The following is a 56,955-nucleotide window of genomic DNA, read 5'->3' on the forward strand; positions in this document are numbered from 1 at the left end:
TGAAATCGATTCTGGAGGTTACGAGGACATCAGTTAGCAAACCCTCGCAAAGTGGCACTTTTGGTTACGCTGTGTGTGTCACCCCAAAACTCAGGTTACCTTGAAAAAATAATGTATTCTGAGAGAATTTGGTCCAAAATATCCTATTTAATTGTTGTTCTTGCCAAGTCATACAATTAGGGTCACTGAGGACAGTCCAAGTGCATTTTAGAGACAAGGACCACTCACAGCTCTGTGGCTCTGGTTTAGACTGCTGTGTTCAGCAAAGGCTGACCACAGAACAAAATAAGCAACCCATATCCAACTTGGATGCTACCCTTTGTAATGGATTTTGTTTTCAGTTGACATCTGAAAAGCCACAGCCATTGAGGATGCCTGGGAAGTGTCTTCATTAGCTATCACCTAAAGACATCTCTTATTTTGTTCATCTTCTTAAAATAGAAAGCTCTTTTCCAAGGAATTAATTTTTTCTTTTCATATGTCTTATAACTATAGTCTTTCTGCTAACTGGTGCACTGTTCTCTTTCTTAATAAATGTATTTTTGTTCTGTCCCTATATATTTCCTCTAATGATGAAAGACAATGTAAACCTAGCCATCATAGCAGAGAGCAAAGTAAATTTCAATTTTGGACTGCTACTAAATTTGACCATGCCCCTTGACACAGCCCAGTCAGCGAATGTGGAATGAGAGGGCCTGGAACTGCTGATAAGATCCCTTGTAATGATCCATCTTTGGCCAAGCACTATTCAGCTTTCCCATTTAAGAGTTTCAAGACAAACCTCCCAACATGCAAAAACTTTATCTTTTATTTCAAGTTTCTATCTAATATTTACTAATTATTATTATTTTTTTAGAGACGGGGTATCACTATATTGCCCAGAATGGGGTGCAGTGGCTATTCACAGGAATGATCATCGCTCACTGCAGCCTTGAACTCCCTGTCTCCAGTGATCTTCCCGCTTCAGCCTCTCAAGTAGCTGGGATTACAGGTGCGTGCTACAGCTCCTGGCTCTAACATTCACTCACTCTTTAATTCATCTTATTGGGCATCCAGTTTGTGTCAGAAGCTTTAACTAGTTGTTGAATGAGATTTTGTAGCTCTCAGGGTTCCTAGTATCTAACCAGCCAAATGAATCAACAAAGCATGGTGAAGCACCCATGGTGTAGTAGCAATAGTGGGGAACTATTACTACCTGTAGGCTTTAAGGGAGCAGGAGGAAAGGATCTTGGAGGAGAGATTATGCTCAGAGCAGAAGGGAAGCAGGAAGAGAGTCTTTTTGATCTCCTGACAGTGACTCCCATTTGCCAAACCCTACAGGAAGCTAGAGGACATGAGAGGCGCCCAGAGGTGATGCAGTCTGGGAGGGCCAGGATTTCAGTGTTTTAGAGAGGCATGGAGAAGGATGGAGTGTGGGCCCCTGGGGGGATCCTCAGGTGGAGAATGGCCACTGAGGAATGCCCAGCATTGCTATCAGCCCTGCCCTCAAAGAGCTGCAGTCTAGTGAAGATACTCATACAGCAGGTCTGCCAAGTAAACAGCGGGGGATCTTAACTGGAATGGTGTCTTGGGGTATGGGGGTGTGGGTGTGTAGAACTGAAGACCACTTTAGACATCTTCCTGCATACATTAATATACATGAGGGGTTGGGTGGGAGGTGTAAAGGAGTAGGGAAGATGTTGGTGTCAAAGCTGAGGGTGACAGGCAAATGGAGAAAAGGATGATGTATGCTGGGTGAGAAGTAAAGCCTGATGACATAAATTTCAAATAAATGAAGGCATGGAAGTCAGTAGGAGTTGATCATGAGCAGGCAGGTGGTAGAGGGTGGAATAGCAGGAAATATTCACATCACTTGTAGCTCCTTACCAAATGAACTAACAAGTCAGATGGTTGGAATAGGTCATTCTTCGAATTTTGGCCAGACCCTGCTAAACAATGGCGATCTTCTGTAAACCGACTATTTTTAGAATTTCATTAGAAAACTTCATGTGGAGTTTAGGTCTGAGGGGGCATTGAGCGGCTTAAAATGTATAGTATACTCCTAAACTGTACCTTACTATACTCCTAAACTGTATGCACAATATGAAAATAGTTCATAAACTAGCTTGCACTATTGTCCCCCGTAATTTCAGGTCAACGCTGGGAAGCTAGTAAACTTTGGAAGATAGAACATGTTCTCTTGTGTTCAATCAGTCCCTACTGATATCAATAGGAAAGTAGACCTGGACCTACAAAACAATGGACAGCCCACATGTATGTTTCTTTTTTTTTCTTTTTGTATTTTTTTTTTTGAGATAGAGTTTTGCTCTGTGGCCCATGCTGGAGCGTGGTGACACAATCATGGCTCACTGCAGCCTTGACCTGCCAGGCTTAGTTTATCCTCCCACCCCAGCCTCCTGAGTATCTAGGACTACAGGGGCACACCACCATGCTCAGCTAATTTTTTGTATTATTATTATTATTTTTTGTATATAGCGACAGGGTTTCACCATGTTGCCCAGCCTGGTTTCAAATTCTTGTGCTCAATCAATCCACCTGCCTCAGCCTCCCAAAGTGCTGGGCGAGAGCCCATGCCCAGCTCCCAAATGTATGTTTCAATCTATGACTATATGAATGTATATTTCTATCAGAAATATATTCATGGGCTGGGCATGGCGTCTCACACGAGTAATCCCAATACTTGGGGAGGCTGAGTCAGGAGGATCACTTGAGGCTAGGAGTTCGAGACCACCTGAGCAACACAGCAAGACTCCTGTGTGTACGAAACAGTTTAAAAATTAGCTGCGCTTGGTAGTGTGCACCTGTAGTCCCAGCTAGTTTGGCAGCTGAGGTGGGAGGGTCGCTTGAGCCCAGGAGGTTGAGGCTGCAGTGAGCTGAGATTGTACCACTGCACTTCAGCCTGGGCTGAGCAAGACCCCACTGCAAAAAAAAAAAAAAAAAAAAAAAAAAGAAGAAAGATATTCATGGATGCATGTGCCCAATTCCTTGGGATCTATCTCCTAACTGATACAAACCAGGGCTGGAACATCCTTCTTTTTAGGATAGAGTGGGCATGCCAGTTGGACAACTGTGGCTTGGTAATATATGAAACCACTTGACAATCTATTCCCAGAAGGAAACGGGCTGTGGTTCAGATGTAGACTGACCCAACTTGAAAATGGTGGTAGGTTTGTTTAATGATATCTTAGAGAGAAATATAGAGCAGAAATATGAATACCATGGCTAGATTTATAGCCACAGAAATTATAACCGTAAAAGACACTTCTCCAAACTCAGTCCTGAGGATGGCACCCGCTGGGACAATGACTCATTTCTGCATTTCTGAGGTCATGGGAAGGGCTGCTTTTCATGCATAACCAGAATGACGATGAGTTGGTACGACATTCTGAGACTGTGCAGAGAAGGCAAGTCCAGATGTGTCTGAAAATCCGTACCATCATTTCGGTAGGTATAAAACTCCTACTGTGGTTGTCAGTGAAATTCTGGTTGCTGAGATCATGATACCATCTGGTGAATCAAAGGAAGATTTTTGCGTTTTCTTGCTATCATTAAGAAACACCGGCTCTCAGCACAATTTTCCTGGAGGTGTTGGGATTTTGAGAGGTAAATTTTTCTTTTGTTACAATTTCAAACTTATGGAAAAGTTGCAGGAGGAGTAAAAGGAACTTCTATACCTCTTACCTAAATCCACCAATCATTTTCTTTATTATTTTATGTATTTATTTATATATGTTTATATCAACATAAATGCATATCTATTATTTATTTTTTGAACCATTGAGAGTAAGTTGGACATCATGCCTCCTATCCCCAAACCAGTTTCCTATGAATGAGGTCATTTTCTTTCCTTCCTTCCCTTCCCTTTCTTCCTCCTTTCCTTTCCTTTCCTTTCCTTTCCTTTCCTTTCCTTTCTCTCTCTTTCTTTCTCTCTCTCTTTTTCTTTTTTCTTTTGAGACAGAGTGTCCTTCTGTCACCCAGGCTGGAGTGCAGTGGCACAGTCTTGGCTCACGGCAACCTCTGCCTCCCAGGCTCAAGTAATTCTCTCATCTCAGCCTCCCAAGTAGCTGGAACTACAGACGTGTGCCACCATGCCCGGCCAATTTTTGTATTTTTGGGGCTAGAGATGGGGTCTCATTATATTGCCCAGGCTGGTCTTGGATTCCTGGGCTCAAGTAATCCTCCTGCCTCGACCTCCCAAAGTGCTGGGATTACAGGGGTGAGCCACAGCACCCAGCCAAGGTCATTTTCTTATATGTTATAATACAATGTTTAAAATTAGACATTTTAACTCTGTTACAATATTTTTATCAATCCCCATTCCACATTCAAATTTCATCAATTGTCATAACAATGTCCCTTATAGATTTTATTTTTGCAGTCTAGGGTCCAGTTTAGGATCCTGCATTACGTTTGGTAATCCTGCCTTTTGTTGGTGCCTGTCAGTCAAAGCACCAGGCATACACTTGCTGTCACACAAATTTTTTTTTTTTTTTGGTGCTTCAGTTTCTGAATTAGACCCTGAGAAAAGCAGGTTGGATGCTTAGTGCTCTCTTTGATAGTGTTTGAATCTCGGGCTTCATTTTCCAGCAACTCTTCAGAGTCAACTGTGTGTGTGCAGTTGGAGAGAGAGCCTTGCTTCTGAGTGTGTTTCTCCATCTGCTGTGACCCTTCCTGCAGACTCATCACTTCCAGGAGCACTGAGCATACTTCACGGGGTCGTCTTTAGAGACTGGGGCCTCATGGAGAGGCCTGGCTACAGGGAGCAGGGATAGCAGGGATCCGGGAGCCAGGGGTCTGCCTGCCCTTTTACTCCTGGGCTGTCACTTTCCATGGCTGACTTACCTTTTGAGTTGGTCCAGTTTGGTGGAAAGGCTTCAAGCTGTGCACCCTGGTGGGACCATGTGGCAGGGCATTCAATTTTAGTACAGGGTGGCCCTCTCGTGGCAGACATTTGCATGTTCTGGGAAGAGGACGGATGGTAAAGGTGCAGAGTCAGAGTTAGAGCAGTGTATTCGTTTGCTGGGGCTTCCAGAACAAAGCACCACGGACGGGTCCACCCTAACAGCCCCAATTTACTTTAATTACCTCTTTACAGGCCCCATCTCTGAAGGCAGCCACATTTTGAGGGAGTTAGGACTTCAACATGTGAGATTTGGAGGAAGACAATTCTGCTCATAGTAAGCAGAAAGGAACCTTAGATATTCTTTAGCTTAAGTCCATCATTTTAGAAAACAGATTGACCTGTTCAAGGTCACACAAGAGTAGACAGCAGAGACCTAACCCACCTCTAAGGAATATATGATTACCTCCATTACCTTTTGTTTCTGTAAAATGTCCAAAGCAAACTCAGAACGTATCTTAACTGAAAGGGATGGCGCAAACTGCTAGAGTATGAAATTGACTAAAAGGCAAAGCATCTAAGCCTATTTTACTCAGGCTTTTAGATATATGTTAGTGAAGAAAAATGTTAATTAAAAAATTTTAAAACTTTATTTTACATTTAAATAACTTCATTTTATTTATTTTTTGAGACAGAGTCTCATTCTGTCACCTAGACTGGAGAGCAGTGGTGCAATCCCAGCTCACTGCAGTCTCTGCCTCCCAGGCTCCAGCGATCCTCCCACCTCAGCCTCCTGAGTATCTGAGACTACAGACATGCTCCTATATTTTTTGTAGACATGAGGTTTCACGATGTTGCCCAGGCTGGTCTTGAACTTCCGGGCTCAAGCAGTCCACCCGCCTTGGCCTCCCAAAGTGCTGGGATTGTAGGTATGAGCCACTTCACCCAGCCTTAAACAATTTTAAATGGAATAAAAGATATGATGAACATTAAACCTGGCATATTTCACTAATTTCTGATATTTTTACACTGCTAAAATCACCATGCATCTGGTATTTTGCTTTATTTTCTCCTTCAAGTTTGTTATAAGCATTTTTATTTATATCATAGTATATTCCACAAGGATAAAATTGTTCGGTGGGGCCGGGTGTGCTAACTGACACCTGTGATAACAGCACTTTGGGAGGCTGCGGCAGGAGGATTGCTTGAGGGCAGGGAGTTTGAGACCAGTGTGGGTAACGTAGCAAGACCCTGTTTTTTAAAAAAATAAGTACATAAATAAAATAAATAAGTAAAATTGTTCAATGGTTATAGCCCATTTTCTCCTATTGTTACTGCAGTTTGCTAAGCCATTCTCCTCTCTGCACCTCTCCCTCTCTTAGCCATTATACATATATATATCTGTAACATAAAGCAAGTAATATTTATTAAATATCTATACTGCAAAGGTGATCACACTTTTTGCAGGTGTTTTGGAAAATAATTTCAAACTTTCTAGGAAAAATGGCAAGAATAGTACTAACAACCCAGATTCACCTCTTAATATTTTGTCTAATTTCCTTTCTATCTCTCATATTTATGTTTATATTTATACATGTCATTTTATTCAGAATCATTTGGGAATAAGTTGCATACATCATGGGTCTTTGCTCCTAGATAGTTCAGAGTATATTTTCCTTTTTTTGAGATGAAGTCTCGCTCTGTTGCCAGGCTGGAGTGCATTGGCATTATCTTGACTCACTGCAACCTCTACCTCCTGGGTTCAAGTGATTCTCCTGCCTCAGCCTCCCAAGTAGCTGGGACTACAGGTGTGCACCACCACGCCCTGCTAATTTTTTTGTATTTTTAGTAGAGATGGGGTTTCACCATGTTGGCCAGGATGGTCTTGAACTCCTGACCTCGTGATCCACCCACCTTGGCCTCCCAAAGTGCTGGGATTACAGGCGTGAGCCACCGTGCCCAGCCTGAGCCCTCAGAGTATATTTTCTAAGAATAATGATATTATTTTACATAACTGTAACATAGTCATAAACTTCAGTAAATTTAATCTTGATACAATTTTATGGTCTAATCTACTATTTATATTCTAATTTTGTTAATGAACCTAGTGATAACCTTTATAGCAGTTTTTCTCCTCCAATACAAGATCCAGTCTAGGATCTGTATTGCATTTATTTATTTATTTTTATTTTTGAGATGGAGTCTCACTCTGTCACCTAGGCTGGAGTGCAGTGGCGTGATATTGGCTCACTGCAACCTCTGCCCCCCCGGATTCGAGGAATTCTCATGTCTCAGCCTCCCAAGTAGCTGGGACTACAGGCACAAGCCATGACGTCCGGCTAATTTTTTGTATTATTAGTAGAGACAGGGTTTCTCCATGTTGGCCAGGCTGGTCTCGAACTCCTGACCTCAGATGATCCACCCACCTCAGCCTCCAAAGTGGTAGGATTACAGGCATGAGCCACCACACTCGGCCCTATATTGCATTTAGATGTTCTGTCTCTTCAGTTTCCTTTAATCTGGAACATTTTCATAGCTTCTCTTTGTCTTTTATGATGTTAACATTTTTATAGAATACCATCCCCCTTCTGTTTTTATTAATAGAATGTTCCTTCTTTGGGATTTATCTGGATGATTCCTTATGATCAGATATAGGTTATATATTCAGGTTATGCAGGCCAGATAAAAGACGTGTATTTCTCAGACAAACCAAGATATCCTTGAGAGTGAAAGACGATGCTTGCTATATTTACGCTGAGATAGTGGGTGTAAATGTGTCTTAGGCAAACTGGGATGTGTGGTTACCCTACTTATATAAGTGATTATTCTCATTTTACCAGTCTCCATACTGGGACTAGATAGGTTAAATCACTTACTGAAGTGATGGGACCAGAACTTAACCTCAGATCTTTCTTATTCTAAAACATCCATTTCCTGTCCCTGCCCCCAAACTAGTGCCATTCAACTGTATTTAGAGTAACTCTTCCATAGCTGACCTTTCTTCAAGTCCTGTGGAATCTATCTCTACAAACATGTCTCTTGAATTAACAAATTCATTCAGCAATGATTTCTTCCTTATGCATATGATCTCTACTCCTACTGAATAGTCTCCCACCAGTGATATGGTCTTTGGGGCTGTTGACAAATATTGCACACTCCTTCTAAGCACATAGCAGGATTGCATTTCCCAGCGCACCTGAAGTTAGACAATACAACCACAGCATTTTGCTAAGATCTTTATTTTAGAAGTTGTCCAGATTATCTTGTGTTTTCATTAGTCAGTATGGATTCGCCTCCTGCACCCTGAGGGCAGAGACTTGATTTTGTGCAATATTTAACTCTGAGGCTACGCTTTGTGAGGAGATATTTTCTGAGTGTTTATTTCACTGGATTAAATTGAAATAATTTTTTGTTATGTTTCTAGAATATATTTTTCTCAAATGGTATTCCCATGTGTGGTCGATTGAGTTGTGGGTCCTGATTCTCCACTCCGGCATGATGGGATTATCCACCCACATCCTTGCCAGGGCCTCAGGCTGAGCACTGCCTCCTCCTTGCTTCCTCTTGGCTTTATTTGTGGCCATGTGATTTGCTTTGACCAATGGGATGTCAGCAGACATGATGCAAACAAAGGCCTGGGATGAGCTTGTGTGGCTGGGCTTGCTCTTGTGCTTTTGTCATTGCTAGTTCAGAAGCTTGAGGGACATTGGGAGCAGAGCTGCCCCCGCTGAAAGGAGACCTACAGCTGGAAGACAGCTGAGCTCCCAGCCCCAGGAAATGCAGTGATAAATACTTCTATTTTGTTCTGTAGCAATATCTGACTGATACATGGTATCAAAGGGAACAAATGATTTTATAACTCTTGCTATATGTTGGTTTTGCTCTTGTGAGGACGCCTGAAGACAATTTACCATGCTATCAGCATGGTATATGTGCACCTACAAAAATATTCATGTGGTTATCCTCAATTTGACCATACAATTACATTTTATGTATTTTTATTTATTATTTTTATTTTTATAAATAAAATAAATGGGGGTCTCACTATGTTGCCAAGGCTCGTCTTGAACTCCTGGCCTCAAGAGATCCTCCCACTTTGGCCTCCCAAAGTTCTGGATTAGAGGTGTGGTCCACTGCACCTGGCCAAATCTAATTTTAAATGGTTTAAGAAAATAGAACAATAACCATGCCACCAGCACAGTTTAGGGCCTTACAGAGCTTTATTCCAGATGGAATCTATTATCTTAAGGTAATAATTTGGTGTAATAATAAACTCCACAAAGATCTGTGTAATTTTCTTTCTCTATCTTTGATAACTATGACTTTAATTTGTAGTATAATCACACACAATCCATATAGTTAGTAATTATATGGTACTACTAATCCTTTTAAGAAAACAACCCTTTTGATAATTATTTTTAAAGTTGGAGATATGACAAAATATTTACATTCAGAAACATTCTCATCAAGTGGTATTAATTTCTTTCAACACCCACAATTTACTTTTAAATTTGTCGAAGTCTAGCTATTAATTATATATATGTTTTAAACGCTTGTCCTTAAAATCCAACTATTAGTTCCATAATAAAAATTAAAATGAAACATAATGGCGCAAAATCCTTTATTATTCTCGAATTGAGGGTTGGCCAATTAATGGCGGATCATTTGAGCCCAGGAGTTTGAGTCCTGCCTGGGCAACATAGCAAGACCCCGTCTCATTTTTTATTAAAATTTTTTGTATTAAATTTTATGTTAAGAAAAGAAAAAAGCAATCTTTTTTTCTTTTCTTTTTCTTTTCTTTTTTTTTTTTTTTTTTGAGACGGAGTCTCACTCTGTCACCCAGGCTGGAGTGCAGTGGGGCGATCTCGGCTCACTGCAGCCTCCGCCCAGGTTCCAGCGATTCTCCTGCCTCAGCCTCCTGGGTAGCTGGGATTACTGGCACACGCCACCACGCCCGGCTAATTTTGGTATTTTTGGTAGAGACGGAGTTTCACCATGTTGGCCAGGCTGGCCTCGAACTCCTGACCTCAGGTAATCCGCCCGCCTCGGCCTCCCAAAGTGCTAGGATTACAGGCGTGAACCACCTGTTACAGCCCCATGGGTGGGGCTCTATTTGTTTTTTCCATTCAAGAAAGCATGTCAAACTCCATCAGAGCATGGGTGAATTATAAAAACATAACCGTGCATGTCTCCTAAGTTATTGTGGGCTTTTCACAAATATGCACGGGTATTACTAAGACATTACTTGCGCCACAACTCACTACTTAATGGACACATGCCATTTTATTTTGCATCCATGGTTAAGAACCTCTGCTATAGAGAAGGCTCCTAAACGTCATGTTATGATTATGAAAAAGAATTGCTGCATGCATAACCGAGCAATTGGAAATAAAAAAGACCAAAAGAAAAAAAAAAGAATTGCTTAAGTAATCAGAAAAAAAAAATGGCATTGTTAAAGAGTTCTACAATTGAGTTTGAATGAGAGAGGAGACAAAGTGACAAGTCCTGGGCTCTTGAGCTAGTCCAAGTTTAAAGAGTTCGCCTGGGGATTCCTTCACAGTCCCCAGTGGAACCAGTCAAAAGAGCGTCATGCCTCCCGTGTCCCCTGACCCTCCATTCAATCAAAAGCAACAGGCCTGAACAATCACGGAACAAAAACCTCATTGCCCAGCGTAACCTTCCAACCCCGGAGCTGTATGGGCCGCTAATCCGCCGCACAAAGCCGGCCGCTGCTCTTTTCTTCTCCCGCGCTCGGGCCCAGCGTGGCGCCCAACTGCTGATCGGCTCTGGAACGTCCCAGCAGCGCGCCGGGGGCCTCCGGTGTTTATTTAGCGGGCTGCGGGCTGCGCCGGGGGCCTCCTGGAGAGCCGGCTCGGCGCCGCCCGCGCCCCCGCGCCAGAGCAGCCATGTACCGGCGCAGCTACGTCTTCCAGACCCGCAAGGAGCAGTACGAGCACGCCGACGAGGCTTCGCGCGCCGCCGAGCCCGAGCGCCCGGCCGACGAGGGCTGGGCTGGGGCCACGAGCCTGGCGGCGCTGCAGGGGCTCGGCGAGCGCGTGGCCGCCCACGTCCAGCGGGCCCGCGCGCTCGAGCAGCGCCACGCCGGGCTCCGGAGGCAGCTGGATGCCTTCCAGCGCCTGGGCGAGCTGGCCGGGCCCGAGGACGCCCTCTCCCGCCAAGTCGAGAGCAACCGCCAGCGCGTCCGGGACCTGGCGGCCGAGCGCGCCCGGCTGGAGCGCCAGGGCACCGAGGCGCAGCGCGCGCTCGACGAGTTCCGGAGCAAGTAAGCGGCGGCCATCGGGGGAAACCGAGGCAGGGCGTGGGCCGTCCCGGCGGCGCGGGGCTGGGAGCACGCTGCTACCACGCAGGGGTGGAGCGCCGTCTCTGGTCCCCTGTCGATCGGTGACCTCATCCCAGCACGCAGGTGGCACATTTCCTTAAGCTGAGACTAGCTTCTATTTTGATGGCACGTCACAGTTTACACGAAGTTGTATCATTTACTTTTCATCTATTTTTAAATTTAGGTATAACTTACATGTTATAAAATGCACAGATTTGAAGTGCATAGTTCAGTGAGTTTTGACAAATGTATATACCCGTGTTACCACGAAAACAAGTGAGATATTTCCACTACCCCTGAAAGTTCCCTCCTCCCCTTTCCCAGTCAGTCCCCTTTGCCCCAGACCAGAGGCACCTGTTCTGATTTCTATCACCATAGATTGACTTTGCCTATTCTACAGTTCCACAAAAATAGAATCTTACGGGATGTACTCTATTGTCTGGCTTCTTTTGCTCAGCACATTGTTTTTGAGATGTACCGATGTTATTTAATCCTTACAGACTTATCTTTACCGCACCTGTTTTACAGATGAGGCGACTGAGGCTCAGAAAATGTAGGGATTTGGGGCGAGGCCCCTCAGCTGGCGAATTGCTGTCCTGGGACTGGAATTTAGGTCCCGGGCGTGCTAAGTCTAATCGCCTTCATGGCATAGCAGCTGACACCTGGGAATTATGCTCAGTATGTGTCCTCTAGTGTCTTGATACTCAAAGTGCGGTCCATGGACCAGCAGTATTGGCATCACCCGGGAGCTTGCTAGAAATACAGATTCTTGGGCCCACCCTGGAACTCCAGAATCAGAATCTGCATTTTAACAAGCTCCCCAGGTGATTTGCAGTTTAAAAAGTTAAATGTTGAAGACTAAGAAGCACTGGTCCCTCCCACAGATTGAGTGATGCGTTAAAATCACATAGGAGCTGTTAAAAAAAAGATGCAATTTGTCAACATTTTTTCAAGTTATAAATGTGTGTGCTCTTTGACTCAGAAGGCCACTTCGAGGAATTTATTATAGGATGCACTCTAGCAGGTATGAAATGGCATGCCTGCACAGATACTCACTGCAGCAGGTACACTCCAGCAGGTGTGCAATGGCATGCCTGCAAATATACTCACTGCAGCAGGATCTGCAATAAGCCTGGAACCAAATAAATGCCCATTAAAAGGAGACAGGTGCTTCCTCCATGTAATGGAATACTATGCAGTGGAAAAAAGTATGTTATTGTCATTTAGTCTTTTAAAAGGGGAGAAGAGTGGAGTTTTTTTTTGCTTGCATTAAAAGAATTTCAGGACACACACACAAAGACACACACACACACACAGACACACACACAGGCACATGTCCCAATGACACTGGCTACCTGAGGGGGATAAGTGAGTATGTACTGGGCAATTGGGAGACAGAGGTGGGAAGGAGACTTTTAACAGAACACCTTTTTATATCTTTAAAAAAATTATTTAACTATGGGCTGGGTGCAGTGGCTCATGCCTGTAATCCCAGCACTTTGGGAAGCCAAGGCAGGCAGAACACTTGAGGTCAGGAGTTCCAGACCAGCCTGGCCAACACTGTGAAACCCTGTGTCTACTTAAAAAAATACAAAAATTAGCCAGGTGTAGTGGCACGCACCTGTAGTTCCAGCTACTCAGGAGGCTGAGGCAGGAGAATCACTTGAATCTGGGAGGCGGAGGCTGCAGTGAGCTGAGATTATGCCACTGCACTCCAGCCTGGGTGACAGAGCGAGACTCTGTCACACACACAGACACACACACACACACACACACACACACACACAATTATTTAACCATGTAAGAGATTCATCCATTTAAAATTACATAAATGAATTTTAAAATACAGATGTCCAGGCCCTACCCTGGACCTCAAGTGGGGCCCAGAAGCTTAAACATGTTTAATGAGTGCCACTGGTCATTCCAGCCAGATTTGGGAACCCTTGGCATAGGGTAGTCAGAGGATTTCTCTAAACCTGCTCTCTGTTTGAGTTCCAGTTTCTCAATCTGAATCTTGGGCAGGTTATTCAATGTTGTGTTCTGAACACATTTATCAAATCACATTTATTGATTCAATTCCTGTCAGCTGTTTTGTCTTGGGGTGTCATCTATAGAAACAGACTTGGAGCTGGTAGAAGGGTTCTGAAAATCCACTTGTTACAGAACTTCATGGGGAAACTGAGCCTGGGAGAGGGCCTGTGGGTGGCAGAACTTGAACCTGGGTTTTCTCACCCTGGGCCTATGCTCTTTCGGGAACACTGTATCTTGAGAGAATCCGTTCTTGGACTCCTGCGGCGTAAGGCCCGGAAATAGGACCTCATTCAGATGAAGCTCATGTTCTCCAAAGCAAAGGGAGAAAGTGCCCTGTGGCTCAGACATCCAGGGCAGCTTGATGGACCATCAGGTTTCCCCGGATGGCCTTTGTGTTGGCATTAGACCATAGTCTACTGTACTTTGGCTGGTAAGCATGACATCCATGAGTCCTAGTTGAAGGAAACGCTGTGTTGGGTTTTCCTGGTCTTTACTGATTGCACTTGGTTCTGAGTTATATGCCCATCATGAAGCAGTTCCTTCAGGCTCTGTGTTTTATTTAAAATTCATATTAATTTATTCCCTCCCTTTGCCCCCTTGGAGAAGTTTTGACATTTGGATTGTGGTAGTGGGAACTGAAAATCATTACAGAAATCATGCTTATCCACATCAATAGGCACACACACATACACATACACGCCAGACTGGAGTTTACATTCCAGAGGTGAGTTGATGGCTACCTAAAGCCAGGGGAAAATAATGCAGCAATGGGTTAGTATGTGCAGGCTTGGTTCCATGCCAGTGCGAGGCATAGTCTCTACCTGGCAGTTGAATAATTTCAAAATCAGGTCATTAACAGGTCAAAGACTAAACAAAACACTAAATAAAACAAGAACGAAATAAAAACAAAACTATCAAAATACAACAACAATTATCCAAATTGTTGAAAACTAAAAATAATTTATGTAAAATAATCAGTTAATTTAAGCCAGTTTTTTCACTTTATGAATATACTTATATGAATATACACATTATCATGAATTCTTTGTAGTGAAATCACTCTCTCTCTCTCTTATTTTTTTTTATATGGAGTCTCGCTCTGTCACCCAGGCTGGAGTGCAGTGGCGCGATCTCAGCTCACTGCAAGCTCCGCCTCCTGGGTTCATGCCATTCTCCTGCCTCAGCCTCCCAAGTAGCTGGGACTACAGGCGCCCGCTACCACATCCTGCTAATTTTTTTGTATTTTTAGTAGAGACAGGGTTTCACCGTGTTAGCCAGGATGGTCTCAATCTCCTGACCTCGTGATCCACCCGCCTTGGCCTCCTAAAGTGCTGGGATTACAGGCGTGAGCCACCGCGCCTGGAAATCACTTCTCTTTAATATGATATCTAGACTTGTCTTTACAGCATGAAAATTACTCACAATATCAGGTTAATGTGTTGATCCTCAAACATGTTCTTAAGCTATGGAAACTCTTAGATATTTCCAGCAGGAAAGAGCAATAAGAAAATTAGATTTTATTAACAGTTTTATTCTCAAAGCTAATTATACATTTAAAAACTAATTTCTGGCTCTGTTAGGGCAACACACAAAATAAACTACTAAATATAACATCCTGGTGTGAAATGTAAAACTTATGCAGAGATGTTTAGTTTCCTAGATAGAACTTAGCTTCGCAGATGGTTTTAGATCTGGGAATGCGTGCACATTGCACGTATTCATAATTGTTCTTCCTTCAGTTCACGACTTTTCCTTCTGAGAACATGGTGGTGTGGTTTTCTAGCACCTTTCATGGTTGCAGAACACTTGACTTGAACCCATGGCATGGGCATGCAAGGGCACAGAAAACTATGCTTTGTGGATTGGGCTCAGTGTTAATTAGGATTGCTTTCAACTATAAATGACATAAACTCCAAACTGACATTGGCCCACTTCAGACCAATTAGGATGGCAACTATAAAAAACAACAACAACAACAACAAAAAAACAACAGAAAATAAGTGTTTGTTAGGATGTGGAGAAATTATGGACTGTTGATGGGACCATAAAATGGTACAGCCATTGTGGAAAACAGTATGGCAGTTCCTCAAAAAACTAAAAAATAGAGTTACCATATGATGCAACAATTCCATTTCTGTGCATATACCCAAAAGAATTGAAAGAGGGTTTTGAATAGCTACTTGTATATACATGTTCATAACAGCACTGTTCACAATAGCTAAAATGTAGAAGCAACCCAAGTGTCCACTGACAAAGGAATACAAAATGTGGTAGATACATAGAATATTATACACCCTTAAAAAGGAAGGTAATTCTGACATATGCTACAATATGGTTGAAACTTGAAGACATTATGCTAAGTGAAACAAGCCAGTCACAAAAAGAAAAATATTGTATGATTCTACTTACATAAGGTAGTTGGGCTTGTCAAATTCATAGAGACAGAAAGTACAATGGTGGTTGTCAGGGCTGGGGATGGGGAGAATGGGGAGTTAGTATTTAATGGGTATGGAGTTTCCACTTTGCAAGATGAGGAGTTACAGAGATGGATGTTGGTGGTGATTTCACAACATTATGAATGTATTTACTATCACAAACTGTATACTTAAAATGGTTAAGATGGTAAATTTTGTTATGCATATTTTACCACCCTCCCCACCCCCCCCCACACACATACATACAGAAAAAACCAGAAAAAGTGATATTGGCTTATCCAAAATGTCATTGGCTTATCCAAAATGTTTCTCACTTGAGTAAGGTCTGGTTAAGCAGTTTAGTATGATACTGTACGGTATTTGGGACACAGAAGATTCTGTGTGGCCTTCAGGAAGGCAGCATTCATATTTCTGGCTGCAGGATGGAGGGAAGGATGGAAAATGAGAAGCAAAGGGCACACATACACCATTACTTACTAAAGGTATCTGAAAACTGCCATGCAGACTTATGCTTCCATCCCATTGGTCAGGACTTAGTCACATGGCCACACCTGGCTGCAAGGAATGCTGGAAAATGTAGTCTCCCTTCTAGGCAGTCCTGTGCTTGCCAAGCATCAAGGGCTCTAACTCTTGAAGATGGCAGGAATGGGCATTTGGGGGTCACCTTATAGGGAACAAGGGGAGGGGTCATTTAGGAAGGAATCTTCTCTCTTCAGGGTTAAAATTCCCCCAGAGGGACGTGCCTCAGTTGTCCCAGCTGAGCAGAAAAGGAGCTGGGGTACTTATGCTCCAATTTGCCTCCTTCAGAGTTTGGGGGCTGCTCCCAGAGGCCCTGACTCCCTGGTACGTCCAGCCTGCCCCACCCACTTGCCCAGAGGAGGCCATCGCTGTGTGGGGAGTGATGCTGCTGGGAGGAGGGCGAAGCGTTGGGAGCATCTGCCTGAGTTTCCTCATCTTTAATGCAGCACTAACAATAACTGCTTTCTTCTAGGGTGATGTAAGGACTAAATGACATAATCCAGAAAAACTGACAAATTACATGTGTCAGCAAATAAAATAGTGTAGGAAATCCAAGTACGGTCAGGTTAATGGTGGTGTAGATTGTGCAGGGCAGTCTCCCATCTCTGCCACTGCTGCACTTGGGTTATAGATATGCCAGGATATAATTCCCTCATCCTTGGGGTGGCTGGGAATAAGGCTGTAGGGGCTGGGGTTGGGGCCTTCAGGCTGGGAGACTCCCATTCCGCTAACTGCCCCTGGTTACCCCACGCAGTGTGCAAATGTTACCACTTTCTGATTGGGAGGCAGTCAGCTAGGAAATGCAGCATTCATTAGCTGCTACTTTAAAATTAAGACCCTCTCCTTAAAGGAGAGGGCATCGTACCCAGGTTGAATTTAATGCTGATTATGTGATCCATACATATGAAAGCATGGTAGTTACCCAACTATCACTTATGTGTCCAATTTGCAGGTATGAAAATGAGTGCGAATGTCAACTCCTGCTAAAAGAAATGCTTGAACGGCTTAACAAGGTGAGCGGAACACATCCTTGGGTTTATGTAGCTTAATTACAATGTTGAATGGAATGGTGGAAGTGTAGGTTTTACAGGCTTCCTCTTTGTGTTACTTTAGCGGTCACTACTTCTTTTGCAGTCACTCTCGCTCGACTTGTTAATTTCAACCGAGTCTTCGTGAGTGAACTCACATACCCAAACACACACCCCTCTCTCATGAGAGAAACACAGACTATGAAGCTTGTTGGTTATGCTACGCTAGCAAAACCTGCCGGTGTTACAATGACAAGCTGCCGTTTTACTTGTCAGACATACTGATCACCCACACCAAATTTAGGAAGGACCTTGCTTTGGGCAGTGGTTATTTGGACACAGTGATACCTCTGTCCTGTTGGCTAGGAGTTTTGAGATTGCTCCTCCACAGGAGAAGTCTCAAGAGAACAGAGGAAGAAATTTCTACTTCCTCTAGAGTTCCCTCTTATAGCGTGACCAATAGCCCCAGGGGAGATGCCAGGGGTTCTTGGCCACTTGACTTTCCTGCAGGGTTATGTGGAGTTGCTCTTTACAGAACAGTGGTGATTTCCTTCTTGGGATTCTTCATCATTATTCTAACTAACTGATTGGATTTTCTGCTTTTGCTGGGAGAATCCCACCACCAAAAAGCAGAATGATTCTGGACCACCAGGGTTGTACAGAACCAGGGATGGCAGACAGCTTTAAGCATGACCCTTTTCTGATCGTTTTTGAGCTCAAATGACAGAGCAGAACAACCCATGGAGACTATTTAATGGAAGGGCTGCTTGATTAGGGCACATGGGCTGCCCTTCCTCGCCCCTTCCATGCCTACAACTCATCAAAATTGCTGACAAAACCGCAGACTCTTCCCTGCCATGACCAGGTATGCTTTAGGCTTCTTTGCCACGTGGAACTCCAGGCAGCCTCTTTGGACAGTCAGGGTTAGTGCCGGATGTTTGCCATCCCTTCACTTTGTCCAGCCTTTGCTGTCTAGGATTACTCTGCTTGTTGAGGGGAAAATCAGAACTAGAATCTAGGGAGACCCAATTTTGCTTTGTCTATGTTACCTGCCCCTCTGCGTGTGAGCACATATGATATGTTCAAACCAGGACAGTGTGCAAAAGAGGGTGCAGTTTGTAATTACACAGGTCAGTCAATGTAGGCTGGGACTCTCAGGCCAGCTAGTAGGACACTTGGGCACTCTAGATAGAAACACAGAGATGACAGTGAGAATGCGCTTCAGGAAGGCCCTGAGGACACACGCTCAATAGTTGGCCTGGAGAACGATGGCCTCGAGCCTGTTGGACATCTGAGCTGGGAGTTGGGCCTTATTAGTGTTTGACATCACTCTGCTATTCTGCTGACACCTGTAGCTCATCCCCATTCTTCTGTTTGGTGGCAACCTCGGACCAGCCAGAACATGGCCTTCAGACACGGGGACCCAGCACCCTTTACAGCACCCCTCAGGCCCTCCCAGGCCCTCTCCCCAACACTTCCACATGTTGCTTTGTGAGCATCTGTCCTCACTTGTCACTCATGCAGTGCCATCCTGGGTACTCTTCAAGTAAAGGGGAGAAAGAATGGGGTTCCTCTTTTACCCTTGATGGAAAATGACAGTGAATTTAAAAAACAAGCTTAAACTTAGTTGTTTTTCTCTTTTTACAAAAGCAATCCATATTCTCAGTAGAAAAAATAAGGCAACATAGATAACGAAAAATAAGGAAAAGGCATCACATAATACACCTTCATGTATATTGTAACATAGAGTGTGGACATTTGAAATATCAGCCCTGTAAGAATATTATGAAGGTTCTGGGGAAAGATGCTACCAAGAATGTGGGCGAGGCCAGCACAGGGAATTGGCATGACTGGCCCCTGGGTCTAGGTAAGACAGTACTGCCCACAGGTGAGCTGCAGAGCCCCAGAGAGGAGTGTAGCCCGTGACTAGGAACCTCCTGCTATGGCTGAGCATCTGTGAGACTGTGCGCCAATTGCCTCGTCCCTCTGAGCCTTGGTTTCTTCATCTGTGAAATGGAATCACAATACTCCTCACCCACGATAGGAGTGAAAGTCAATGTGCCTAGTGAGAACTAAATGATGTAATAATGTATATGACTTGCCCATCACCTGGTGACGCTCAATCCCTGATCACTGTTGTTATTACAGAGCACTTGATGTGACAGACACCAGCTTGATTTTCCCCACAGTGTGAGTGCAGAACTCTGGTGAAATGGGAGGCGACTTTAGAAAGTGCATAGAGGAGTGATATTTAATGGTTGTGAATTTTTTATGATTACCTGTTATTTATAGCGGATGACGTAAAATATTCCTTTCCAAATAAATCTACGTAAAAATGAGTACATTTAAAGACACATACAGAGGGAATAAGATGCAGGTAGTCCTTGGATAATAGTAGAAATCATAAACACAGCAGGCAGATGCAGGGAGCTGGGGAGGGCCTCGTGTAAGCCTGTGGAGCCTCAGAACAGCCTGTGGTTATTGGAGGGGGCAGGTTTTATTCTCAGAAATGACCTAGTCCAAATCCTTCTCTGGGCCAGTGAGGAAACTCACCTTTGGTGAGGTTAAATGACTGCAGAGCCTCACAGCTCAGCCGTGGTAAGTGTAGACAGGAGTTGGGGTCTTTTGTATTTGTGGTTCATTCTCTACCTCCAAAGAATAGTCAGGGAACTGGTGTTACTCAGAGGCCAGACACGAAGCCAGAGAGTTCTCGGCTATAGGTGGCCCCATGGACCTTGATGTTAGTGTCCTGTCCACACACCCTGGGCCATCCCAGTGGTCACTCAGACACGCTGAACACCCCGATCACTGCCTGCATCTTGGGCTCTGGGAACATGCATGGCCCACATAAGTATAGTCCAGAAGTGCTGGGTGTTAACGCCCCAGGAACAACCCTCAGTTGCTGTGGACCGGGATAGTTGGATAAGTTCCTCACCCCTCATAGCGACGGTTCAGAGCCACGTTCCACATGGTCCCTCAGAGGGACCCCAGCAGGACTGAGCTGTCTACAATGGCAACCTGCTCGTCACACTCCTTCATTGGTTTTGTTCCCTTCTCTGGCTCACTTCCCTCCCTTACCTGTGCTTCCTGGGATCACCTCCCAAATAAGCCACAGGTACCCAGTCTTTGCCTTGGGGTCCACTTCTGGAGAACCCAAATAGTCCCTCAAGGGCAGAGCCAGGTGAACACTGGACCTTTTTGTTCTCTGCTGAGATCATGACATGAAAGAGGCTAAAATTCACATCGCATCAGCTGGTCGTGTGAGTGATTTTGGCCTGCAGGTTTTGGGTATTTTCTTACATGAGATCAACGAGGTTTTAGCTCAGTCTCAGTGGCCATTTCCTTTGGTCTCACTTGTGGAAGGGATTCATCCCTGGGTGTGGCCGTGGGACATCACTGACCCAGTCTTTGCATCCTACTTGGAAGATACCGCAGTGTATATGAAAGGACTGATGGCCCCTGCCTTCACAAAACCACCGTGCATTTCTTCATGCTGCCCGTGTAATCAAGCCTACGGAAAGAGCTCCTGTAGTTTTATCAGCCAGATAAGCTACAGCAGGCCACTCTTTGCTGTGCACTTGGAAGTGAAATAAACTCCTCAACACGTTACCTACAACCTGTGGCCAAAGTTATTCAACTTCTCAGCCTTTTGATGTAGTAGGAATTCCAGGCGACTTTAAAATATTTGGGTTTGCTAACTTCTAGAACTCATGGTCACCAAATATATACACCTGAGGTTACTGGTCTGCTATGATGCCTGATGTGCTTATCTTAAGGAAACTGTAAGCAGCAGACTTTAAAATCTCCCTCTCCTTTTCTCTTTAAAATTCCCAGAATTTTAAAATGATGTGGCTTCTAGTCAAATGCTTTCACTTAAAAACAATTTTAAAAATATTTAAAGGCTGACATATGTGCTTTTTCATGTAATTCACGTGTCTCTTAAACGTGCCTGCGGAAAGCAGCAAGAGGCCAGGGAGTTTAGGGGATAAAATGGTGCAGGCATGAAGCCCTACCTTCAGGACTATGCCTTTATATGCCCAAGAATTCCTCTAAGCCCGGAAATGAACTTCCAGAGAAGAGAAGGAGAGGAAACTGGGAAGGAAGAGGAGGAGTCTGGGGGTGGAGAGGCAAGAGGAGCGGAGGAAGAGTCAGGATGAATGCAAAGGGAGAGAGAGCAAAGTTGAGGAGACTGAGACAGAGGCAAGAGAGAGGGTGGAGAGATATAGAACTTGCCCAGTGCCCTCCTTCAGGCCAGCATTAGCACCTGGAAGAACAACCTTAACATTTTTGGAAAGGTTTTTGACATCCAGAGTTGCAGCAAAAGTGTTTTTTAATTAAATTCCAGCTAACTAGAAATCTTCATGAACTTAAATACCCATTCTTTAGCAGTTGGGTTTTTAATGGAGTTTCTGGGATCCCTGTGAATAGGTCAGCAAGGCTGTTTTTTTTCCCCCCTTTTTAATCCCAGCCATTTGAGTTAAAAAGGGCTGATTTTCAATAATGCTCCAAATTCTAGCTATTTCTCCAGCTCCTTTCTAAAAACGTGGCTGTAAATAGTCTAGATTAGTGGTTCTAAAACTTCAGTGTGCATCAGTGTTACTTGGGGTGGGGGGTGGGGGGCGAGGGCACGTTAAAACCCAGACTCCTGGGCCCCAGCCCCAGAAATTCTAAGCCAGTAGGTCTGGCATCTGCTGGAGTATTTGCATTTCTGATCCATTCCCAGGTGTTGTGATCCAGGGACCACACTTTGAGGACCACTGGTCTAGATCTAGGACATAGGCAATATCAGAGTTGGAATGTTTTGTAAAATTAGACTATTATCTCAATTCAGAAAAATCTAGATGATTCTGCTGGTGAAGCTTTTGAAAATTCAGCTGACAATATCCACAGCATAATAGAAACACAAGCGTCTACACATTTCTGAGTTCTGGCGCAAACAAAAGAAAACACTTCCAAAACAAATTTTCCTCAACGTATCAGCAGCTGTACATTCCAGTGGGCCCTACTCACCTTTGGGGATTTTGGGGTCAGCTTATCGGGTGATTATCTTCAAAGCAGGACAGTGTGCTTGCAGAAACATCTGCTTAATCCCTATTTTAAGAATAAATATTGACTGGCCTTTTACTACCACTATGAGCAGTTTTAAAGATTTAACTGATGGGACCCAGTGCTGGTGGTTTTGGCACAATCCTAGGAGGGAGGTGGGAAAGAATGACAGGCACCTCGAAGGATAGAGTCAGGGCTTAGCACTCAGCTCTTGGCTAGTAGAGAGAAGCCCATGGCAGGTTCCAGGCCCGTTGTCTTCCACTAACTTCCATTCACGAGCTCAATGACGCAATGCATCAGTCTGGCCTCAACCCCGCATACATGGAGGGAGGCTCTGGACTTCAAGGTGCATTTGGCAGAGCCCTCATGTTGCATGGAGTTGCTTGAAGGGTCCCTGAGAGAAGAGGGCAGCTGAGCAAGGGGGATGCCTGTGGCCCCTTGGCTTTGCTTCAGTATGGTGGCTTCCATGGACTGCTTTGTTCGAAGGATGGCACATGTGGCTTAACAAATATTTGAGGAACAGTGACCCCAGGGTCCCTTCTATTTCTAAAATTTGGAATGTTTGATTCCTTATAAATAATCACACAAAGGGTTCTTGAAGCCCTTTTTCCAGTCATTCAGCTTTGTGGCTCAATCATGGATACATTTTGGGAAGAGTGATTGAGAATTCTGTGCCCCGCCCCATCCTCAGCAGTCTTAAGAAGGGCAGAGGGAAGATAGAACAACATCCACCCAATAGTCCTGCACCTCCGGCCCAGATTTAGCCAGGCCTCTCTGAGGGTGTGGTCCCATCCCCAGGGCTGAGAATCACTCCACAAGGAACCACTGCCTTTGAAGGGAGTGGGGATGCGTCCGGCAACACTGATTTTCTTTCCCATCGTGTGGTCCAGCTGCCAGTCAAGATGGTGGTCATGTGACCCGTGCTGGCCAATCACAGCTCTCCTGAGGGAGGGCTGCAGGGATGAACTGATTTAGAGCTGGGTCACTCTGAGGACAGGTCCTTGACTCCTGCTACTTAGATTCCTGGGACTGCCTTGGTTTCCGTCTTTCCTGAGGTCTGGCTGGTATTTTACAAATTAACCAGGGTTTTTCTGAATCCTCCACCCTTTTCTGTTGCTGGAAAGATTCAGGCTTCCCTTTCCACTATTTCTCTTATGAAAGGGCTTCACAGGCTTGTGAAATACTTCTGGGTATTTCAGGAGACCAGACACCAGGATCTCCAAGGGGCCTGCCCACTTCCCCTGGGGTAGGAATTCCTTGATTTGCAGGAGTGCATCAGTCAGGGTCTGATCGCCCCGGGCTGGGTAGCGCACGCCTTCTGGAAGAAGAAACGCTGCAGCTGAGTTTTCATTAGACCCTCCCTGACTGTCCCTGGGTCGCAGGATGTGAGGACCCATCATTAAGGGCCCAGAATGGTAACCCCCTGAAGGCAGAGCTCGTTAAAGGTCAATGGCTAATTAATTAAACACATGAATGAGCTTAGAAGCTAAGTCCCTTAGTTAGATTTCATATTCTTGTAGTTTGGACAGTTCAGTGTCCCAGATCTGGAAAAATGTGACCCTTTTTGTAATTTGGTTCATTCTTTTATTTCTGATTTAAAACGAAAAACCCCCAAAACTTCAGACCATGTGTAGATTTATTGAAGGGAGCGGAGCGGTTTTCCCAGGAGCTCTTGCTTCTCCCAGTGGGCAGCGGTGCTGGTGGCAGCAGGAGCCTGGTGCCAGGGCCAGGAGTCAGGAGGAGCCTTGGAGAGAGTAGGCAGGAGAGTCCAGGGGCCGGGGTGAAGAATGACTCTGGACACTGGTATCCTTCCCTCTTCTGTCCAGGGTTCCTTACCTGGGGATTCACCCTGGAGCAGAAACCTGGAGGAGCACTGCGGAGGAACAAGATGTTCCATTGCCGAAAATTGCTCCCATAGAGCCGTGCCATGCAGTGTGGCAGCCACCAGCCGCATGTGGCTGTGGAGCACCTGCAATGTGGGGAGTTCAAATTGAGATGTGTTATGAGTGTAAAATACACAGCAGTTTCAAAGACCTCATCTGAAAACAAGAATGGAAGATATCTCACTACTAACTTATTGATTACCTGATGACATGATAATATTTTGGGTATACTGTGTAAAATAAATTATTAAAATTAATTTCACCTGTTTCTTTTTATTTTATTTAATGTGGCTACTTCTAGAAAGTTTAAAGTTGGCCAGGCACGGTGGCTCACGCCTGTAATCCCAGCACTTTGGGAGGCCAAGGTGGGTGGGTCACCTGAGGTCAGGAGTTCAAGACCAGCCTGACCAATATGGTGAGACCCCGTTTCTACTAAAAATACAAAAATTAGCTGGGTGTGCCCCTGTGGTCCCAGCTAGTTGGGAGGCTGAGGCAGGAGGAAACGCAAAAGGAAATTTTTTTTGTTTGTTTTGTTTTGTTTGTTAGTTCATGTCTTTTATTAACTCATACAGTTACTTGTCTTCTGGTTTGTTGAAGCAGTAAGTCAGACAACATTTGCCACAATAATGTCTGTCAAAGTGGCTTGCCAAAAACACTCCAGCACCACATTCATCAGAAGGGCACTCTCAACGAAGGTGACTAATTTTGCCATTCTCATCCACCTTATAGTATTTCAGGATAGCCAGCTTAATCTTCTTTCTCTTGTGCTTATTCTTCTTGGGAGTGGTGTAAGACTTCTTTCTTTTCTTAGCACCACCACGAAGTCTCAACACAAGATGAAGAGTAGACTCCTTTTGAATGTCGTAGTCAGACAAAGCACATCCATCCTCCAGTTGCTTGCTAGCAAAGATCAGTCTTACTGATCAGGAGGAATTCCTTCCTTATCCTGCGTCTTGGCCTTTATATTTTCTACCGTATCCGAGGGTTCAACCTCGAGGGTGATGGTCTTCCCTGTGAGAGTTTTCGCAAAAATCTGCATTTTGGTGGCAGCTCCACTGCAGATGGCTGATGGAAAAGGAAGGAAATGTTTTAAGATACATTCCTAAGGGTTGCACATTGACTAATTTGATCTTGTATAACTCAAATTCTGTAAGATAAAATCTTCAGTTCTCTTGGGTAGATAAAAGAGCTTCAGAAGTTTGAGTTGGATGAGGGTTGGCCACTCCCCTACCATCTTGCTAATGCTTTAGACCAAATTCACACAGAAAGAGATTTGTTAAATATTAACATTTATTGTGATGCAGACCCCCAAGGTCCATACAATCTTCTCTGTAGGCTCCATGAAGTCTCAGCTCTGGTGTCTTAGGTGCTAAGAGAACACTTTGCATGGAAAGCTCATTCAAGGCAGAGTCTACAATAGAGACAGTATTTCAGGATCCTTCTTGTCAGCATCAGACAATCAGAAATCTTGCTACACTAGTGGTCTTTCACAAGGGCAGTTAAGGAACCAAGTGCCTTTTATTTTTAATTAATTAACTAATTAATTTTTTTGAGATGGAGTTTTGCTCTTTTTGCCCAGACTGGAATGCAATGGCGTGATCTTGGCTCACTGCAACCTCTGCCTCCCAGGTTCAAGCGATTCTCCTGCCTCAGCCTCCTGAGTAGCTGGGATTACAGGCATGTGCCACCATGCCTGGCTAATTTTGTACTTTTAGTAGAGATGGAGTTTCTCCATGTTGGTCAGGCTGGTCTCGAACTCCTGACCTCAGGTGATCTGCCTGCCTCGGCCTCCCAAAGTGCTGGGATTACAGGCCTGAGCCACCACACCCGGCCCCAAGTGCCTTTCTTAAGAGTACAGTCTCAAGGCCTTGCCAGAACCGAAACCCTAGTAGCACAAGGGCAGGGAGTGTCTCTACATCTCATGGCCAGTCCACATATCGTGACTGTCGTAACTCTGTTCATGCGAGTGTGGAGAGTGTCTCTTACATATTTTAGTCAGACCACGTGTCCCCCTTGATTAATGAGAGCCCATTGCTAATACTCATTATGTTTATTAGCAAGTCACTAATAAGTCAGTAAAAATTCACTTCCCAAGGCCTCCGGTGTTGGCAGGTGTGCATGGCAGAGGTATCTTGGGAGAGTGGGGAATCCTGATGAACCCAAGTGATGCTCACCTGTAATATCACACCGAAGATGCCAAAGTATATAAGTCACTTCTGGACATCGTAGCACAATCTTATTAAGAGCATGAATAATTCTTTCATACCTACTTGGTGTATCCAAACAAGATCAGTGAGGTAAGAGCCAGTGAATTATCAGAAAGTTTCCTGAGAAAATTCAACCTTTTGTGATCAATGTAGTTTCCAGCCTTAGAGGAACAAACAAATGCTATTCACAAAACAGTCATTCTAAAAAATGCATTTTTGTATGAAAGATGCATCTTCTCAAGGTAAATGTTAACAGTCCTTGGGAGAAAACTGCTAGAATACAGATTTCAGGATTTAAGGGAAAACAATTTCTTTCAGTCTTAGAAACCCAACTCACTGATGATGAGATATAGAACAAATATAGACATTACTTAAATATTAACTTTATTTGGTATGTAAATATACCTAGCGCTCCGATCTTTCTAGATCAAGGTTACTTAATCCTGGCCGTATTGACCCTTTAGGCAGGAGAATTCCTTGTGTGCAGGGTTGTGGGGGGATGCTGTCCTGTGTACTGTAGGGTATTTAGCAGCATCCCTGGCCTCTACCCACTAGTTGCCAATAGAAGGACTCTACCACTAAAGTGGTGACAACTAAAAATGTCTCTAGACACTGCCAAATGTCCCCTTGGGGGCAAAATCACCCTCTGTTGAGAACTGCTCTTCTAGAACAGGTTCAATGGGCTAAGCCATTGCCTTGCTAGAATGCATAATCTCAGACCCCTCCCAGACCTACTGAACCAGAGTCTGCATTTCAGTAAGCTCCCAGGTGGTCTGTGTGCTCATATACCTGGCTAGCTTTACCCCCTATGCTCCATGGTGCCTATGGCCAGGGATATGTGGCTCTCATTGCAGGAAGCTGATGAAGCCTTGCTGCATAACCTACGCCTTCAGCTGGAAGCCCAATTTCTGCAAGATGATATCAGTGCGGCAAAGGACAGGCACAAGAAGGTAACCATGACCCCTTGAAGCCCTTCCTCTAGAAAACCCAGTTTGGGTTTGATCAGGTAAGCCCAGGGCACTGTGGCTGAAAACAGATTGCTAGAGTGGCATACCTTTGTGCATGTTCCCTCAACCAAATAGGGGTGAATTGGTCACTGGACAGTGCTTAATGAGCCAGACATGCTTTGAAGAGTGGGCAGTAGTGGGTGTGTTTTGAGGGCCCTGGTGTTGGGAACTAGTATCTATATTGTACAGTATAATTTACAAAGTGATTTTATATAGATCTGTCTTCATTAAGCTACAGTCTATCAACTGTTTCTGCTCAGAAAATACATTAGAAAGTCTTGTTTTTAGCTCTGCTTCTGAGCCCGTTAACTGCAGCAGCATATTACTCAGGAGCTTCCTCTCCTGCAGTGCTCAGACTTCCCCAGCCTCCAACAGTTCCTCACAGGCCTGATTCTGGGGGGCCCTGGCATAATTGAAAGATCAGATCCTGAAGCTGTTTGACCATGGGTGAATGGCCTAACCTCTCTGAGCTGCTTTTTCATCTTCAAAATGCAAATGCAGGCTTTCCTTCCCAGCAGTGGTGTGGGTGAAGTAGTGTAGCCGACCCATGGGTGCCTCAGGGCTTCCCTCTCCAGGGGCTCTGGCCTCCTCCCACTGCCATCCCTGCAGCTTTGCCTAAGGACTTTCTCCAAGCAGCTGGAGGCTGCTCCGCCTGTAGTGGGGTGTTGGGGAACTCCTGTCCCCAGGAGCAGGGAGCAGCCTCAACCAGAACTGATGGGAGTTGGTGTATAAACACCCCAGCTCCCTCTCGCCTTTGTAGACCAACTCTGAGGCTTTTGTTCTGCACTGGCACCCAGAGATACTCACCAGGATTGAGCTCCAGGTGCCCACAGTGGTGATCCATTGGTAATAGCCCTCGCTGACTGCCCTCCCTTCCTCCCTCACTTTCCCACTCCACCCGTCATGTTTCCTGGCATCATTGCCCAGTCAACTGTTTGCACTCAGATCCCTCTCTCAGGGTCTGCTTCTGGGGAAACTCAAACTAAGGCAATGTGCTAACATGCATACAACCTGGAGCTTGGCAAGTGCTCAGTGAACCTCCAGTTCCCTTCCCACCTCAGTGTGTACCTGCATCAGTACACCAGGCCTGTCTGCTCCAATCAGGGTCCCTCCAACTTTCCATCAGGCCCAGCCATTTCCTCCTCCCCACCTACCTCCTTGCTTCTGCTCTACTTGATGGAATCCTGGGAACAGTGCCTGGGCCAGTTTTGAAGCAGCTCAAAGAATTCTTCCAGGCCATTTAGGATGATGATGATGATGATGATGATGACAGTGATGATGATAGCTCACACTGTGAGGCTTCCCTGCAGTATCTCACTGGATCCCAAGAGCAGCCTTGTGAAATAGTGCTCAGGTCAGGCAGGCTCCCTCTAAGCAGAGCTCTAGGTAGTGATTTTTTGTCACTGATGTCTTAGTGGAGGCCTCTGAGGAGGAGGGGAGGAAAAGGGCAGGACAGGGCAGGGAGCAGAGCAAGGACGTGTCCTCAGCCGGAGTCCAGCTGTGGCCTTCTCATGATCCCACAGGAAGCTCTGGAGTGTGAATGTGAATTACACCACAGCCGGGTCCCTCAAGGAGTCGAGAGAGTTGGTCTTTTGTACTCCTGTGCTGTCAGTCATTGGCCTGGGTTGGGGATGAGGCAGGGCCTGGTAGCTTCCTGGACAAGATGACCATTTGTTGGCCAAGGGCTGCTTTCCGGAGAGGGCCGTGTTATCTGTTGTTACTCACAGAGCTGGGGATGAGCACTGGCCGGTAAAGGGGATCGGGCATCCCTACAGATAGTTATCCCAGTTTTATAGAAGATCTTGCATTTTAGGAGGTTTAAATAGCTTGCCTGAGGTCACACATAGCCAGTAAGTCTTTTAGTCCAGGCCTGATTGACCAAAGCCCATTCTTTGAAACACTGCTGGCGTTGGAAAGGGTCCTTTGTGCCCTCCAGGGCCTTTTAACTTATTTATTTTTGACACAGGGTGTCATTCTGTCACTCAGGCTGGAGTACAGTGGGGTGATCACAGCTTGCTGCAGCCTCCACCCACCCCTAGGTTCAAGTGATCCTTCTACCTCAGCCTCCTAAGTAGCTGGGACCACAAGTGCACACCACAACACATAGCTAATTTTAAAACTTTTTGTAGAAATGGGGACTTAGTATGTTTCCTAGGCTGGTCTGCAACTCCTGGGCTCAAGCAATCCACCTGCCTTGGCCTCCCAAAGTGCTGGGATTACAGGTGTGAGCCACCATGTCTGGTGAAGGCTGGTTTTTTTCTTTTTTTTTTTTGTGCCTCCACCACCCAGGGCTTTGTGAAGACCAATGCACCAATGTAACTGAAGAGAAACGGTGAAATAAAGCAAGTCTTAGTTTATTCATCTGCCCCGTTGTTCTTGTAAAGATAAAGGAGACTGAGGGGCCAGGAATGAGTGTGGTGCACATGTGGGCAGGCCCACCCATGGCAGCAAATGCATCATCAGTCTCTTCTTCCTCCTGAACCTGGTCATGGTCTATACTGTCTGTGATGAAGGAGCATGTGGAAGTGTCCATTCCTGTGCTCATCTAGTTCTAGAAGGAAAACCCAGTGCAGCTCAACTTATAATGAGAATGCTTTCCCTCCCCCAACAGAATCTTCTGGAAGTTCAGACCTATATCAGCATCCTGCAGCAGATCATCCACACCGCTCCTCCAGCATCCATTGTGACGAGTGGGATGAGGGAGGTAAGAATTGGAGCAGGAAAAGGCAAACCAGCCCTGGAGGAAAGCCATACCTGGAGACTCCCAGGGAAGGGCTCACAGGTTGGACTGTGAGGGTGGCCACCAGGGTCCACTCCCCACTCTTGCCTTGTATCCTTATCTGAAGTTTGTTCTTCTGATATTTTACTTGTACTGTAAATGCCAATATTTAGACACGTGAGGATGTAAACCGTGTCCTTGACCGTTTTCTTCGGTATTTTCTCTTGAGAATTATGAGCTGTTCTTCCTTGCATACTTTATAATAAACGACCAAGCTGCTTTCCAAAGCGATGTGCCATTGTTGCATCTCCGCCCACAATGCGTGAGGGTTTCTGTGGCTCCCTGTCCTTGCCAGCACTTGGTATGTCAGCTTCTTAGTGTGTCTTCGCTCTTCTAATGGTGGTAGTTTTAATTTGCATCCCCTAATGACTAAGGAAGCTGAGCATCCTTTTGTGCACTCATCTGCCATCCAGATACCTTCTTTGTGGAAGTATCTGCCCAAGCCTCTTGCCCATTTAAAAAATTGGTTTGTTTCCTTATTTTCCCTATCAATCTGATAATGAATTTCAAATACAGAGAATCTCAGATAATTAGTGAATATATTTTCAAGACGGAGCTCTGCTAATGATTATGTGAGCCTGTGGCATGGAAACTAGTGGGAAAGGATAGAGATTGTTGAAGCCGATTTGTAAAAACTAAAGATTTGGATATGAAAAATTATTTCCGGTATTATGTTCCAAATTCCTTCTTCATTTAGCTCTCTAGCTGCTCAACAGGATAGTAATGTTTTTTCCTAATATGCTTTATGGAATTTTGTGATGCATAGCATGATACATATATATAGACTGGTGCCGAGTGAGGTGGCTCATGCTTGTAATCCCAACTACTCAGGATGCTGAGGTGGGAGGATCATTTGAGGCTAGGAGTTCAATACCAGCTTGAACAACATAGCAAGACCCCGTCTCTAAACAAACAAAGAAACAAGAAACAAAAAAACCCCACAAACACTGGAAATGATGCAAATTAAAATAAAAATGTTACAGTGTCCCTTCTCCAGAGGTTGTGGTAGGCTAGTACAGGGTTTGGTGGATTGGTCAAGAGAGAAGGTTCTGGGTCTTTTTGCAAGGATGACCTAGGATGGTGTCTCTCAACCCTGGTGACACTTGCAGTTGCCTAGATGTGTGCTCAGGCCATGCTCTGAGTCAATGAATGGGCTGCCCAGGAGGTGGGGCTTGCCCAGGACCAGCATGCAGACAAGCTGCTGCAGAACCCATGGGCTGGGGTCACTGGCTGCCTGAACTTTTTCATCTGAATTATTTTATACAAAGCTAAAGAAATCCCCAAATTTGCTTTAGAAAACACTTTTAAACCCTGCAAAGTATCATCTAAGAGACAGGAAAGTTACTTTTTTTGGCATTCATGAGGATAGTCTTGTCCGAATTGCCCACCAGTTACCATTTCAGGACCCTGTTCTCCTTAGTGGATGTAACTGAGGTTGCTACAAAGGCCTAAAAAAGCTTTTCCTGAAGCCTTAATTTTCTTTCCCAGAGATTCCTTTCCAGAGATGTTACTTTTATTTTTCAAACCCAACTCTATCTCAAAGGTGTTTTACATCCGAGCATACCTTTTGAATTATATCATCTATTCCCTTGTAATAAGACCCTTCTAAGTCATAAGTATACAGAAACTAAACTGACTTTGATGTCATTGATCAGCATCATCTGGGTTTGTGAGACGTGCAGAGTGTCCAGTCCAGCCTCAGACCCACTGAGGCAGAATCTGCATCTTAGCCAGATCCGCAGGGACTCGTGTGCATGCTCAGGATGGAGAAGCACCGATTGAGAAAGCGTCACATCTTTATGAGTCTTAGCTTAGCAATTCTACAATCAAGTTAGACAGTCACTTTCCTGTATGTCTGTGTCATTGCTGCAGCCACTTTGTAAGGTGTTTGAAGCAGAGTCTGCCTTCCATGCAGCCTCTGGACACAGAAACCCTCGGTGTAGACTTGGTGATTGATTTTGTGTGGCTTCGAGTCAATGTGCTCTGTGTCAGAGTGCATGGCTCTTGAGCAGTTAGGCCTTTTTGAAACAATCCGAATATTTGTGAATAGATGTGGAAAGGCAGGTCAGGAGAGAAGCACCTGCTTGGCAGAGTGTGGAGAGGTTGGAGGATTTCCTTCCAGCCATTCCCTGAAGCATCACTTCCCTTTCACCCACTGGGGCTGATGGCTCCTGCTTTGTGCTGTGCTGACATCCGAGCACAGCGTGTGGCTCGCAGCTCCAACCAACTTTCATTTTCTTAGAGAGTGTGCATTCCAGGTTTTCCTTTTCACAGAAGGGAAAACAGAGGTTTTGAGAGTCAAATGCCTTTTCTAGAGTCTCTTAGTAGGTTCATGGCACAGCCAGGTCTAAGCTCTGGTCTCCTGGTACTCAGTCCCAGTGTTTCACACTCCCAAGGAGGTTCAGACTTTGAAGACAAAGCAAAAGGCATTGATGGCTGCGCTGTGGGCCTGGCTTAGTCTTCTCAGGCTACTATAACAGGACACTATAGATGGGAGGGCTGACAGGCAGACATTTACTTCTCACTGTCCTGGGTGCTGGAAGTCCAAGATCAAGGTGCCAGCAGAATTGGTGTCTGGCAAGGGCTCTCTTTCTGGCTTGAAGACGGCTGCCTTCTTGCTGTGTCTCACATGACAGACAGACAGGGGCTGGGGGTGGGGGCTCTGGGGTCTCTTCTTGTTCTTACAAAGACCCTAATCACATCATGGGGCCCCCCATCCTCATGACCTCATCTAACCCTAACACCTTCCAAAGGTCCCACCTCCTAAAACCTTCATCTTGGGAGTTAGTTAGGGCTTCAACACAGAATTCAGGGGGACACGGATATTCCATCCATACTGAGGCCCCACACCTTCTCTGCCCTTTTCCTCTCTGCATGTCCTATGAGTCTGACTCTGGCCTTCTTTGTGCAGGAGAAGCTCCTGACGGAGCGGGAGGTGGCCGCCCTGCGGAGTCAGCTGGAGGAGGGCCGGGAGGTGCTCTCCCACCTGCAGGCACAGAGAGTGGAGCTGCAGTCCCAGGTACGCTCGAGTCTGCCGCATGTGCACTGGGGCTTCCCACATGTTTTATGGAGGCGTTACACGCAGGCACATGCATGCAGCTTGAGGAGCTGTCACACGCTGAACATATCCTATGTTCCTGGCAGAAACGAGGTTTTCTGAGTGGGTGACCAAGTGCTCTGCTCTGCCCTGGACTGAGGAGTTTTCCAGGACACAGGGAGAGTCCTGAGCCAGAGGACACAGGTGCCATGCTCATTCCTGGCCCCTCAGAGGTGCCCCTTGGGACTCCTTCGAGTCATGCCCTCCCCACCGAGGCTTAGGCTTAGGCTGCCCCAGTGTCTACATCATGCATTCATTTTGCCCAGGTCAGGCTTCGTAAGAATAAGAAGAAACGGACACCATGGGGATTTTTATCCTCCACTTGTTCAAATCTGTGCTTCTGTTTTTCTTCTCATGGTAACAGTTCTCCTTCGGAATTTGATTACAACCCGGAAAGAGTGGTTGTATCAGTGTTTGCTTCTAGTTAGAAACGTGTTGGTGGAAAGCTCACATTTCTACCCCCACCCCTTTTGGGTGAAGCTTAATTTGAAAACAAAACAGAAAAGCCCCACGCTGTCCTGTGGCCTGTGCCTTCTTGGCTACTTCCCGGCTCATCTTCCTTTGTTCCTTCCAGTTCTGTCTCTTTCTCGTTACCCTACAGCAGGTCATTCCACAGGGACGGTTGGGTTAAAATACTGCACCTTTGTATGGCTCTCTAACCACATTTCCCAAACCAAAAAGTAAGTTGACATTTGGTTTGACAAGTACACATGGGGACAAGAGAGCAAAACGTGTAAAAATCAGACGTTTCAGAAAGCCTGGACCATTTGGATGTTATGTGTTACTCTGTCTAAAAATGTGAAGCCACAACTAGATGTAGCACTTTTTATTGATTTCCAGTGCCCCCATGTCTGCTCAGGATTTCATTTTGGGACCTTGGAGTTCACATCCTAATTCCCATCCCAGCACGCACCACACAAAACTCACAGTGCAGCAGCTCTCAGGGGCTGCTGGAAAGCAAACCCAGGTCTGTGGTGGTCCCCTGAGCTGACGATTGCAGCAGGAGAAACCAGCTGAGGCCCTTAAAACTCCTCCTCCTTGCGAGACAAACCCTGGCTCAGGGACCATGTGCCTCATCCTGGTGACTGGGGCCTGTGTGGTTTCTTCTGAGGCTCTGACAGGATAGAATAAGGGTTGTATGTGTTTGTGTATGTGGGATGTGTGTGTGTGATATACATGGTATGTGTGATATATGTGGGATGTGTATGTGAAGTATGTGTGGTGTGTGTGTGTCATGTGTATGTGTGTGTGTGCTGTGTATGTGAATAGGGACGTGGATACAAGCCCAGTTGTGGTCCTAGAGACCAGCGTTTCCCAAATGGCTAGTGACAACTCATTTTTGGATGTAAAATGAACTCAGTAGAATTGATTGGCATGTAAAAGGAAGTCAACAAAATGCTAGACTAAAATATAATAAGAAAAACAGAATGTACAGCAAGCGAAAGGGAGGATTTGTTTTGTGAAGCCCTTGTTTTATCTCTCTATATCAATATGGATATGTTGAAATACACACACACACACACACACACACACATCTATCTGATGTGTATGGCTCACAATGAGAAATGTGGTTTTTCCTGGGGCGGTGGTGATAAAGTTGAAAACCACTGCCATAGAGATACTGAGAAAGATGAAGGAGCCCAGCCTAGATGGCAAATTCCAGTTCCAGGACAGAAAGAATGTTCCTCTCTTTATGTACAGGTATGTATTTGTTGAATATCAAAATAAGAAATTTCACAACAGATTAACCTGGTTTCTGAGAACATGAAATGAAACCGCTGGTCGGCCGCCTGTTTCTGTCCTGAGTGGCTGCAGGAGGACCCCCTGGCTTTTCCCTGATGCCCTCGTCTCTAAAGCAGGGTCTCAAACACCCCTTCTGTGCTGCCTCCTCCACTCCCACCCTTGGCAGTCTGATGGAGACCCCTTCTCAGAAAAATGATGGTAAAGGTATAAAATAAAGTACAGATAATTTAAAGGAAACCAGGCTGGGTGTGGTGGCTCACACCTGTAATGCCAGCACTTTGGGAGGCCAAGGTGAGTGGATTGCTTGAGTCCAGGAATTTGAGACCAGCCTGGGCCACATGACAAAACCCCACCTCTACAAAAAATACAAAAATTAGCTGGGCGTGGTGGTGCATGCCTGTGGTTCCAGCTCCTCAGGAAGCTGACATGGGAGGACTGCCTGAGCCTGGGGAGGTTGAGGCTGCAGTGAGCTGAGATTGAGCCACTGCACTCCAGCCTGGGCAACAGAATGAGACCCTGTTTCCAAAAAAAAAAAAAAAAAAAGAAACTAATTATATTAAAACAGTTATCAAAATATTACTGAATCATTTTAAATAAAATGACAGATGTGCTTATACTCACTCAGTAACAAGCTGTAGCATGGACCTGATGAAACACGGCTGTGTCTATTTTCTGTTGCTGCCTTGATGAGTCACCACTAACAGGGGCTTTGAACAGCACCCGTGTCATCGCAGTTGTGTAGGTGGGAAGTCTGGGTGGGTGCTATCAGTTTCTCTGCTCTGGGTCTCAAAAGGTAGAAAGAAGGATGTTGGCCAGCCTGGGCCCTTGTCCAGAGGCTGTTAGGGGAGAATTTGTTCCAGTCTCATTCAAGTTCTTGGCAGGAGTGAGGACCCTGTTTCTTTGCCGGCTGCTGGCCAGGAGTGGCTGTCAGGGCTGCCCATGCTCCTTGGCTTCAGGCCCCTCCACGTTCAGAGCCGGCAGCGAACTCTGAACCCTCTTCCTGTGTCTCATCTCATTGACTTGGACTTATGCGTTTCTCTGACTTCTGTTTTTAGGGGATAATCTTGAATAAACTCCTTTCCTTAAAAAAGGGTAACTGGTTAAGAACTTTAATTATATCTGCAAAGTCCCTTTTTGCCATGTAACATATTCAAGGGTGTAGCACCAAGGGGAAAAGGTCATGGGGGCCAAAATTCTGCCTCCTTAGCTCTGATGAAAACCCAGATGTGGCTGGGCACACCCGGGAGCTCCTGACTTAGTGGGTCTGGGGTGTGGCCTGGGATGCTGCATGTTCAGGTGTCCTGGTGATGGTGCTGCTGCCGGTCCAGGAGCCACACTGAGAACCACAGGGTAGGGGCGGGTCCCAGGGAGGGGGCGAATGTTCCACCCGGTCCCCCTATGTCCCAGGCTTGGGCCTTATTTCAAGTATGTGTGGCTGGGTTTTTGCTGGTTTTAAAGGTTTTAGTGGCTTCCCAATGTAGCAGCTAAGCTAGAGCTGAAGGAAGATGTGGCCGCACACCTCCGGGCAGGGCCCGCACTGTGGCCGAACTCGGTGGAGGGCGGGCCAAGGGAGAGCGTCTGGTAGCCCCAGGGCTGTGGCAGCGGGTTCCCCCTATGGTTAGGGTGTCCGAAGCTTCCCGAACTCTCCACAGCAGGGGTCCTCAGGGTGAGGTCACCGTCCCAGCAGCGGGGGCACCACCTGGGAACTTGTCAGAAATGCAAATTCACAGGCACCCCAGACCACTGACCCAGGAGCTCTGGGGCGGGCCGGTGCGCCTTGTTTTCACAAGCCCTCCACGTGGCTCTGCGGGCTCAGTCTGGGAGACGCCGGGCGGAGGATGGGACAATAGTGCCTGGGCTTGGAGCTGGAAGCCTCTCCTTCAAATAAGTGCACATATACCCGTAAGAGCCCTGGAGGAAGCACTTCGGACAGGTGGAGAGGAAAGGACAGGTAATTTTAGTTCCCTAAATTGCATGGACTGAGAGTTTCTGTGACAGGGAAGTAAAGAAAGTCACTTTTTAAAATTGCAAAGTGGGAACCGCCCATGTCTCATTTCTCATTAAAGTCACTTAGCACCATCTAGTGGTTTAGTTTGTGTAAGACAGTATGTAATGAGTTTCTTTTTTTTTTTTTAAGGGGGGAAAAAAAAAAGAACTTGCACCTAAAGTTGTCTGGGGTCCTAAGGACTGAGGTGGGAGCTCGCCCCTCCAGATGGGGCTCTCGTCAGGCTGCTGCCTGTGTCCTGCCCTCAGCAGCTCACAGCCCAGTGGGGAGACAGATATAAACCAGGCAATCTGACGGTCCAGGCAGAAATAGCAGTCACCTGGCTCCGGATAAAGTTCAGGTTGCCGCATGGCCCCACCCTTGGAGGAACCCTGGGCCAACCTCTCTTCGTCTCCTGACCCCTCCTGCAGTTTCTGGGGCCTCCCCTTTGTTCATTCCTTCTCTCCTTTCTGGAAGTCCCTTTCCTTCCTCGGTTCCCAGGACTGGTCCTGCCTCCTCTGGAAGCCTCTTTCTCCCTCCGAGATGCCCTGGGCGTTCCTCCTCTGCTAGACTTCGGCCTTCTAGAGGAGGGTCTGTGTCTCCTTCTCCTCGGCCAGGCTGGTGCTGGGTGGCAGTGGATGCCGTGCCACAGTGGCTCACGTCACAGGCATCTCCATTCGTGTTGAGCTCCTGAGACAGGAGCTCTTACTGGTTTTCCTGAACACCCTTCCTTCTGATGAAAGGTTTAAATTATGGAGCTATAAAAACCACGTCGATATAGACATCAGTCCAGTTTTATAAACCAAGTCATCACTTCACTGGACTCAGCAGAATCCCGTAGAGCATCTGCGACCAGTGCGGGGTTGGAGGGCTCAGGGCCTCATGGTCCTGTGGGGGATGGGGGCTGTGGGGGCGCCCAGGACAGGAGCTCCTCCCGCAGTGCTGCAGCAGAGGATCTCCAGCCTTTAAAACATGCAGCCTTCTTCAAACAAACACAAATGCACACCCAAGAAAACACCCCATCCCTCCACTCCCTACCACTACCACAAAAACAACAATCACCACTTCATGAGACATAAAAAGATTGCACTCCACTTGTAGGGTAGAAAGATCACAGGTGACTTTCCTGGGCTCTCATTTCCCATTTTGTGATGCTTTGTGATTCTATTTACAGTTTAAAACTTTGCTAATTGAAAACCTGCAAGGAGAGGTCTCTGCATAGCTCACACTGACTTTCCCATGTCTTCAGAGAGAACAGGCTGGTGTTGGCCTGTTGCTGTGTGGGAATGGGGAGTTTGCAGGGGCCCTAGAGAGAGAGTGTGTGTGTGCGTGCGCACGTGTGTGCTTGCATATTGTTGCCTGCAGCAGGGAGGAGGCTGAGGTGCGGGGCAAGGGTGGCCTGGCTCTGGGAGGTGTTTCAGACCGTGTACAGGTAGATTCAAATCCTGCTGTGGTATTTATGGGCAAGCCACTTGGCCAGTGTGCCTCAGTTTCCTCATCTGTAAAGTGGAAAGAATGACAGCCCTTCCCTGATAAGGCTGACCCAGCTTAGGACTTATCAGCATGAGCCCCTACCCCCACTCTGGGCTGGGGAACCCACACCCAAAAGGGACGGCCACCCCAGAGCTCCTGGGTCAGTGATCTGGGGTACATTCTCTTCATATGTAATTTTTTCTTTTAGTCTTTATTATGGAAGATTTCAAACATAGAAAAGTGAGAGATTGTAGGTGCTATGGCTCATGCCTGTAATCACAGTACTTTGGGAGGCCAAGGTGGGAGGACCACTTCAGCCCAGAAGTTCAAGACCAGCCTAGGCAACATAATTAGACCTTGTCTCTACAAATTTTTTTTTTTTTTTAAATTGGCTGGATATGGTGGCATTCACCTGTGATCTCAGCTACTGAGGAGACAAAGGTGTGGGGATTGCTTGAGCCCAGGATGTGAAGGCTTCAGTGAGCCCTGATGGCAGCACTGCACTCCAGCCTGGGCAATAGAGTGAGACCCTGTCTCAAAAGATAAAAGTGAGAATAGCCTGTCTCATGAGCCCTCCCGCCCCATCCCCCAACACATGGCCCCTCTGTGTTCTCTACAGCCCCACACACTTCCCTCACCATGTGATTCCAATGCTTCTTTGAGATTTGGGCCTCAAAGGGGTCTTTTAAATCCCCATATTCCTTGGAAGTGTTTCTTAGAGTGTCTGAACACTCTGGTGTGGGTGAGATTTGGCTGCATCAGGCGTTAGTGTGTCTGACTTGTATTTGCTATTACAGGTGACTGTTTGAATTCAGATTTCTTGGGAGAAACAGAAACTGGATCACACTAGCTGAAACAGGAAGGGGATTCTTGTTTTATTCAGAAGTAATTTTAGATTTTTGAAAAGTTGCAAAAACAGCACAGTAGTTTCCACTACATACCCCTCAGCCAGCTTCCACAAAACCACGGGCCAATGATAAAAACCTGGAAATTAACAACGATCTTGTCCTATTAATAGAGTGCACTAAAATCTCACCAGTTGCTCCACTCATGTTTTTTCCTGGTCTAGATCCTACTCACATTTAGGTGTCATGTCCTGTTTGTCTCCCCCAGAATGGGATGGTCCCCAGTCTCTGTCTTCCATGACCGTGATGCTTTGGAAGAACCCAGGCCAGTGGCTTTGTGGCACATCTCTCCTTTTGGGTTTCCCTGATGTTTTCTCAGGATTAGATGGAGGTTCTGCATTCTTGGCAAGACCCCCATGGAGTGACGCTGTGTCCTGAGTATTTCATTATGTGGCTGTGTCCTCATACAGGTGACATTAACTCTGATCACTTGGTTCAGGTGCTGTCTGCCAGGTTTCTCCACTGGAAAGGTACTTTTTTTTTTTTTTTTTTCAAAGGAGCAGGGTATAAAAGGCAGGGCATGAAATCTGAGAACAGGTGTGCATCAGGAATTAGGAACCAGGAACTGGGAGCTGAGGCAGCTGCTCTCTGTCACCTTTTCTATCTCTTCCTTCTCTTGCCATGGCTCTCTAATTTCTGTTTGTCTTTGTCTTTTGGCTTCATTTCTTTTCCTCTCCAAATAATTACCTTTCTCAACTTTGCCATGCACATGAAAGCTCGCCACTCCAGAGCAGCAGCCTCAGACCTGTTCATGTGTCCCTGTTGCCTAGAACCTGCCACCAACTCTGAGATTTCTGAGACCCCATTCCAGATTCCCAGGAGAGAAGGCATGTGACAGGCCAGCCTGGGTCAGGCACACCCCTGGTCCTATAACTCTGTACAGGAGAGTGGGGTCACCTTGTTGCTGGGACCCTGCCTGTGGATGGGTGGGGCTGACATCAGACACAGGGACAACGTGGACTGGACAGACATCTCCCCAGAGTGCTTAGCACGTGTACCTTTTCTTCCCTTCCTCCTCCCTCCTGATGTAACAGATCTATGGCTGAACACGTGCTTTTTTTTTTTTTTTTTTTTTTGGACAGAGTCTTGCTCTGTTACCCAGTCTGGGGTGCAGTGGCATGATCTCGGCTCACTGCAACCTCCGCCTCCCAGGTTCAAGTGCCTCAGCCTCCCGTGTAGCTGGGATTACAGGCACCAGCCACCACGCCCAGCTAATTTTTGTATTTTTAGTAGAGATGGGGTTTCACCATGTTGGCCAGGCTGGTCTTGAACTCCTGACCTCAAGTGATCTTCCCGCCTTGGCCTCCCTAAGTGTTGGGATTACAGATGTGAGCCACCACACCCAGCCATTTGCCGAACACCTTTGAAAGCTACATTTTCACCTAATGAATTTCATGATCCAAGGGCATAAAGTGTATAAAGTGAAGAACTGGGTTTTGATGGCAATGATCATCTTCCAGGGTGTCCAGTAGGTACATTTAGGTCTGGATGTAGGAAATGCCTGTAGTGGACATAATGAAGTTGAATATAGATGCGTGTCTCACCCCTCGTGGCTTGAAGTGTGGCCCATGGACCGGCAGCATCAACATCACGTGGGAGCTGGTGAGCAGGGCGGAGTCTCTGGCCCCCATCCCTGCTGAGTCAGACTCTTAACACCCGCAGGTGGTTCCAGTGCACACTGAGTTCCAGAAGGGCTGTGCGAGGTAGAAGTGTGGTTTTGTTTGTTTTGTTTTGTTTTTGAGGACCATGCGTGTCAAATTCTTTCCTACTCAAGAACGAGATTGGAAAAGAATCACGACTATCTCGGCCTCTACTTTATAAAGTTTAAATATTTTTTTAAGCTTCTTGACTCTTTTGTAATAACACTTGATCAAGCACAAGAGAAAATATTGCAATCAAGAGATGTGGGAAATGTGCGCTGCAGGAGGCTGCGGCTGGGGTAACGCGGCATCACTGTCTTATCAGAAACATCTCGTTAAAAGTAGGACTACACGCCAAAATAATGAGACAAAGTGTAGTATCAAAAATACATAAACCAGTAACATAGTTGTTTATTATCATTGTCAAGTATTATGTGTTGTACATAATTGCATGTGCTAGACTTTTTTTATGCAACTGGCAGCACGTCTGTTTACGCCGGCGTCCCCACAGACATGTGAGTGAACGTGTGGCTCCACGGCCCTAGGATGGCTGTGGCTGTTACTAGGCAACAAGAGTTGTCCAGCTCCATTATACTCTTATGGGACCACCATCCTACACGCAGTCCATTGTTGACTGCAGTACTGTTATGTGGCCCATGACTGAGCATTTGTGGGTCTTTATGTATCATCACAAGCTCTTACACTGAATATAAAACTATCTCTTTCTATTTTCCTGCCTTAATTTTTACTTGCTCTGATTAATGTACTGTATTTCTCTGACATTATTTTATGTGTACACAAGGGCACACACACACACCTTAGCTACCAAAACATAAATGTAACTCTGCTGATACAAACTCAGGAGAAAATCAAAGCTGAATGAGAACAAGGAAACTTTTCTCCCACTCAGTATTTCAATAAAGGTAGCATCTTATCTATTCAGTATGCTCTTCTTTTTACTTATTTTTTTGCTATCAGATTTATGCTAATTCATTAAAGTCTGAAGAACGTACTTTATTTGAATTATAAATATTATTCCACCAATAGCAGGTTTTTTTTCTTTTTTAGACAGAGTCTCGCTCTGTTGCCCAGGCTGGAGTGCAGTGGTTTGATCTTGGCTCACTGCAGCCTCTGCCTCCCAGGTTCAAGTGATTCTCCTGCCTCAGCCTCCCAAGTATCTGGGATTACGGCGTGTGCCACCACACCCGGCTAATTTTTGTATTTTTAGTAGAGATGGGGTTTCACTATGTTGGCCAGGCTGGTCTCAAACTCCTGACCTCAAGTGATCTGCTGGCCTCGGCCTCCCAAAGTTCTGGGATTACAGGTGTGAGCCACCTGGCCTAGGTTTCATTTTATTTTCTAGGTTTGTCTTCAGACTGCCTTTGGGGTGGGCCTCCTTATGGGCTAATTGCAGAGGGTGCTGATATTAGTGCAAGAAGGGCTAGGTGCAGTGACTCACGCCTGTAATTCCAGCACTTTGGGAGGCTGAGGTGGGAGGATCACTTGAAGCCAGGAGTTTGAAACCAACCTGGGCAACAAAGTGGGACCCTATCTCTACCAAAAAAAAAAAAAAAAAAAACAGCCCAGCATGTTGGTGCTTGCCTATAGTCACAGCTACTCAGGAGGCTGAGGTGGAAGGATCACTTTAGCCTGAGAGGTCGAGGATGCAGTGAGCCGTGATTGCATCCCTGCATTCCAGCCTGGTGACAAAGTGAGATCCTCTATCAAAAAAAAAAAAAATTGTGTAAGGACACAGGAGCTCAGTTTTCACATTGCTTTTTAGCTTAAGGATTCCAAAGTGATTCATTGCTAATCTCGAATGGACAGAGAAACACACAAACAAAATAAAACGTTCACCGAGTCCAGGTTCCTTTTCCTGGTGAGGTCTGTCTCTTAGGGAAGAAGGGGGATGGATTTTCTTACAGCGTGTCCTTGCCCGCAGACAGCAACTCTGGAACAAGCTATTAAAAGTGCCCATGAGTGTTATGACGATGAGATTCAGCTTTATAACGAGCAGATTGAGACACTGCGCAAGGAGATTGAGGAGACGGAGCGGGTCCTAGAGAAGTCTTCTTACGACTGCCGGCAGCTGGCGGTTGCCCAGCAAACCCTGAAGAATGAGCTGGACCGGTATCATCGTATCATCGAGATTGAAGGCAACAGGTGAGCATGTGCCCTCCCCATCCAGGCCACTTATTCCTTCCACAACTCTTCATTGAGTGCCTATTGTGTGCCAGGCACAGTTATAGGCAGTGGGCATGTGTCAGGGAAGGAAACACAACAATTCCTGACCCCATGGGTGCTGGATAACTAGTAGGGGAGACAGAGGATGAACGTACGACCAGTGCTGAGGAGGAAGTTCTAGCAGGGAGGAGGGTGGTGGTGATAGGGGTGATGGGGGAATGCTTGCAGTTTTAAGTAGGGTGGTCAGAAAAGGCCTCACTGAGAAGCCTGTGTTTTGCTCATAGGCTTCTGGGGACATGTGTCCCAGCAGGTGGGATGCCCAGGAGTATTTAATGAGGTGCTGCAGGTGAGCTACCTGGCACGGAGCCTAGCACTTGAGGGCACTCAGAGGTGTTGGTGATGCTCCTGTTGCCATCCTTACAATTCTTAGCGCCTCGCTGGGTTAGTCTGTTGCTGTCACTATGTGTCTGTCTGGTCTCCTCCATAATGGAACTGTGACTCGATCCCTACTCACTTTAAGAAAGCTGGGAAATTCTCCCTTTCTCTCCAGCTATGCCGGTATTCATAGCTACCATGATTTTCCAGAGAACAGGTTGGGAATTAATTTGTGATTCTTCATTTCAGTCTTGCTAAATTCCTGGGTTTTGACTGAATGAAAAGAGAAGCCCCCCACAACTGAGGTCCCCACCAGGAGCAGCTCCACCCTTCGCGCTGGGTGCTCTGTCTTGGCTGTGAGCACTCGAATGCTTGGCAGGAGAATCAGGATTTTATTTTTCTTTCTCCAGTGCTGGTCAGTGTATCTGGCATGATTCCACATTATATTTATGTCACAGTGAACACTTTATGCACACATCTGCAAGAATAAGTCTGGAGCTGGCATTTCAATGACTTTGTAAACATTTTTGTTTTGGGACAGGTCTTCACAGAAAGGTGACTGGATACCTCTTTTATTTATCTATAAGTTCTGATTTTGGTCTAATTTTAAGTTGATAGAAATGTTGCAAGAATAGAACAAGGAACTCCTGAATACTCCAGATTCACCAGTTGTTTATATTTTATCTCAATTGCTTTATCATTTTTTCTCTATTTATATATGATATGTGTGTGTGCATATATATATGTATATATACATATATCTTAAGTTGGAGATATCATACCCTGTTTGCCCTAAATACTTCAGCCTGGGTTGGCTACTCTAATTAAAAAAATCAAAAAGGCAAAAAAATCAAAGGCAAAAAAATCAAAAAGGCACTGTCTCATGGAGAAGTGGCATTTTTAGGTTATAAGCAATCCCCACTTTACAATTTTTTATAGGTATGTTTCACAATTTATGACTCTTGAGCTCAAAGAAATGATCACTTCCTTTATGTCCTCATCCAGTATGTAAATGTGTGTATGGCTGTCTGTTTAAAACGATATCTAATTTGTGAGCAATTTGGTCTAGAGAAAGCTTTTTTTTTCATTTTTGCTCAACATTAACGAGAGTCACTCTTGCCCCTGACCATCTGTTTGGCTTGTTCTTTCTGGTTCTTTCTGCCAGGCTGAGCTCTGCCTTCATTGAAACTCCCATTCCCCTGTTCACCCAGAGCCATGGAGTCTGTCTCAGCACTGGATCCGGTGGGAAAGGTAACGCTGCCCAACCCTGGACTTCTGTTTTTTTCTGTCTTGAACAAAACCAAGCGGCTCTCTTCCTGACTTTAACATTCATGCTTGCTTCAGATCCATCTGGAAATTAAATGCTTTTTTTGTGAGGGAGGACTCCTTCCCACCCTCTGCCCTCTCTGGCTTGCTAAGTGACTGAGCTGAGAAGTTTATAAGGAGAAAAATCGACTAGGGGGCTAGGCTACCTTGGGCATGCCATCCCTAATGTGAGGCATTTATTTTGTATTTTTATGTTTGTTTTATGGTTTGACAGCAATAACTTTTGCAACACAAGGCATTTAATTGGGCGAAAAGTACAACCCAATATTCACTTCTTGCTCCCTCCGCTCGGCAGTAATGAACACTGGATCACATCCCACCGCCTCCCCACATTGAATCAAAGGGTTTGTGCCAACGCATGTCACATGGTGTCCAGTGCAGAGTAGCTGCTCAGTCATCGCTCATTCTCCCGTCCCTCAAACCAGGCAGAAACAGCTTGGCTGGTAAATGTGGCATCTGCTTTCAACATTTGGTCTATAAGACCTCACCTCACATCGAAATCTCCCAGTTCTGAACAAGCCCAGCATTTGGGGAGAAAAGAGAAGGTGGTAATATGGATGCTCATGCATATAGGGCCTTTAAATCCTTATTTCCAGATAGCTCAGAGGGTTTTGTGGAAATGGCATTCCAGAGTCAACATGGTTGGAAAGGGAACAGCCTTGCAGCTGGACGCCCAGGGCCAGGTCGGCAGGCGTGCGGCCCTGCGCGCATGTGGCCCTAAGGGTCCCAGCTTGGCTGAATGCTCTGCTAATGCTGTTCTGAAATTCTTAATAATTTGAAACAAGGGGTCTTGTGGGTTTTTTTGGCACCGGGCCCTGAGATTCTGTGTAGTCCTGTAAGCACCTCCTCCTCGCATACCAGCTTCCAGCAGTTTTCCTGTGCCCTGTCCCTCTCTGCATCCCTTGCACCTGTAGCTTTGTGACCCATGTCTGCTCTTGCCGGCTCACCTGGCTCTCTTTTTATTGTGAATCAGCCATGCCCGATGCTGGTGCTTGGTCAGTCTTGCCCTGTGGTTACCAGTGGGAAGGGATGCAGGGGATGACTTTTGGGCTGAAAAAGCTCAAAATTCACTATGTGGATGGAGGCGTGAAGCCTCATAGATTATACCAGGTGAGAATTTTGTGTGTTTTCTTCAACTTTTAGTTTTTCCTTTCAGCTAGTCTGGAAGCAGGAGGGTGGACTTGGGGCAGGGGATTCCTGTCATTTCTGAATTTCATAGCATCACTTCCTCTCTTGGCCTGGGAGGAAGGGGAGGATGATCACAGCCGGGTGGCATTTATCTAGCTTGAGCTAAATATGGAATGAGGCAGAGCCACCATGAACAGGTTCCATCTCCAGGCCCAAGGCCATCTGAGCATGTCAGAAGCCCCCAGGTAGCTCTGTCATCTCTCCTTTGAGGAAGTCAGAGGAGAGAATAACTTTGAGGAATGGGCTTCTGTGGATCCAAGTGTCTGCTGTGAGCTCAGTGGGGCTGCAGTGGGAACAGGGGCTAGGGCTCCCATTGAGTGTCAGGACAATGGCCTTGCATACCTTTGTAGGTTCTGCCTGGTGTGGTGGTGAACTGTGGGTGTCAGAACAGGGAGCACCTTCCCTCTGGAAGCCCGAAGGCATCCAGTGACTTGTCCAGAGTCGCCCAGCTGGACCTCAGCCTGGGCCATGGAGCAACAAAGCCAAGGCCTTTCTTCCATTGCTTCTGCTCCAGATGGAGGAAGCCCCACCCTAGTACTATAGGTGTAGGCGTTTGTTTCTGAGTTAGCCTGTTTTCCAACCAGCATATTTTCTTTCTCTCTCAATGACAATTATACTTGAATTTCTGCCTGTGTGTTTTTCCAGATCTTACCAGGGCTCTGCAGGATATAACAGCAGCAAAACCAAGACAAAAAGGCCTCCCCAAGAATGTTCCAAGGAGAAAAGAGATTATAGCAAAAGACAAAATGAACGGAGCTCTGGAAGATGCACCATTAAAAGGTTTGGAAGACACAAAGCTGGTACAGGTGGTACTTAAAGAGGAAAGTGAATCTAAGTTTGAATCAGAAAGTAAAGAAGTAAGTCCCCTGACACAAGAAGGGGCTTCAGAGGATGTGCCAGATGGAGGGCAGATAAGCAAAGGCTTTGGGAAACTATACAGGAAGGTCAAGGAGAAAGTGAAAAGCCCCAAAGAGCCTGAGACCCCCACTGAGCTCTACACCAAAGAGCGGCACGTGCTGGTCACAGGGGATGCTAATTACGTGGACCCTAGGTTCTATGTCTCCTCCATCACAGCCAAAGGTGGGGTGGCTGTTTCTGTTGAAGAAGACTCTGTGCTTTATGATGGCCAGGTGGAGCCCTCTCCTGAGTCACCCAAGCCCCCTTTAGAGAATGGGCAGGTAGGTCTGCAGGAGAAAGAAGATGGACAACCAATTGACCAGCAGCCTACAGAAAAGGAGATTGAGCCAGATGGCGCAGAGCTGGAAGGCCCTGAGGAGAAACGTGAGGGTGAGGAGCAGGACGAGGGGTCCGGGAGACCCTGTCCCACAATCACACCTGGTGCAGAGGAACCGTCTATACCCGAGCCTCCAAAGCCCGCGGCTGGTGAGGATGGAGCTGAGGTGCTTGCGATTAGGAGCAGAAGCCTGCCAGAAAAAGGCCCTCCCAAGGCTTTGGCCTATAAGACAGTGGAAGTGGTGGAATCTATCGAGAAGATTTCCACGGAGAGCATTCAGACGTATGAAGAAACCGCTGTGATCGTGGAGACCATGATTGGAAAGACAAAGTCAGACAAGAAGAAATCAGGAGAGAAGAGCTCTTAAAATGCCCAGGCTTAATGGGATAAAATGTCTTTGGGGCCACTGTAGGTGTAATGCTTTGATATTTTAGAGCAAATGATAAAAGGGTGAGGGTTCCTGTTTGGATTAGACCATAGTTGACCCATCTGGCATTGCCAACGAAGCCTTCATTAAAATGTTTTCTTTGCTTGCACATCCTTTGTCTAATTAATAGGGACATTGGGAATGTAGGTGGGTCAGCTTCATGAGGACAAGGATGCTCTGTTAAATGGCCACCACACCATCCTCATTTAGGAAAGAGACATGCTCTTCGTCCTGGTTCATAAGTCTCATTAGAGACTCAGATAGCATCTGAATTTCACACAGAAACATGCTGGTTGATGACATCGCTCATCTTCATTCCATTTCAAGCACAAGTGCATGCTTATGTGGATGAGTGTTTTGCTAGAGGTGAAATTATTAAAGGCATCTCTCTTAGCGTGGATTCCCCCAGAAGCTGATCCCAAAGCAGAGAATGTGAAGTTTCATTGGAAGATGAATTTAGGATGCACAAGTAGGAGAGTGGAGAAGGCAGGGAAGAGAAGGGAACCAATAAGGAGGATGTTACCACCAAATCAGCTCACACCAGGGGCCACTGAGGAGCTCTGGGAGACAGCATAGATCACGTGCCTCAGAGTCAGCCTCCCTGAGGGGTGAGGGAGCTGGGGTATTAATCCACCAGCTCCTGGCAGTCAGTGGGAGGTGTGCTCTCTGGGGGCCAAGAAAGCTCTCAGGCAAAGATGTCTAGGTGCTGGCATTTGGAAGTCAGGCCTGGAAATACAAGGAAGTACTAAGGGTCAAGGGGTCATAGGCAGTGCACCAGTGTCATCTGCCACCATATGTGTACCAAATGTACTTGGTATGAGATACTTAAAATTTTCTCACTCAGAGATTGCAACCTAGGTCAGGTTTCAAGAAGTAAAGTCAAGTGTCACTGTGTAAGTTGCTTGTTTAGAAGTGAGTTAATTAGTGCAGCAAGCATTTATTGAACATGTACTATGTGCCTGACAGTGTGCTGTGCCATTAAGGGGCGATTTTTCAGACTTATCAATGCTCTCAATTACCATAATATAGCACTGGCCATGTGAGTGTGCATGTTCTTGCATGTGCACACACACACATACACACAGGTACTTACTGTGTCACATCCTAAAACACAGAAATCACTCAAAATCAGAATCTCTACACAAATGTCTATGTTGCCCTCCAGTATCTATCTTTGTACTCACAGTCCAAAAATAAGTTATGCCAATTAAAAAAAAGTCTCCTTCCCTGTGTAGCTTCTCCAAAGTACATTAAGGGAACTGAGTAAATGTGTTTAAATGGGTTATAGTATCGGCCTACAAAAAGCATCTGGTGAGACAAGTACACATTATTAGAGGAAATTGACAGAATCACAAATTACATTCTGTTATTTCTTGGTTACAGATAATAGAATACTAAATGGAGTCACCTTTCCTTTCTATTTAGAGCTTGATGAACAATCTTGTTCCAAATTCATTTGAGGTTTGGATTTCAAGAAAGAATTAGGCTTTTGTTGTTTTTTCTAAAAGATGAATGGGGAACCCATTCCACTGAGTTTTGAAATATTTATAACTTAAAAGCTTAAGGGAGAATGACAGAAACCATTAGCTGGAGCCCAGGATGTACTAGGCCTTGGGCCTGTGTGTCTATTATCTTCAGCTTCAACAGCCACTGCAAAGCCTTTCTTTTCCTCCTTGGGTCTTTTTATTTTCTGAACTATGTGTTGAGTTTATATTATTTTAAAAGGCAGGGAGTATTGCTTTGGAAAGAAAGGTCATTTTTATATTATATTCAATCAGTCAAGAAAAATGGATTGGGATCTCTTCTGTGCCAGGCATGGTCCTGGTCACTGGGAGACAGCAAGGAACAGTGGGACATGGTCCTGCTCTCACAGACGTGATGTTCTAGTGGGGGAGGAAGGAAACACCATGCAAGCAGGTAGCGAAGAGAAGGTCAGAGACTGTACCATGAAGGGACTCAACTAGCATGACCTGCTAGAATGACTGGGGGTCTAGTTTGGATTGGGTGGTAAGGGAAGACCCTGTGTAGGGGTGACGTGGGACCTGAATGACAACACGGGGTATCACATACAGAGCTGAGGGCAGAGCATTTCAGACAGAGCTGCAAGTGTAAAGGCCCTGGGGCAGGAGTGAACTCAGCCTGTTCAAGGAGACATAAAGGGGACTGCAGGGGGACAATGGAAGGAGGTGAGGTGAGGGTGGGAGGCAGGGACCAGGTAAGCACCATTTCCTGGCAGATGCACCTCAGCCTGAAGGTTGAGTCCATACTGTGAAATGCGGGGCTGGCTGCGTGCACACTTTGGAGCCTAGTCGGGCTCTGATTGTGCAAGGGTCCCAGGGATTTGACTCACTTGCTCATTTTCTTGACACTCTACTGTCCCAATGTGGTTCTGTTTTCTCCTGTAGAGCTGCAGAATGGGTTCATTTCTGGGCTTTCTCTCTTCCCAGGGTCTCTGAAACACGCACGAAATCTTCGGTTTCATAAAGAGTTTCTTGTTAGTAACCTGGAGTCTGAGCAGGCCTCCTGACGGCGTCCATGCAGGGTCTCGGTCTCCTCTTCCCTGAGGCAGCTTTGGGTCTGTTGGGAGCAAGACTCTCCCAGAGTGCCTGCTCCATACAGCAGCTGTGTGGGAGCCCCTGTCCCACTCATCTCCCAGCACTTGAGTCAATGACCCATCACTGCTGTTGTATCAGCCACCTGGGGTGTCTAGCCAGATGCCCCAACTCTCCCTGTTCTGGTTCATGACTGCACTCAAGCTTCTCACGGCAGGCACGTGTGACTCTGCCTTAGAGTTTCCTGTGGCCACAGGCACATGCTTGGTCCATATGCTGGGCAGATTGGTTGTCCTCGGGAGTTCATGCTCCTGGGAGCAGCCCTCAATAAGGGTGGACGGGACCTGGAGGAGCAGGTCTCTTCTGCCCAGCCCTCTCACTCTGCTGTTAGGGTCACTTTTAGGCATATTCTACATAGTCTCTTGGAGCTCCCCAGTGGGTTTGAGCCTCAGATGCCTATGAAGAAATGCACTGATCAGTGCCTCCGGTATTGGTCTCCTCCTTTTCCTGTCTCACTTTCCTTCTCAAGATATAGATGCTTCCTTTCACATAAATGACTTGCCCTTCACTCCTTGTCTCAGGGTTGCCTTCTGGGAGGACCCAACCTGAGACAGCGGACTAACATCTGCCATTCCTACCTCCCGTCCCTCAGGTGACAGCCCCGATTTTGTATTGAGTAGCCGCTCCTCCCACACTGGATACAGCCCTAATGTATCAAGATATTCTGCCTTCCTCTGGCCTCAGGGTGGGCCAGTGACCCAGACCAGCCCAATCAGATTCACCCTCAATGAAATTAGAGATCTGAGTCCAGTATAGCTCAGGCTGCAAGGCTGGCCCTTGACCCCTGAGACCCCGGCAAGGTTGCCTGCCAATCCTTGCTGTGTTTCTGGGTCCCCAGCCTTGCTCCAATCACTATCTTTTTTTCTAGGATGGTGTTGGCTGGTTCTTCAGGCCTGAGGGCTATGCCACATGTTTTTGACATACTACTTACTTGTTTCCGCTAGTTAGAGTTGGTTTTCTTTGCTTGTAACCCCAAAGATAACTGCTAAGTAATAAGGCTAGGTATCAACAGATAAGGAGGTTTAGATTAAGTTGGGTTGCCCCCAAAGCAGACCCTGAGAAAGGTCTTGGGTGCAGGCCGTTTGTTAGGGTGGTGTTGCAGGAAGGGTAGTAAGCTCCTGTCTCTTGCTTCAAACCTGCCCCTCTCTACCCAGTGTTGCTGGGGGTGGGACTCTGCAGCCAGGTCCTGCTTAGCCAGCTGCTCCCTGGGAGGTGCTGTTAGAGGGGAGCTGGGGGAAGACAGGAAATCTGGAGGAGGGAGAAGGCACTCACTGGCTTTTGTTTGCTTTCTGCTCTTGTCCACACCACTCCAGCAATCCTTCTGTGGTCTGAATGTTTATATCCCCTGCAAATTCATATGTTGAGGGCCTTACCCCAAGGTGAAGGTATTAGGAAGTGGGGCCTTTGGGAGGTGATTAGGTCATAGGGCAGAGCCCTCATGAACTAGATTAGTGCCCTTATGAAAGAGACCTCAGAGACCCCCTCATCCCTTCTAGCATGTGAGTTCGGAGTGAGGAGGTGCCATCTATGAACCAGGAAGTGGGCCTTTGCCAGACACTGAATTTGCTGGCACCTTGATCTTGGATCTCCCAGCCCCCAGAACAGTGAGAAATAAATTTGTGTTGTTTATAAGGTACCCAGTCTATGACATTCTGTTACAGCAGCCCAAATGGACTGAGAGAGCTTCTTCACCCTGGCAGTGGCAGTTCCTTCCTGTAGCAGCAGCTGAGTCCAGTTCTCCATTTTCCCAGCATTTGCAGGACCAGCCTCATTGCAGTCTCTGCAGAGATACCTGCACTAACCTGCTGATGTCCCTCCTTGGTCTGGGTCCCAGCACACTCCCACCTCTGAGACTTCCAAGTTGTATTAATTCCAACCTCTCCTCTTAGGTGGTAGCTAGCTGCTTCTTGAAGTTCTGCTGACAAGAAGTGGCCCACTAGGCACTTGTATTCCATAACCAGCCCCATACCACCTGCTGGGCTTCTCCCCAATGCTTGTAAGCGTTGGTTTTACAAGAAAAAATCTGCATGGGTTTCTGTGAGAGAGTGCCAGTGGTCCTGAGGGAAATCTTGGCGTGAACCAGCTGCTGGGTGGTTTCTCTAGTCTTTTGCCCTCATGCACCTGTACCCAGGTCAGATGACCAATTTGCACATCGGGACCACTACAGACCTCCACCTGAGCTTCCTCCGGCTTCACTCTGCCAGGTCTAACTCCCCATCTTTCAGGTCCTAACACGTGCACTTGTGCTCCACCTCTGGGCACTGTGGGTGGGTAAGGCAGGCTGGGGTGCCACGGATGCTTTAGGATCCTGCCCGGGCGAGGAGGGCATCTTCATTGTGTGAGCCCCCCACTCCCACAAATGTTGGACTTTTTGGTCCGTGTGATACTTGTGTTTTCTTTTGCTTTTTGAATTAACTAGGTAATAATTCATTATACTAATTGTATGGTACTTTGTATTAAATTCTCTCTGTTAAAACCACTGGTGTGGTTTCTGTCTCCTGACCGGAGAAAGAGGAGGCATGAGATGGGGAATGGATGTGTCCACGCAGGGGGCATTAATGAGGTGGCCACCATTGTGGGCAGCTGGGGCTCCATCCCACTGGGGACCCTTCAAGAGAGTGGGTAGAACATCTTCAAATTGTCCCAAGCAGGAGGTGAGGAAGCTGAGCTATCTGTCCACCAGCTCTCCATCCCATTTCTCCTCAGGAGAGGGTGGCCCTAGGGCACTGATGCCCTATCACCTCTGGCCTGCTCCACACGAGGTCTGGTGCATCTCTGCAGCTGGGCAGAGAGATAGAATGGCCTTTGGTATGCATGGAAACTGTCTACAGATAACCTTTAGGTGGGTCAAGGAGATATAGGGCAGAGGTTGGCAAACCTTTTCTGTAAAGGGCCAGATCGTAGGCTACACAGCCTCTGCTGTAACTGCTCAGCTCTCTTGTGGTAGCATGAAATCAGCCACAGACAATACAACAACAAACAAGCACAGTTGTCTCCAACAAAACTGTATTTACAAAAGCAGGCCGCGTACTGGGTTTGGCTATAGTTTGCAGACTCCCTGATACAGAGGATGCACCAACAGTCTGCCGCAAAATTCAGTTAACAGCTCAGAAGACACTTCTAAACCTGGCATTGGAACCTGTCTCTTCCTTCCACTTTCATGTTGGGGAATTCCATTTAGTTCTCTCCTCGACTTGAAGCTTGTATTATAAGAAAGATCTGGCCGGTCATGGTGGCTCACTCCTGTAGTCCCAGCACTTTGGGAGGCTGAGGCAGGTGGATTACCTGAGGTCAGGAGTTCGACACCAGCCTGGCCAACATGGTGAAACCCCATCTCTACTAAAAATATTAAAAAAATTAGCCAGGCATGGTCGCACACGCCTGTAATCCCAGGAGAGGCCGAGGCAGGAGAGTCGCTTGAACCCGGGAGGCGGAGGTTGCAGTGAGCCTGAGATCATGCCACTGCCCTCCAGCCTGGGAGACAGAGCAAGACTGTCTCAAAAACAAACAAACAAACAAACAAAACCCAAATAAAAAAAAACAAACGAAAAAACAAAATCTTCAAACAGCCATTACTATCAAGTTTATCCTAAGATTTTTCTAACATAGATTTGTGGTTAGGACACTGCTGGTGAGTGAAGTCACCCCAAAACTCACATGGCATTTGGCACATTGATGATTGGTATCTTGATTGGTACAATACCTGACTCCATTTTCTCAGGCACGGATAAAAGCAAGCAAACAACATAAAAAGCCACACTGACTTATGATGTATTCAAACAAACAGAGGTTTTGAGTTGAAACTTATTTTATCAGAAGATACATTCCTGGTCAATGACTCCACTGGGCTGGTACCCTCACCAGCCGTACCTGCCCCTTTACCCTCATGCTTGCATCCTTGTGACCAGGAGCTTGCCTGTCACCTGTGGCCCATCAGTGGTCCTGGGACATGGCGCCAGAAAAGAAAAAGACAAATTTTAGCTTCTTCCCTCCATTCAGTTTGAGTAGCTCATGGGATGTCCTCTTGGATTCAGAGGGACATCTTTGAGGGTGTTGTGAGGTGGCACACCCCATCTTGGGATGGGGAAGGCAGGTTGGCCCAAAGCCTCCTGGGTGGAAATCAGTAACAGTGACCTTAGGCCTAAGGAATTGCCAGCCTCATTTGACTCTTCTGGCACCTGAAACTCTGAGCTGAGATTTCTAGTTGCCTTCCCACCGCATCCCACCCCAAACCATGCATGGATGAGCATTAAAAATTTAGCAACACAGAATCTTCATCTTTTTAGGCTGAGTGCATCCCTCACCTGAGATTCTGTTCCCAGGTTCACAAACGTGAGTCTCTTCTCAGTTCTGAGAGAAACATGAAGCCAGGACATTGGCTTGGAGAATTTACCCCAGGTTCTCAGACTTTGATTCCAGGTCCCTTATACTTCTTCTTTTTTTTTTTTTGTTTTTTTTTTTGAGACAGAGTCTCGCTCTGTCGCCCAGGCTGGAGTGCAGTGGCGCAATCTTGGCTCACTGCAAGCTCCGCCTCCCGGGTTCACGCCATTCTCCTGCCTCAGCCTCTCTGAGTAGCTGGGACTCTGGGACTACAGGCGCCTGCCACCACGCCTGGCTAATTTTTTGTGTTTTTAGTAGAGACGGGGTTTCACCGTGGTCTCGATCTCCTGACCTCGTGATCTGCCCACCTTGGCCTCCCAAAGTGCTGGGATTACAAGCGTGAACCACCGCGCCCGGCCCCTTATACTTCTTAAACCAAATTTGATCAGGGTTTTTTGAAGCCAAGGAAAGGGTTCAGCTAAATGCACAAGAGACTAATGGAAAAACTCAAGTACTAGCTGATAAGTTTACAATGCAAAGAGAGGGTGTTGTTTTCTATAGCTCTAGCTGCTTGTATCGTTTATGCTGGTGTTAATATTCTTGGGAAGCTGCATAAGGCATGAGGAGGCTGTGGGTGAGCATGCAATGGGACCATTGGCAAGTGATGGTGTTTTAATGCACTCTCTCTCTGGGGTGGCTTTGCCAATGTATTGGCCTGTATCCCTCGATAGACTTCAGCTCTTCAGGGACCGGAATTCTCCCTTATGTCAGGCTTCAAGTTTCCCTACCCTGAATGCTGCCAGACACTGTCTTCCAGCTTTGGTCACCCTGACTCTCGTTTATTCTAAGCTCCCATGTGCTGAGTGCCCTCCATCCTCCCACCCTTTCTCTTGACTTATTCTTTGGAGACAAAGAACCACCCTGCTGGCCACAACTGAACCGCCTACGTTAGCCTAGGAGACATTTTGTCTCTGGCATTTCACACTACCAAAGTTTTAAGGATCCCCTAACTCTTCTTCCACAACCACTGTCCTTTATCTTTGCATTTTGCTTTTTAGAAATTTCTACCAAATTAGACTCTTTGCATCTAAACACTTTAGCTGTGAGATCACCATTTCCCCTACTTCAGCACTTCTTTCTGTAACTTTTCTAATCTTTTGGAAATCAATCTTTAAACCTAAGTATTGAAAAGGAGTGTCTCAGGATCACAAGATCAAACCTTGGACCTTATGTCTGCCAATATCTATTTTTAGTAACAGACTCTGTTTATATTTATTTATTTATTTATTTTTGGGACAGTGTCTTGCTCTTCACCTAGGTTGGAGTGCAGTGGTGTGATCATGGCTCACTGCAGCTTCCACCTCCTGAGCTGAAGCTATCCTCCCACCTCAGCCTCCTGAGTAGCTGATACTACAGGCACATGCCACCATGCCCAGCTAATAAGATTTTAATAATTGAGTTTAAGTGTTATATCAGAGGACAGAATTATAAATTGTTTTTATAATTAACTTTGGTAAATATAGTATATTAATATTTTATGAATAATTATTAAAATCCTTTTCTAGAATAGTCTGTGGTCTATGGGGTAAGATGCAGCCAGTTTGTAATGTTCGTGGTACCATCCATGAAGAGTGATTGCCATGTTAAATCGGTTCTTAAGAACATGTTTTAAGGGAATGTCAAGCACTCTCTGTGGTAGAGACTCTAATGCTCACCAAATATTCCCTTAGTTGTCACACATTTCCCAGTTGCTTTGCATTTAGCCAGGGCTATTGCCCAATACTGGCCAGTGGGCAATGGGCAGAAGTGATGCATGTGTCTCCTTCAGGCTAAACACAGAAGAGCGGATGAATGTCCTCCTTGGGTTCTCTTCTGCATGGTGATTGTAGCAGCCTTGTGTTACGATTACAAACCATACGGTGAAGCAGCCTGGATCCTGAGTCCCTGCATGGAGGTCTGTGGCCTTGGGAAGTCACCTGAACCTTCACTGGAATTTGTGTGGATGATAAATAAACCTTTGTTGTATTAAACCACTGAGATTTTGAGATTGTCTCTTACTATAGCATAACTTAGTCTGGCCAGATTAATATATTTTAGAATAGTGTTTCTAAAAGATTTTTGACCATCACTCACAACGAAAAATATGTTTTCCACTGTGATCCAGTACACACACTCAGACACACACACGTGTGCACACACACATCTGAAACAAATATTTCAGGAAACAATACTTATCTTTATTATGCATGATTATTCTATTATTCTATTCTATTCTATTCTATTCTATTCTATTCTATTCTATTCTATTCTATTCTATTCTATTCTATTCTAT

General features: G+C 46.1%; 1 protein-coding gene and 1 pseudogene across 2 annotated transcripts; one reads left to right on the plus strand and one right to left on the minus strand.

The window, feature by feature from the left end:
• Window positions 1-856: 856 nt before the first annotated feature.
• Window positions 857-47,800, plus strand: BFSP1 (beaded filament structural protein 1). 2 transcript variants are annotated; one of them, XM_058433058.1, is made up of 8 exons: window positions 857-991; window positions 17,118-17,178; window positions 27,184-27,279; window positions 29,948-30,040; window positions 33,027-33,134; window positions 42,900-43,120; window positions 44,682-44,767; window positions 46,676-47,744. In XM_058433058.1, exons 2-8 carry the CDS (start codon window positions 17,158-17,160, stop codon window positions 47,629-47,631), a joined length of 1,581 nt encoding a protein of 526 aa, XP_058289041.1. In that variant the 5' UTR covers window positions 857-991; window positions 17,118-17,157; the 3' UTR covers window positions 47,632-47,744. The 2 variants fall into 2 exon arrangements, with proteins under 2 accessions (XP_058289041.1, XP_031998703.1); XM_032142812.2 differs by lacking the exon at window positions 857-991 and adding an exon at window positions 10,697-11,123 and having other exon boundaries at window positions 46,676-47,800.
• On the minus strand, window positions 24,669-25,161 carry LOC116461278 (ubiquitin-ribosomal protein eS31 fusion protein-like; annotated as a pseudogene).
• Window positions 47,801-56,955: the final 9,155 nt, after the last annotated feature.

The sequence above is a fragment of the Hylobates moloch genome, unplaced genomic scaffold, assembly GCF_009828535.3.
Source record: "Hylobates moloch isolate HMO894 unplaced genomic scaffold, HMol_V3 SCAFFOLD_21, whole genome shotgun sequence".
Classification (NCBI taxonomy): Eukaryota; Metazoa; Chordata; class Mammalia; order Primates; family Hylobatidae; genus Hylobates; species Hylobates moloch.

Excerpts from the sequence above, each read along its gene's own strand:
- BFSP1 (XM_032142812.2), top strand. The coding sequence starts at position 10,747 with ATGTACCGGCGCAGCTACGTCTTCCAGACCCGCAAGGAGCAGTACGAG. Across the intron at positions 11,124-17,117 it reads CTCGACGAGTTCCGGAGCAA|GTATGAAAATGAGTGCGAAT; the intron begins GTAAGCGGCGGC and ends TCCAATTTGCAG. Across the intron at positions 27,280-29,947 it reads CAAAGGACAGGCACAAGAAG|AATCTTCTGGAAGTTCAGAC; the intron begins GTAACCATGACC and ends CTCCCCCAACAG.